Genomic DNA, 72,089 nt, shown 5'->3' on the forward strand with positions numbered 1-72,089 from the left:
GTTTTCGCTGCTATTCAACTCCTTTCATTTAACTTATCATACAATATAATTCATGAACTGAAACAATGAGGTCGACTTCAACATACAGGAGAATTGGAGGAAGGAGTGACTGTGTGAGCAGGAGGTGATAATCAGTGGGAGAACAAAAGCTACCAAGATGTGCTTTCTCATGCTGTTATTGAGGCTCCTTGCAAAATGCCATCATCAGACTTCCAATCCTCACACCATTAATCACCTTTTCCAGATACCAAGGAACTGAAATACTTGGCAATAATGGCCCTAAGGTCATTTTGCATCCACTCACGTGCCTGCAATAATATAATTTCCCTGTGATTTCTGCAGGGGTAGGTTGAATCTGTCATTTTTGGGTATTTGAAAAGCAATTTGCAGGCTCTTGACAATTGGTCAGTCTGTGAGGCCCAGAGAGGTATGCAGGGAACAGGGTCGATGGGGCCCGAGTTAAGCAGGGAACATTTCAAAAATACAACAAAGTACATGTCAGAATTGTTTTACGTGGGTGTTGAAAGTTAAGAGAATATCTGAAAACAAATGTCATGGATATCCTGAAATGAGAAATAAGTGGTTTAGGTGGAATGCAGAGTTAGAGAAGTGGTGCATCAACCCCTCCGGGCCCTGGTGGATTTGTTTCTTCCTTCTACGCCAACTTCATCCCAGGACTGAATGAAGTAATAGACTTAAGGGGCAATGAGAATTAGAAAAAATGAAATAAAACCTTGGTAGAGAATATACATCAATATTTACCTTATCTCAGGGCAGGGAAAGACTTTCTAAGAAAAAGACCAATGAAAGAAATGATAAAAGAAAAAAGTCTCTATTGATCCAATACTTACAATGTACCAGACATTATTGTGTGCACTGTACAAATACCAACCCATTTAATCTCTCTAGCAAAGATATGAGGTGAACACTGTAAATTAATCCTACTTTGCAGCAGAGAAAACTGAGGAGGGAGAGATGACTTGCTCAAGGTGATATAAGTTATGAAGGACGAAGTCAGGACTTAAACCCAGGCAGTCTGGCTTCTGAGTGTATACCTTAAACTCTATGGAACCCGCGCTTAGAATTACTTAAAAACGTAAACATCTGTAAAATGTTCCAAAGGTAAACAGGAAAATATAACAAGCAGGTTAATATGTGGAGAGTCTAGATTTGTGGTCTTCAACTCTGGCTACAGATAAAAATCACCTGGAGAACTAAAACAATGCTGATGCTAGTACCTCCACCCAGGCCAATTAAATCACAGTCCCTGGGGAAGGTCTGGCATTAGTATATGTCTTAAAAGCATCCAGGCGATTCCTTTTTTTTTTTTTTTTTGAGACAGAGTGTCGCTTTGTTGCCCAGGCTAGAGTGAGTGCCGTGGCATCAGCCTAGCTCACAGCAACCTCAAACTCCTGGGCTTAAGCGATCCTACTGCCTCAGCCTCCCGAGTAGCTGGGACTACAGGCATGCGCCACCATGCCCGGCTAATTTTTTCTATATATATTTTTAGTTGTCCAGATAATTTATTTCTATTTTTAGTAGAGACGAGGTCTCACTCTTGCTCAGGCTGGTCTCGAACTCCTGACCTTGAGCAATCCGCCAGCCTCGGCCTCCCAGAGTGCTAGGATTATAGGCATGAGCCACCGCACCTGGCCCAGGCGATTCTTAAGTGCAGCCAATATTGAGAGTGACTGGGATAGTTCAAGGGAAATATATACCGTCACTATAATTAAAAAAACAAAACAAAAAATAAGCATCAATAAACCAATCATAGAAAAATTTCAGATGGACAATGACAAAGATTACTCTCCCTTGTAAACAGAGACATACAATTTCAAAAAATATCACTCGTTCCTATCAAATTAACAGAAGGGTTTGTAAAAAAATTGTTCATAATAATGAGATAACCTTGTATTAGCAAAAGAAAAATGTTACGTCTAACATTTGGTACATTCATTGTAGAAGTTTTTAATGAATATGCGTTAAAACACTGAAATGGATTCCATTTCTCAGGCTCTATCTTAAGGAAATAGAGACAGGCACAAACATTCAGGCACAAGCATGTCTGTCACCATATTATTTACAGTAGTAAAACATTGTTAATGGCATACATCAGGAGAGTAGAGAAATAAATTATGGGTACATCCACACAGGGGAATGCAGTGTGGGGCAGGCACTGAGCAAATCTTCACAAGTGGGAGATACTGCCCATGTTGTAACATTGTGTGAAAAAGAGAAAACATCAAACAGCACCTCATGCTAAAGAAGGGAAAAAAAAAGAAAAGAAAAAGAGAAAAAAAACTATACACTATATACTCCCAATTTTGTAAATCTGTAACTAAAAGACTGGAAGAAAATAAGCAAAGCATTAACAGTAGTTATCCTATATTAACTTTTTTTCTTATAATCCCTATAAATCACAGTGAACTTGGAAGAGTATTCAAACAGGCTGGGTGGTCACTAGTCTGGAAAAGTAAAGAAGTCATTCTGACACCAATTAGATCATTCTGCTAAGCAACTCAGAGCTCCTACCTAATTTTGAGATCCGTACAATGACATCCTAATCCCAAATCTAAGGACTCACCCACAATGCAGGTAGGCAGAGGTGGTATTCACCATGCCAAGACCCTTGGAGAAATATTTGCCTGCTGTGCTTACAAATAGTGGCTTACAGGCCACTTTGAACTATTTACACCTGTTTACTGGTGTCATGTTAAAGCTAAAGGATAAGTAACCATATGCAGATATTTTCAAAGTGAAATCCATGTTATTGGATCACATTTCCAGACAACTTTTAACATATGGATGCAAGTTATGACTGTAAAACAATTAACATACATGAATTAGCACTGCATGCTCAAATGTTATAATGTGCCTTGTATATGAAAGTGTAGAATTATGAATTGGGGTATTTCATGATGCTTCAAACCTTTGTAGGCATGTTACTGCCTACACAAGGCCTTCATACTTCTAGATCAGCTGAAGCACAGGGCCTCTGCATGTTGAGTGTTTAAGTGCTCTCCCCATTCCAGCTTGAAGTCTGTGTCTTCCAGAAAAATCCAACTGTAAACAAGAAAAGGAAAGAGTTTTTCTGAGTTTAAGAGACATAAGGAAATAGGCTACATATAAGGAACATATACTATCATCTGTTAACATGTCTATAACATCTATAACATGTATAATATTATAAATTACAAGACTCTATGTAGAAAGTCATATTTTTTACTGAAATTTATCATTTAAAGGATCTTTCCTCCTGAAGCTTTTGTTTCCTGCCTACGCCTGTTCAGCCAGTCATAATATCCAATCCAGATTAACTAGAGGTCGCTCAACACAACTCATTAGATCGGAGCTAGATAAAATGATTTTCACAGTGGGAACAAAATCCTCCTCTCCCACAGGAAGCCGGAGCAAAGGTAGCACAGAGAGAGCGTCAGACTGAGCCCCTGTGTATTTTGGGTTTCTTCCCACATTAACAAGTGTCACCACGAGGGGCAGCTAATAGCCATCAGAATTCAGAGCCCTGGTGATCTTGTCCATTTATTAACACACCTGTGGTCTGGTTACCTTTTTAGAGCCTGGGCTCATTTGCAGAGCTGACCGTGAAGGCAGAGGAGGCCTTTAAACCTCACGGCTGCCCTGCTGCCTGAACTCCATCCTGTGCCTGAGAAGCTGGCAAGGACCAACGAGGCAATGGAGAAAGGTCTTGGTAGTCAGCAGATATGAGGTCCCAGGCACATGTCATCGTCACTGGTGTAAGAGAAGCAAAGCCGCCACTCCCTCTTGGAGGCTGTTGCTCCTCCTACTTCAATAAATCAACAGAGAGGGGGGCAAGCCGACCCCTACTGAAGAGTGTGGGCTCTGGGCTGGAGGAGTGTGTTGACGCAGTGAAGCCCACTCTGCTGTCCAGTTCTGGTACGCTGAGAACCGCAGCGGTGGAATGACCTGGCGATCAGCAATCTTTTGTTAAAGACGTTACACCATGTGGCTTGGAAGCAGTTTCGAGAGTAACAAGAACACAACCACATAAGTCGGGGTGAGCTCTGCAGTTGGAATGAATTAGTGTGGATATGCTGCACAGGTTAGCTCCCCGCCTCACGTAGTAAACCACCATGTCTTGACTTCTTCTCTGTGCTCAGAAATGAGGTCTGCATTTGGGAAGACACCAAAGAAACCTAGAATCATGTCACATCCTCAAGGAGTTTACACCAAAACTGGAAGGATAAGAACATTGCTCGTGGCAACACTGATAATTTAGCCATTTCTGCCCCCACCATCACCTCATTTACTCTGGTCTCAAAGAAAAACAAGGGTTTCCCATTCTCCTGTTCCAGACTGGCCCCTCCACCTGCACTGCACACAGCATGCAAACCGTCTGGGTATGCTCACCTCCTGGCCTCTTTCTTTCCTCTATAATCAGCTTCTCCCTCTCTGTTAGATCTTTACCCCCTACAGAATAAGAGCATGTGCTCAAGTTGTTTACTTTAAAACTAAAATCTTTCCCTCAATCCTATACTCCTCTCTTCTTACCACACTCTCTCTCCTTCCCTCACAGCCCACCATCTAAAATAATCTCAACAGCTGCTAGCCTCCGGTCTCCCACCCTGTCTGCAACCTGAAGCAATGCAGCTGCTGTCCCTATCGATCCACTAAATCTGCTTTTGCAAAGCAAGTTCTCTGGTCACCAAAGTGAATGAACTCTTGAGTTTTCACTCAGCATCGTGCTTAGTGTATGGGACGTCTTATCTCCTTAGTTTGGACTCCCCTGATTTCTAGCCTCATGATTATAAGAGGTACCTAACTGGTTCACTTGGTTTCTAATTATGCATTCCTATAATCCGTTCTTCAGGCTTTTGCCAAATGATGCAACATTGTTCTTCCCAAACACCATTCCAACCACTGAGATCTTCCAGTGGCTCCCTACTGACCAAAAGGTAAAGTAAAATGCTTGTGGTGTAGACTTGTTCAAGAACTATGCATTGAATGCTACATTGTGCCAGGTGTTGTGTTAGTGCTGGGGTGTACCAGCACTTGTCCTTGTCCCTGTGGAGCTCACAGTCCAGAGGAGGAGGCAATGAACAAATAAAGTGACAAGTGGTAGAATTTCCAATTGTGATGAGGGTTATAGGGGAAACAAATCCTGTTATAGAAATTAAAAGGATGGAGAAATGGTTTCGACGAGGAGGTGCAGAAATTTCTCTCTGAGATGATGGCATTAAAGCGAGACCTGGCAGATGAGAAGCAGAGATCCAGGTGAGGGGTCAGGGAACGTGTGATTCAGGTAAATCTCAATCCCCGATTCAGGTGGGTGCTTGGTATGTCCAAGAAAGTGCAAGAAAATCCATCCAACTGCACAGTTAAGAGGAAAAGGAGGCAAGAAAGAAGGTTGCCGAAGTAGGCAGGGGAAAACCATGTCCTGTCTTACAGGCCAGACCGAGGAGTTTGGATTTTATTGCAAGTGCTATGGAAAGCTTTTGAAGAATTATAAGCAGGGGAGAGACACAATCTAGTTTTGTTCTTAAAACTGGTTTCTGGCTGCGTAATGACAAAAGGAACGTGGAGCAGAGAGGAAGCTAACTAGACATTGCAATAGTTCAGACAAACGAGAATGACCTGAACTATGGAGGTGACAGCGAAGGTGGCAGGAAATAGATGGACTCAGAGACAGGGCTCCTAAGCTCCCTGAACAGATGGAAAGAGTAAAGTAGGACGCAGAAATGTCTCGTTGGAGCGCCAGGTGAGTGGGGATGCTGCTCCTGAGATGAGGAAGGTGGAGAGAAATAAATGTAGGGGGAAATTAAGAATCCAGTCTCACCAATGTTATCTTTGAGATGTTTTGTTTGAGACACACTGTAGATCATTAGAAATACCCGTCAGAGGAGAGGTCTGGCTGGATATGTAAGTCATCTACATATGAATTGTATTCATAGCCATGGGGAAGAATGGAATCATCGAGCAAGAGGGTGGCAAGTGGGAAGAGAATAAAGTGCAGAACAAAGAAATCCCAAATATTTGAGGTGCAAGAGAGGAAGGGAAGCCCAAAAAAAGAGATGGAGAAGAAGGTGCTAATGAGATAAGAAAACAGGAGAGGGTGGTATGAGAGAAGCCAAAGGAAGATGTTTCAAGACAGAGGAATAGTTAAATGTCAGTAAGATGAGGGCTGGGAATCAATCATTCAAAAGGGGAAGAGAAGGAATGAATAAAAGACATCTGGAAAAGTATAGCTAAATGAGAAGGGTCGTGAATAGACAATTCAGGAAGGGAGAGAGACAACTAGTAAGTCTACATGTGAAACATACAGATCCTCACAAATAATCAAAGACATAAAGATTAAAAGAAAAGCATTTTTACCAATAAATGAGCAAATCGGTTTTTAAAGTTATAATAACAAAATGTCAGCCAACTTGCAGTGAGAGTGATGTTTTATATATTGCTCTTGATCCTATAAATTGATAGAAAATAATTTGGCAGTAGATACATCAAAAACTTTGACCCAGTACTAGCACTTATGGGAATCTAGCCTAAGAAACAAACCTAAAATACTTGCATGCCCCAAGCTGTTCCTTCCAGCATTATTTATAATATTTAAAAACTTAGAAAAAATTAAATAGCTATAAATAGGGACATGGTTATGTAAATTATAGTGTGTTTACTTTAAAAATACTATGAAGCCTAGAAGAAATATAAAAGTGTTTGATATAATGGGACATAAATAATGAATAAAAACATATTTAAACTCTGATTACAGTGTAAAAGTTAATCTGTGCTTGAGAAAAAGACTGCAAAGAAATGTGCCCAAAAAACTAAGAGTAGATGTACCCGGGTGGTAGAGTTACCCATGACTGTTCCCTCTATTTGCTATGTAGGCTATAGTGTGGATTCCACCACTTTTATAATAAAAATATATCATTATTTTTTTTGCAATATGATTCTCTTTGGTCTTGTGGATACCAATTCTGTCATGAACATCATTTTGAATAAATAGGGAAATATTAATACTTATGACGTTTATATCACAGTTGTGGTGTTTTTCTTTTTAAATGAATGCAAGCCTATCTGTGCTGACTCATATTTATTTTGAGACCCAAGTTTCTTCGTTTATTTCATTTATAAATACATACCTTTTTGAGTTGTTGCAGATGTGAGCTGAATCTGCTTGGGTAGCTGGTGACAATCTCTCAAAAGATCTTCACTTTCAGTTTGTTTGTTTTTTTCCATTCCTATTTTGCCTGGTTACCAGGCTTCCATGCAGCTGCCTACGTCATGAAACCCCCCACCTCTCTAAAAACCAAGCCCCCACACTCCTTGGGACCTGATCACAATCCTTACTAAATAAATATTTTAAAAACAGAAAGTCCAAGAGGTTGTCACCCATACCTAAAATCACATCCCAAAAGCAAGGACTCAGGTGTCAGGCAAGTGACTTCGTGTGACAGGCAGATTTTTTTTCCAGTTTCAATGAAGAATCTGGACTGTCAAAGTAGGGAGGGGCCTTTTCCTGTCTCCTATTCAAAAGGACACCACAGATTGTGTTGAACTGCTTCTGAGAGGCTTTCCATCCAGTGTCCAAGTCAATCCCCAATTGAAATTTCGGAGAAAAAATTTTTTTAATTATATATAATTTTTTCATTGCAGAATATTAGAGGGGTACAAATGTTTAGTTTACATATATTGCCTTTGCCCCACCTGACTCAGAGCTACAAGTGTGTCCATGCCCCAGACGGTGCACACGGCACCCACTAGGTGTGACTATACCAGTCCCCTCCTCCTCCCTTCCATCTGCCCGACACCCAATGAATGTTGCTACTATACGTGCACGTAAGTGCTGATCAGTTAGTACTAATAATTCCAAATAAATATGGCCTCTTTCATTTTGATAATAAATTGGAGATGGGGGAAAATGGAGAGAAACCTAAAAGCAATACTTTCTATTAATATTTCTTACGTGAGATATTTAGGTGGGGGAGAGAAATTGAGGCATATGGGAAAAACAGTGTGAAGCATAGCTCAGCGAAACTTGGAGATTATAGAAAGGAAATCCATTTTTCTGAGTCTGATCTCCAAATAGAATAACAGGTTTCTTCTATATTTTTGTTAAGATGAAACATATTATTGAAAATTCTTATGTATAACTCTTTTGTAAGCACAAAACACTGTAATGCATTTCAAAAACGTGCTTTCTCCAAGGTGAAGGCTGACTGGTGCAGTGAATAGCGCCACTCCCCCCAAAAACTATCTAATTGAAGCTAAAAATGACATAAATCACATAGAACTATAATTTGCAAACTCATTGGATGAAGTAATTAATCAAAGCATGGCTGAATTTTAGGAGTTGAGTCTTTGATCTGACAAGTAGAAGAAATATAGTGAAACTGGTGGGTTTCAGGCTGCGGCGTTATGGACTTAAAATGTTTTTTCATGCCAGTCACAAGTTTAATTACTTCTTTTTTTCCTGCTGACAGTCCCAAATTAAAATAAATGGACCACATCGAGACAAATCGAGGATGCATGTAGTGCTTAAGAATATAGTGTTGCTGATACAGGAATAGCTTGAAACTCATGCATAAGTTTGCTCCTTCTGTTTCTTTTAAATGGTGAAGAGGTGGAGGGATGGATACAAGGGGCAGTGAAACAAAGGGAACAGATGACATGAAACCGCTGTCTTACACAGATTGCGTGGGCGAGCTGGGAGTTTCTCTGGTGTGCACTCTCTTTATGCACAGCAGTGTGAGGGTCTGCACAGAAAAGACAGCGGGAGGAAATGGAACAGACAAAGCCCTGTGGTCATGCAGTGTATTAAGCCAATTCCTTTCTGAGTGCAGGTAAATCGCTTTATATTTAGTGACAATAATCGACTATATTACAAATTAATGAGGGGTTGGAAGCTTGATTGGAGATTGTCTGCCCACACATTTGCCATCATCATAAAAAAAATGGGCTGCTCATACCTTGAGGCAAGGAAGTCTCAGTAGACATCAAGCTGTGAAGTTCTAGGCACGGCGCACTGGCTGGACCCATGGCAGAGCCCTTTTGAGGATTTCCTCTCAGAATCCCCAGCCCTTTCTTGAACTGCTAATCAGCATTCTCACTTTCTCAGAATCCATCATTTGGAGGGTTCCCATGTCACTTGACCTTCTTGTTTTTAAATTTCCAGTTTCCTAGTATTTTCCCAAGACTCATTGTATCTCATTGGCCCGACTGGGACACTAGCAGCCGTGCCACGCGGTGGTAAACAGGAAGGGATCAGCCTCGTCAGAGCCAGGGCTGGTGCCTGCAGTATTTAGGCTTGTGAAGCAGAGATAAGAGGGGAATCAATACAGTCATGTGTTTGCGACCATTTGACCACAGACAGCCAACTCATGAACAAGGTTCAACAAATATGTTTAATTTAAGAAACGGTGTTCTTCCCCCAGATAGCAGGTGTTCGTGAGAAAACCATGTAAGGAACTATAATGTTGTGTGATCTTAGGATAATGACTTCACACTGAAATTGAACAGCACGGTAAGAAGTGGCAATTCTTATAATCATCTCCCTCTTCAATTCAATGTAGAGGCTGTTTCAAAACTCTTCAACTCTCCTCAAACTCCCTCTGACCCATTCCCTCAGTAGATAACCTCTCTTCCTTCTTCACAGAGACAACGGGTGCAAGAGGACAGGAGCTCTCCCGGCACCTCACCACCAAGCCACTGTTCTAATGGACAGGCGCACCCATTCTTTCCTCTCCTTCCTGGTCCGTTAGGGAGATGGATCCCTCTTCCTAGGGCCCCTTGTTCTCCTATCCTCCAGACTCCATCTCTTCCCACGTCTTCAAGATCTGTTCAATCAATTACTAAAGTCCATTCCCATCATCATAGTCCTGCTGGCACTTGTGGCACTTTTGTGCATCTCTGTGAAAGATCGATTCCAAAGAGGCATCACTGCCTCTGGACTTGAGCGGTGCCACACCAAGGCTGAATCTTAGTCCTGGTGTTCACCTTTGCATGATGCACACCTCTGGCCCTGCCCTCCTGCCCCAACATGAGCACCACCCTGCTCCATTCCGTCAAACGCCAATGTTCTACTGCATCCATGTCAACTACTTTAAAAAAAATGTAAGTTATTCACAGTGAAAGAAAGAGAGGAAGAGGAAAAGAACTAACCTCAAAATCATCGCCTTCCCTAGTACATAAATGCCTTTTTCATCTGCCAATATTATCTACAGTTGTCCAGTCATCTTCTTCATCTTCTATTTTGTCCTTAGCCTACTGAAATATACCTTTCCCTTTGATTTCTCTACCGAAACCATTTTCACAAAAATCAGTGTACTACCCTTTGGCATCACTTGCATAGTTGGCCACTCCCTCTTCTTAAGATTTTTATGACCCCCGCCGCTCATGGCCAGTCCCTCAATGTTGGAATATTACAAGTTTCTGTCCTTTAGTCTTTTCTCTTCTCACTCCACCCACCCTCACTGATTGGTCTCCCTCAGTCTGAGAGTTTCAATAACTCTATCTCTGCCAATGTCTGTCTAACCTATATCTCCAGCCAAGGAGCTTCCAAACTACAAACCTACATAGCCAGCTATCCAATGGCATCTCTGCTTGGATATTCTACTTGTACTTCCAAGTCAACAAATCCCAAAGTGAAATCTGTTACATCTCAGTGAATAATATGACTATCAACTCACTTGTCCTTGCCAGGAGCCAGGGCAGTCCCTGGTTTCTTTGCTATTTCTTTCCTCCTTCCCCCTACACAGCCAATCAACAAGTCACATCCATTCTGTTTCCTTAGCATCTCTTAACTCCATTCAGTATCCCACATACACTCACTACCCTCTCTTTCCAGAATTCTAAGTGTCTCATCCGCTTTTCCAACTTCTCTTCTTGCCACTTCCATTCCATTTTCTAGAACTATCTTTCTAAACCACAAATATGACTTTGCCCTCTGCTGCTTAAAATCCCTAAACCGCCTCTTGTTGTTCAAATATACAATCTAAAACTCTTTGAAGTGGCTTCCCAGGCCCTGTATCATCTGACTCCCGTTCTCTCCTTTGTCCTCCTCTCTCACTGTTACCTCCTCACATCAACTTCCTTTGGTTTCTAACGCACATCTTTCTTCACACCACCCCACACACTGCTCCATCTGCCCAGGACATGGGCCCTCTGATCCCCGAACACTGCAGGTCTAACCCCTGCCCTTCCCGGTCCAGCCTGGCCATCCCTCCTGCAGAAAGTTTCCACGGACACCCCAGCATCCCAGCACCTCAACTCTGGGATAGGCGCCTGTCTAAATTAAGGAAATTTATTGCATCCTGTTAATTGAGAATTCAAGGAAGAGTCTAGCTTTAGCTCTGTGAGATGCAGGCCCTATTTTCTCCATATTTCAAAGACATTTCACTCTGGTATGGATTTCATTCTTGCGTGAGCTTTCTTTGGGAGGCAGGAATAATGCTCAGCTTGCATCCTCACGGCTCATCATCCAAAGGAGTTAATGACAATAATGGGAGAATAAAATATGGGGAGGACAGGGAACCAGATAAAAACATTATTGTGGTAGTCCAACAAGTAGCTTTTCAGCCTAGTAAATTACGGCAAATGTACACACAAGGTCGCAGGTCATCCTTGAAACCACCCCTCATCACCCCAGCCTCAATGATCATTTTTTTTTTTTGGCCAATCATCAGATGGTTTCTGGATGTTCACTAGGGGCCAGGTGACAAGCTTGGCTCTGGGCATATGTCAGTAAATGAGACATCTAGTGGAGGCTGTGGGTGAGTTAGCAGGGACAACACCAAGTGCTGGTCCTTACGAGGGAGGAAATGCAGGATGTTGTGGGGGCGCACAGGTGGGGCACCAACTCCAGATCTGTGGGTGCAGATGAGGTTGGAGGGGACACAGGAACCAAGCATAAGGGTCATCTGTGCCTGCTGTGTGGCTTGAAATGCATCCTTAGAGCAAAGGGCAGACAGAAAATGACGAGTTCTGGAACCTAAAGATATTGTCGGATGAGTTAAGGAAGATCCAGAAAGAGATGATGGTGTGTGAGATTAGGCAAGGGCAGTGAGTAGGGTTGGAGAGGAGAAAGGTGCCTGCAGCATGAGCAGAGAGGGAGAGGGAAGAGTCACCCGCGGCTCTCCAACCACAGTGAGGCACTGAGACGGGGAAGAGCGTGTCACGGCAAGTTTCCTGCAATCCTTACAGCAGTACCCAAAGTCCTGGCCTTGATCATGTAAGAACCATAAAGAAATAAAAAAGGAGTCAGCCTCCTTTGCACTAGAAAACTTCTAAATCTGGACAGTGTCCCTGACATCTTTCTTATACTTCTATGAAGAAGAGGCCACAAGCTACTCAGGAAGGTTATCAGGAGAACAAAGACAACCAATGAAGCTGCAGAAATCCTACCTCTGGGACTCTAGAAATTGGAATGGAAAACCACGTGTGTCATGTGGTGAGTTAGGCTTCTGTCTAGCATGAGAAGCCTTTTTTCTTTTTAAACTTCCTTTCTAAACTGTTAGATTCAACAGTTTTATAATCACATTGGATGGCAGAGGTCTTTAATGTGCCCTTCAGATCTCGGAAGTGTTTTGTTTTACTTTAATTCTTACTCACTCCAGAAAGTTTTTCCCTATATCCAGCATCATCATTTTAGGAACTGCACCTATGAATTTTGTAATTTTGCATTGCTGGGTAGCACATTAACGAAGGAAAGTCAAAACTATAAATTGATAATGATAAGTAATCAGATGGAATACTTCAACGAATGCATTTTACTTGAAGTATTTTGAATTATTTCTTTAAAAAAAAAAGAAATAAGGAAAAAGAAAAGAGTCTCAGAATGTCTGCAAATCAAGATAAAACTTCCCTTTGTAAAATGCCCAGAAAACTGCCTGCATTTTAAGAAACCAAGAGATAGCAGTGAAGTCAACATGAAGCTAAAGAAAGATACTTGTCTACAAACTAAAAATAAAATTGAAACGAATCCTAAGAAGAAGGAATAAATAAAACGTGTATCATGTAAAGGTAACTAAATTCTATATCTTCCTAACCCAGTTGAGTCAATATTTTCTCTTCTCTTCAAAAGAAAAGCTGCTTAAGAAAAAGTTCTTAGTGGTAACTCTGCTATTTCCAGTCCGACTGCCAGTTGGGTATAAATGAAAAATGTATTTGTTCAAGTCCTATAAATTAAGAGAAAAACGGGGGGATGGGACTGGTAACCTGACAAGAGAGAATGAATGGGGATCAGAGAGAAAGCATTGAAACTTAACAACAGACTATTCGTCATGTCCCTTTATTGTCTCCATATGGAGCTATTAAAATAGAACAACGCACAAACAATACGTTAAACTATAGCTCAAGTTCAATCTGCAATTATATGCTTTTTTGATTATGTAGAAAGCTATATTCAAATTGCCCTTCAACCCACTTCTTATTGTCTGAGTTGAGGAATTCTGGACTGAATCAGGATAGGGTCTTGCAGCGACCACTTACTCTGGAAGACTCTGTGAGCACACTTGACTTTGAATGGCTGCTTCCCGGACGAGCTCTCCCATCTGGTTTCACCCTGTGCAAATGCATGAAGGAAAAGCTTTCAAGTGGGAGGAAAACAATGTGAAAGATGTCTTATTTTCCTCTATAGTTTGAGACAAAGCTTTGTGACACATTTATTTTAAAAGGCAGCTTATCTGAGCGTGTGTGTACCTGTACATTTAGGATTAAAGACTTGAAAGAGTAAAATATAATGTCTCCTAAAAGTTGATATGACTGGTGTCTTTTTTATACTTACAGACAGCTTGGCCGATAAATGACAATAAATCCACCTTTCCCATGCTGTAGTTGTGAGCAGTTGACAATGACATAATTTTAAATCTTCTCTAGACTATCAAAATAGTTCATCAGAAAGGAACGTTACATGCAGTGTCAGGTGGGCAGGTTGACCTAACAACCACAAATAATCAATCAGACTTTACTCTCTGAATTAGCTGGATTCTTAGCTGAATTGATCCACTGTCTTATACTTACAGGAAGGCAGCCAAAGCTAGCTGTGTGGTTACGATCACCTCATAGACCGCCCTTCTGTGTCCTGTGTAAGAACTGCAGAGACACTCCCAGAACAAATCAATATCCATATCTAACATACATTTCAAAACATTTTCCTTTTGAATGTATTTTATGCAATTCTTCTTTTTTTTCTTTTATCAGCAACAGTCTCCTTTCTCTTGCCGCATCTATTCTGAAAAGGTAAAAATATCAGAAACCTAGGAACTTAAGTTCCAACACATAGTTAGAAACTTCACATTAAAGACAAAAAGACTATGGGAATAAAACCAATGAGTTTAAGAAAGTCTGTGAAGAGGAGATAATCAATTTCAAGTACTAATAAAAAATAAATTCTTCTAGAAAAGAAGCAGCCCCCGGACCTAGGAGTCTTGGAACAGAGGAAGGAAGAGGCTATTTAGGGTGAAGATTTCAGACATTCGGAATAACGGTTCCTGTTAGTCACACATAATATGGGCAGGAGTCTGGAGCGGTGGTTCTCAAACCTTAAAGTGCCTAAGAGTCACTGGAGGGCTGGCCAAACACAGAGTCCTGGGCCACATCCCCAGAGATTCCGACTCAGGCAGGTCTGAGAGTCTGTATTTCTTGGCCTGCAGACACTGCCATTGCTGCTGGTCTGGGCACAGAGACCTGATCCACTGCCACCTTCTCTAGGACTTACAAGAAGCCTGGGATGGAGCCACACAGACTCCTCCACCCTCTGGGCTTTCAGGGCTGGGCGTCCTGCCCTGCAGTCAGCTCCCCAGGGAAGTGGCTCAGCAGGAGGAGACTTGATGTCCTTCTCCCCGACTTCCCGGTGACCCCAAAGGACTAACTCAGGCTTCATTTCAGATCGAGTCTTACTCTATACCTAGTGTCACTTTCCACCTGGTGTCTGCCTGCAAAAGCACCTGCAACTGCTTTTTGAGAAGAACTATGATCCAGGGGGAAGAGCAAATGATTCCTACAAAGTCGACCTGCTCTTGAACTCTAGCACCGTCTGTGACTAGTTTTATAAGCTCAAGCAAGTCAGGTAATCTCTCCAAAGCTCACTTTCCTCAGGTATAAAAATGGTGGTGTTAATAAAAAACAACACTGACAAGGTCATTGTGAAGATCGATGAGACAAGGCCAAAGCCCCTTTGAGGTTGTAAAGTACTCCAGAAATTTCAGGGAGTGTTATTACGGATTCCTGAAAATGTTTTAATAAAAAGAATAAGATTTTGGGGGGAAGGGAAGAGACTTAACATGCACGGTTCCATGGAAGACAAGTGATTTAAGACTAAAGTAAAATGATTCAACAAATAAACAAGCATCATATATGGTTATTTGAGTGTTTCCTATTTGGAGGGTAAGGAGAGGTAGAAATCTGAAAAGTCAGGAGAAAGTGAATAAAAAGGGGAAAGAGGGTGGTCTGATGGCAAGCTTTGCCACCCTCACATCCACGCCAAAAGTCAGATGTGTTAATCTTCCTTCCATGGGGCAAGACAAAGCAGAGTAATGTCCCCTGGCACCCGCAGCAGCTTCACCTTTCACTGTGTGCTGACGAGCGACAGAGATTTCTGTACCTTCTTTTTGATATGATGAGAACTTCACATACAGAAGTTCGGTTCCAGAGAGTTCATTTTTAAATTTTTTTAATTATTTAAATGATCTTCTTTTAAAACCATATGCTCATTCCAGCATGGTACGTGCCCACATGAGATAAATATTGTTTTTTTTAATTTTAATGATAATATTCATTCTGCTGTTAAACACGACCTCGTAGAACTAGAAATTACAAGAAAGCATTTCTGGTCCCATCTCTATCTCCTCTTATTCTATAAATTTTGTGTCTCAGATAATTCATTTATAATCTGGTTATTACAATATTTATCTCAGAGTGAGATTAGGAGCCTTAGTCAATGTTTTGAGGATATGCAGAAAGCCCCTATTGTAAGATTTAGAAAGAATGAAAACGACATTAATATATTACAAATAATCAAAACGCAATAGCAAAAGAGATGATTGAAATCCAAATGTTTTCATTACTTTAAATTTTTTTTTTTAACAAATGAACTCCTGCTAGACGTTTTCTTTCTTGAGATATAATCTTTCCATTAAGATAGTAATTTGCAAAGCAAAATCTTTGTATTTCCTCGGGTTAGCTTGTTTTTCTTCTTTTTAAATAGATAAAAGTTCTGCAAACAGGTTATTTAAGGGGACATTTTTCATTTTCAGAGTATGTGAGGCTCAAGCAACACAGGAAGCGGAATCGTGCACAGCACATGTGTTTGGTTTTGCCAAAAGAAGAGACCCCCTGAGACTTCTATCACAAGTCTGGCTCTGGGATCAGTTTAACAACTTGCTTTGAATTCATATGAGTCCTGACTGCTAAATTTGCAAATGCTTCCACATAAAGGTTATGCACCCACTGTAAATGCAGCGTCTATTCAAAAAGATAGCCATATTGGTTGCTAGGCAATGGAGAGATCCTCTCAGAGAAAAATCAGTCCTGACAAAAAAAAATTTTTTTTTTACATAAAGACCTTTTAAATATAAATACCTTTGACAGCAGCTATTATTATTCACTGAGTTCCTTCACATTTGAATAAATGGCAGAAAAATGATGATATTATTGATATGCCATTATACACTAAAGTGTTAAAATAGAAGAGTCTTATTTCCTTGCCTCTCTCTTGTTCTCTCTTTCTCTTTGTTATTGCTAAAGAGAAAGGAGAAAGCTGTTTTTTTGTTTCTTTCCATTGAAATTTCTCGGCTTTCCTTTTTAGCTTCCCAGTATAACAGACATCTCTCAAAACCCGAGACCAAAGATTTGGAACATTGCATTTTCCTTCCAGACCCAAATGCCTATTTTTAAAGGACGGTGGAAATGGAGGAGTGGGAAGGACTTGCAAAACTGAGAAGTGTGCATGCAACCGACTTCCCCCAAATGGGTGGTTCAGGGAAAGCAGGAGGGAGGCTGTGCTCCTTGAAAGCAGCCACCCCTCCCACTTCGTTTCAATAATGTTTGCAATTTTCTTCCTACTGGGTTGACTGGAGACGCAGCTGCCCTATATCTGGGTCCATGTGCTCGGCTTTTGCTAGAAATGACCCTAACAAATAAAACGTGAAACAAGTAATATACTTTCTGTTCACAAACTGTGTAGTGGACAAATGGAGCAGCAATCTCTCCTAATTTAGTGTGCCCTGCCTGTCCATTGAGGACCTGAGAACCTCACAGCTGAGGCCCACAGAGTCACTTTGCATCCACAATACGGCGGCAGCCGCGCCCCCCTTTGCCTGGAGCCTGGAGACATGTCGCCCCAAAGCTCACAATGAGGGATCGCTGTTGAAGCACAGTTCATTACCATGAGAATGGCCACCCCAACCTCCAAGTGTATTATTTTTGTCGTTATTGTGAACACTGTACAAAGTTTCTCAAGAATTTTTTGTACAGAGCGCCTCAGACTCGGACAGAGGCATGTTTCCTTATCCAAATATTGACATGAATCCCTCCGTTTATTTAGCGTTTTCCTGTGAAAGGCTCAGTATGGTAACGTTCCTTCAGCCCCTTTCACACATTTGTTCTGACTCCTGGCACCAGGAAGCGCTTATTGTTCTACTCAATGCTCACTGGCCCAATGACATTTTTTTCCCCCTTTTAGTGACAGACATGGTATGTTTCCTTTCTTGACGTTCTCATGAGAGTTTCTTGTATTATGTCCCAAATACACCAAAAAAGGCAACATATTTGCAGGGTCTCCTTTTTCTAGTTCTTTTCTGCTTGCCTTTTTTGTCAAAGCCACCACCGCCACAGCCATGGCTAATCGTATAAAGTGGTGGAATGCCAACCGAGAAAGCCCCTCAAAATTCCAGTAACTCTCTCGAAATTCATGGGACAAGAATCTACTACTGAATTGTGGCAGAATCCCTTTGAGAATAAGCCAGGGAGGTTACATGCTGCTTTTTGATGAATATCAACAAAGCTACAGGGACTTACTTGAATAGCTACCTTTTTAAGCACTCCAGATAACTCTCATTTTTCTTGTACAATTCCCCAATTATATGATTGGCTAGTCACACAACCTTCTCTCAGCTTGTGATGATTAATTATTTCAGTTACTTTTTCTAGAATGGAATTCATTCATTGATTTCTACATGGAAACAAGAAATAATTACAAATGGAAAGAAAAGTAAACAGTCAGAGTAGAGAGCCCCATCTCCAGCAGGTGTGAACACTATCCATCAAAGCCCACAGGAGGGTTGCTGCACCCCCTCTGTTTTGCCACTTCTATCCATTGTCATTCTCTCCCCAGTGCACCCAGGTACTCCGACACCTGGTAGGTAGAGTAACCTGTGGCAGAGAACCCTGATCTAGGCTCTCAGTGGGAGAGGAGTCTTTAGGGAGACTGATTTACACCTTACAAAAGACATGTGGGAGGACCATTCACATCATGGCTTCTTTTTAGTTTCTTTTTTTTTCCTCAAAAACATCAGGGCTGTTTTTGGAAGCTGGTTTGATCAGAGAAAGTCTCTGGGGGTGAAGGTTTAGACCACCAAGGATTCTGGGCATATTGATGGAAGGGCCATGAGCAACGCAGCTTAGGTTCACATGGACTTGGGAGCCAACCCAAAGAAGAAGCTGTGCCTGGGCTCAGCACCCAGCAAGGCTCCAACATGGGAAGATGTGGCCCAGGGCAGCGTGGACAGGCCATGCTGAGGGCATAAGTGAATCACAGAAGGGCAAGGGAAGGACTTGTGTTGTCCAGAGTTGGCAACAGCCCTAGACATGCCTTCACTTCCCCCTATCTTCTCCCACCCTAGATTCAAACAATCGAGACCCTCTCCTCTCTAAATGGTTAACCAGCTGTATTGGACTCTAGTGTGCAAGTGTCCCAGGTTCAATGCAATCATCTTTCCATTTTGCTAGATTCTTTGGCAAGTTACACTCCAGGTATGATTTATTTCTGGTTCATTTCCTGTGACTCAGTTACACAGGATACAAAATTACGATAATAATCCTTGTCTCCAGATAATGAATAAGGGGTTCATATTTCTCATAACAGAGATGTTGGTACAAATGCACAGTATCATTACAGCTAAAATCCATGACTAAAGAAATTAAATTTCCTGGAATGTTTTATATCTAACAAGAATGTTTGTAATCCTCCATATTTACTGCTAAATGAGGTGGACTACAAGAAAGAAGATATTTAAAAGGAAGGAATGGGCTCAATGGGAAAAATTAAAAAATGGGAAAATTGCAGCCCTGCATTTTGTACTTCATGGAGAAAAAGGGCTCAGTAAACATGCAACAGGAAACTCTGATTTCTGCGAGGAAAATTTAACTAGCAACAGACTCATGTAGACTCTTCAAAGGAGAAATTTCTATACTTGTTTACCTTTTGATATGCAGCTTAAAAAGAACACTATGCCTCTGTTTAAAAAGAAATGATATCAGGAATAGTTTACTCAGTTGTGCAAAGAACTAGAGACATAACTGGACATATAGCAAATGAAAGATTTTTTTCATAAACAAGCTAGAAAGAAAAGACATGTAAGATTTTGGGGGTGGTGTAGGTGGGTGACATGTCTTTAATAATTTCCCAAATTTAGCTTCCTCTATTGTTTCATAAGCACATAGACAGTAAAATTGAGGCATCTTTTTTTTCATACATCAAATGTAATTGGTGAACACAACCTATTGGCAATTATGTATACTTGTATCCATCCCCCTTTTTGCCATGAGGTACCAACTTCTGGCCTTATGAAACCAGAACAAAGACAGAATTGGTATTTCTGAAAATCCCATGCACTTATGGAATCATGCACAGCAATCTAGTGGAGTTTCCTCTGTACAGCTAATAACTGGTATTGCCCTGGGCTGTCAGCCCAAGAAAGGCCAACCGTCCTGCCTCTTCTTCATCAGAACTAAGTACCTATTCCTCTTTGAGTTTCTATCTGCATAACTGCTAGAAGCACAATATCCCCACCTATTTCTGTGTTTCCTGGCAGATGGGGAGGGGACGCGGAGGTAGTGAGCAGGGTCGGGGTGGATGGGTGCAGGGGCAGAGCCGACTCGACAGCACACCTCACCTCAACGTCAGCTCTGTGACCTGCCATACACACCTCTCGTCTTTCAAGTCTAAGAAATACCTCCCCCAGAGCCAAGTCGGTTGCACTTCAGTTCCTGGCCATTAGTGGATACTACCTGATGGTCTGCCTTTGCCTTCCCTTGTCCCGATGCTGGTGAAGTGCTGTTTGTGGGTCCAGGTGCCACACTCTACAAATCAAGAGGCTCACTCACCTCTCCAGCCTGGGCTGAGGTGGGCTATGTCTACGTCAACTTCCCAGCCCTATAAATCATGTAGTATCATGAGGTCAAGCACCTCCAACTCCCATGTCCTCACACTCTTCCCTCTCTGCTACCTCTTAAGGTCACTTCGGGGTCCTCAGACAGATGTCTCCTTCACATGGTATGTGGACATGTCACTCAGCTTATCCCTCTCTATGACTCCCATTGCATTTGACACATATGGACAGATCAAGCGCTTACTAAGCGAGTCTCAATGCCTGGAACACTCTGTGACGTACTGGCTTAATTGCAAAAGAACCATCACCTATACAATCATTTCAAAATGAGATTTGCTCAGGATTTACTTTGAAAGGATAAATAGAATGGAGAAACTAAAGAAAAGAGAGGAAACTTGAAGTCATATCCAATTAGTAACATTTTGAATTGTATTATTGTAAAACATTTATAGAAAAGTGTCAAAAAATGTAACACACAACTATGGACCTATCATAAAGATTAAACAAATATTATCATTTTGTAATATTTGCTTCCGATGTTTCATTTTTAAGAGATTAAATTAAACATTATAAATTAAAGCAATGACCTTCTGCCTCTCCAGTACTCATCTCTCTCCCTCCCCAGAAGTGTCTTCTAAAGTGAAAGTGGTGTGTATCATTCCCATACTTGTTTTTGTACTTCACCTGCATGAGAATGCATAAATGAAACATGTATACCATTGCTTCTGTGTTATAAAATTTACATAAATATTTTCATGCTGTTTAGTTCTTTCGTTGCTTGCTTTTTGCACTCAATTACATTTTGTAGTTTGATCCAAATATGTAGAAATAGTTCTACATATGCTACGTACTATCCTGTTGTATGATTAAATGATAGTTTCTTTTTCCATTACACTGGAAAATTATGTTTAAGTTGTTTCTACTTGGTACTGCTCTGTACAATGCTGCAATGATCATCATTTTACACATCTTCTTGTGCATTTGTGAAAAAGTTTCTCTAGACTGGACATCTAGAAGTGGAGTTACTGAATCAAAGGTACAGGTACCTTCAATTTTATCCAATATTGTTTAGTTTCTCTTTAAAGAGACAATACTTCTTCAGACCATAAAAAGATAAGAGAAAAAAATAAATAAATAAAATAAAGACGCAATACTAATTTGCAATTTCACCAGGAATGTACACACATTCTTGTTTCCCCACTTTCTCATTTACCAATAGAATAAATGTGAAATTATTCTTTTATTTGGCACCTCTCCAAAGGCTAGTGTTGTTGAGCAGTCCTTGGTTTATTGGTCCTCCTTTCATATCCTTTGCCATTTTTTTTCCTATTGGGTTTTAAACTTTTTCTTATTGCTTTTTAAGAATTCTTTATATATTCTGGGTATGATAGGTTGCAAATGTCTTCTCCCAGTCTGATCATCCAATTAATATTAAGAAAAATCAATGCTTAGGGTAGGGTAACAATATTAATATCAGATAACTTATAAAAACGTCTGAAAATATTTCTTCTTCGGATAAAGAGTTTTCTTCTTTTAACGGCTGAGCACAAGGCTACTTACGTTTATCTGAAACACTATGTTGTATATACTTCTGAATATTTTCAAAAGATGTAACAGTCTTTAATGTTCATATATTGGCATCATTTTACTGCTTACAAATATTGCTAAAATTGATTTATACAATAAAAAGCAGATTCCAAGTCTGCTAAGTCTGAGTTTGAAATGTCATAGAATGCCAGTGGAATATCTTCCATCAACTACTTATCTTAGAAATAATTTTATAAAATAAATCCTGTTCAGGTTGACATAATTTGTTCTATGTCTATAGTGCCATGGAGAGCTTCATGAGAGATAAATGTGTATCTGTGTACATATGTGTATATTTGTATATGTCCAGGGAGAATCTTTATTTTAATCTTACACTCCAGATGATAAATTAAACTTTGAGGAAACTGTGTTTTAATGGCACTAGTGCAACATAATGCATCATGGAAAAGTAATTTAGTTATGTCTTAATTCTTCACTCATTTCCACTAAAATAAATATAGAACAGATTCAGAAAACTGATGCTGAGGACAGACTTAGTGAATCTGTGAGCCTGTGGCTAGAAGCCTAAAATATTATTTTGAATTAACCTATTAACTCATTTGAGATAATTCTATCCAGATTTGAGTCTGTATTTATTCAACTGATTTATTGCCTGTTTTACTTTCTCCCAAATGGGACTCATTATGTCTCTTTAAAGCAGTGTTTTCCATGTATTTTACAATTTTTATTTTTCAGAGAACTTTATATACTAATTATTGAGTTCAGTATCATGTAGTCCTAATCATGAAACCCAGATTTGCTGCATGTCCATGTTAGTGAGCAAGTTTGTATGGGTGTCCTCACATACATTGTGTCAAATAGCCTTTTTAAAAGATGGTGGTTACACTTTTAGAAGTATTGTGCTCCTTTAAACATTTCTATAGATTTATGGAGATTTCCAACCTGAAATTGGAGTTCATCATGTGACTGGAAATACTACAACCAGTCGCAGGCCACTAAGCAATCTACCAGTCTCTTAGTGAATTTGCAGCAGCAAAAGATCTAAGTAGTCTTGACTTTTCAGAATAACAAGAGCAAAATGGGGCACAGAGACTTGATTGTAGCCTTGGGCAACCTCGGGGGTGGGATTTGCCTCTGTAACTTGGTTGGGATCTTGCTAGAGCCACTTAGTAACTGTTAGTCCATCTGTTAAAGTTAAAATACCTATTTTATGAGATTGTTGTGGGATTAGCTGTACTAGCTAAAAGCAATATAGGCCAAGTACTGCATCAGTATTAATATTAGTTTCCTTCTTACCTCTAGTGGTGTCTTCCCAACTTCTAAGAATACTCTCATGAACTGAGTCTTCCCTTGGGATTCCCACAAACCGGATGCCATCCTAAAGTAAGGAAACCTTATATTGATCAGTTCTCACCAATGCCACCAGAAGCCAGATGAGTTCTCTGAATTCCACCTAGATGGAGAAAAGATTATATACCATAAATCAGAGCTTTATAATATACTCAAGCAAACTTTGACATCTTCCCAGTCTTTCATTTGCCACTGATTCCAGAATTTTGCTTATACACCACTGGTAAGATCACCCTGTAAACTGTAATATATCTCGGGAAGGCAGATCTTCCAATCAGTAATGATAGGTGACCTTTTATAGAACCAGACAGTTTACAAAAGTTTTCATGTGCTTTGTCTTATTCAGCATTCACAATCGCTATGTGTGGAGTGTAGACAGGCATCCCCCTCTGTTCAACATGAGAAAACATGAGCTTAAAGTGGTCACGAACACAAAGTAATGGGTGAAGACAGGACTTCGTTGTTTTCCGACCATCTTAATTTTCTATTATATTATATTGGGTTGAACCCTCAGAAATTGCCATGCTTGTAAGTCAAATCACTAAGTTCATGTGTTTTTTCCTGTACAAAGTTGTCTTATAAACATTTTAGTGGCAAGTGACACACACTGACACAAACTAGCTTAAACAAAAATGGGCAACCCAATTGCCGGAGGGCCAGAGTCCTGCAGGGTGGTAGCATTAGTCATAAATGGGTCAGAGGCTCGAACAGTGGGAGCCTTTCTCTCTCTCTGTGTCTAAACTTTCCTTGTTTGGGTTTCATTACTGGGCAAGCCCTCCTTTTGTGGTACAAAGGTGGCTACTTAATGGTACAAGTTCACTTGGTTATTACAGCCAGAGACTCCAGCAAATAAAGGACTCTTCCTTGATATCTTCGGCGGAAGTCCTGCTTCAGGTCTGTCACCTGTTCAAATCTGTGGCCATGGCCTTGATGGAGGTTTTGGGGATAGGTGATTGACAGCCCCACCAGTAATAGCAAGGAAAGTTTTCAAAATTAAAGAAGAGTTCTGTTCCCAGAACGAAGGTAAAAATGTGCTGCTCAGGCAAAAACCACACATGTCCATTGCATGTAAAATACATGCATCTACAACAAATTGAACATTCTTCCCAACACTACAGTTAGAGCTGATTAAAGAGTAAATAAAAGCAACAAATAAGAATAAGAAAGAGAGAAGTTCACTAGTAAAACACCAAGTTAAAAACACAACCAACTATGGACAATCTGGTTAACTACACATAGAACTAATTCACTTCTAAAGTTTAATAGATGGATTCCCTCGATAGTGATAACATTTTTATCTATAAAATTTTTAAAGGTCAAGTTTTTTAGAGGGTTTTTAAATATCAAAAGTCAGCTTTTCACATAAATACATTGCTTACTATTTTATCTCTAAATTTCTTACAATAACACTGGAAGCCCATTGAGTTGCTCAGATTTAGACTCACTTATTTCTTCTGCTCCCATTGCCCCAAATTCCAGTCCAGTGCGAAACAGAATTGCTTTCAGGTCAGAATCAAGCAAACCATGTACATCTACTCTACAAATTATATTGGCAAAAATAATAAGAAAGCATTTACTGTGACCATCTGTAAGATGACTTACAATAACTATTCAGTAAAGCAAAGAGTTGAATATGTACCATTGGGAACCACAGGAAATCCTTTATAAGCCAAAATTCCTATTTGGAGGGCAAACTCCTTTGATAACCTCACTTGTCAATAAATAAAGGGTTGACGTTTTACCCCAACTAATGTTTTTTTTAAAATAGATCTTCTATATGTGCACATCATTAGCTAATATATCTTAAGGCTCAATATACAACTGAGTAAAGAATCATTGTTAATAACAGAGGCTGTATCTTTTTTTTTTTTTTTTTGAGACAGAGTCTCACTCTGTTGCCTGGGCTAGAGTGAGTGCCGTGGCGTCAGCCTAGCTCACAGCAACCTCAAACTCCTGGGCTTAAGCGATCCTCCTACCTCAGCCTCCCAAGTAGCTGGGACTACAGGCATGAGCCACCCTGCCCGGCTAATTTTTTCTATATATATTTTTAGTTGTCCAGATAATTTATTTCAATTTTTTTTTTAGTAGAGATGGGGTCTCGCTCAGGCTGGTTTCGAACTCCTGATCTCGAGCAATCCACCCGCCTCGGCCTCCCAGAGGGCTAGGATTACAGGCGTGAGCCACCTCGCCCGGCCTGTATCTGTTTTATTATTCATACATTATGTAATATAATATTATATATGGGGCAAAAGGCAAAGGGAGGGAGAAAGATCAAGAGAGATTTCTTCCTAGTTTTGAGTTTTGGAGGATCAACTTCTTGATCTTGAATAGATGATCACTATTACTATTATTGTTTTTTCCCTTATGATATGATTGAAAAAGAGCTCAGGAATAGAAAAATGGTTTACTCTGCAATGGTTCTAGATGTTTGCTTATGTTTGCATTATTAGTATTAGCTTCAAGATTTGGTTTCTTTTCAGAAAACTTTAAATTCTTTTTTCGGAGGGTTAATTTAAAATAGATAATATCTGCGATTCTGCTTAACCAAGCACATTAGAGCTGTAATAAACTGTAATCTGGAAAGGAGCAAAGCTACATGGGCTCCACTGTGCATCCTCCACATCGTGGAGATTGCAGAGAGATTGCTGTGCCCGTGCAATGCGACAGGTACTACACGTAAAAACCACCATCTAGTGTGAGCAAAGGGCAGGCCTCAGCATCAACAAATACTTCTCATTTAATATGCTTGATTTCTCCTATTTTTCAGTAAAGAAAAATCCGATGTATTAATAATACTTTCCTCCCACACCCAAATAAGCTGTCTGGGGCATGGCTTCCAGCACACACAAGGCACTGCAGACCCCTGACACAGGTACAAGACATCTGGGCAGGGCTGGCCCCAAACTCCCTGGTCCCTGTAGAGGACAATTATGCCCTTACTGTTTAGAGTAGCATGTCGGTGACACAGTAGACAAGCAAAGGAGAAAATGTCAATACAGGAAGGTTTACTGATTTTTTTTTCAAACTGAATTACTCATATAATACACCAAGAAATCATAGTATTCAAGAATCACTGTCCTATGTCTTAACAACTATCTTTTAAAAATAATTCTTAGAAGTATTTTTGGAGAACGTTTTAACTGAATTTGCTACTTTCACTCCCAAATTTAAGTCATTTCTTTGATCACTGACAAATTACATGGAGCAAAATTCTTCATTTAAATGCTATGACACCTCATCTTGCTAAAAATGCACCAGAAAAAAAAATCTTGGGACTGTCTTCACTTTTATTTTTCCTATACCTTTCAAAAGATTAATATAACTCTCAATGCTCATTCTTTCTGAACCGTATTATCACTAAGATGAACTCTTCATTTCAACTGTATTCTGATAAAACTTTGACATCCCTGTTTCATGGGGGACAAAATGAAAAATTTTTGCATGTACACAAAGAGCAATTTCCATTAATGGATAAAGATACAGTCCCCATTTTCAAACACAAATGGAGTAAACTCTTGGTAATTAGACTTGAAGGTATTCAATCAATTCCTATTTTTGTTAAATAATAACAAATTTTAAGGAGCCTTTAGATCTAACTGCTTTGATTCTTTTTACAGAAAAGAAAATGACTCAGTTTAATTTTCAGCTGATTCAAAATCTCAATAGTATTTAGTATTTAAGTTTACACATTACTTAACTAGCATTAGGCAAAAAGAGATAGTACATTGCCATGTTTTTGTTTTTCTTACTAAGTCACTGTTTTAAAGTAGCATGGTAAACACCAAAGAGTTTTAAATGTATTTGCAAAAGCTATTTTCTTATTTGAACTATTTTGAATTTTAAGAAGAATTTATAGTTTGGACATCTGCAATAGTAGCATTTTCTGTGCAAAAAAAACAAATGGAGAGCACCGCTGACAGATTAAGATCTATTTCAGGATTTAGTTACAAGTAAAGAAAGAGAGGGGAAGGAAAGAAAGGTAAAGTTACAGAATGATCATGTGTTCCAAAGAAATCCATCATCCAACTTTTTCTGCAGGATATCAGTTGATAGGATCAAAAGATAAAAGTCTCATTTGACAATCAAATCTCCTAAATTGGAAAACATTTTAAGCACCAGGCAGAATCCCAGTTTATAAATGTTCAGATGTGCTCCAGATTATGTCCTCGGGACATCTACGTTATGTGTTCTTCTAAGGGAAATCTTAAAAGGAATAATTATTGAAATGATATTACCCTGAGTTATTCCAGACCTTTATTATGCACACAAGATTCTCCTGTGGATTATGTTCCCACACTGAACTGGCTACTTCATGCTGGCCCTACAGTTTTCTTTTCCTGACATCTAAGTCGCCTTAATCGTAAATGGCTCTCAAGTGCTTTTCACGTCAAATTCAAATTTGAAGTCTTCCAGTATTTGCTCACCTTTAACCAAATAATAGAGATCTTGCCTGGTAAGAGGACTGTTAATCATACATATGAAAAATAGCTGAATAACTTGCAAATAGAAATTAAAAAATATAAGGAGAATGTTACAGTTATCTTCAAACACCTGAAGGATTGTCAAGTGAAAGAGACATTTATATTTATCATGTTAATGTCAGAGAGCTTGACTGGGACCAATGGATGACAATTTTTTAAAAAGCTGGTTTTAGCCCAAAAGAAGGGAAAAAAACAGCCAAAGTAGCCCAAAAGTAGAATGGGCTATCTGGTAAAGAATTAAGCACAGACTAGTTGTTTATCTGGCAGAAAAATTATGCAGGAATATCTCAGTTGGGAAGAAGTTAATTAATCTAGATAATTGCAAAAGAACCTTTTAACCCCAAGAGTCTTTGATTCAGTGGTTTTCTCCTAGTCCTTCGTCCCACTTACTTGCCACTTGGCCCCATTTTCCATCATACCCTTATCTGATAAGCCGGCTTGTGTAGGACTTTTTGCTCCTGTTTATTAGTCACCAAATTGCCTCCTTTCGAGACTCTAATACTCTCCAAACTACATGAGCACAAGAAAATTGTTTAACTGTTTAGATCTGCGATTTCCTATCTGTTCAAAGGGTGGTTGGGAGAAATAAATGAGATAACTCATGTAAGGCAGTTAGCACACCTCCTGGCACATGGTAATGACTAAATACTGTTTGCTGTTATTAGCCCTTAGCATCATACCCCAACTCCCAAATCACTGTCTCCACGAGGCATCCATCCACTAATCAGGCCCAGATTTGGTCGATCACTTAAGAAGTTTCTCTCACTCTCAAGCATGCAGTTATTTCCAGCTGTTTCGAATTTGCTTAGAGACATTTGGACAGAGTAGTAGAACTGTGGTAGAGTGGTGGAATTGGGGTCCTCAGACGAGAATTGTACCCATAAAAAGCAGAGGTCTACTCAATTTGGTGCCACTTAGTCTGGAACTCTTCAGAGATACAAAGTGCCCACCTGAAGGAAAGGGAACATCAGGTCTTCTGTGGCTAGCCCAGTCTCTGGCTATGTTTCTGTCTATCAGATCAGAAAGTGGCACAAACACTGAGAGATCCCTTCTGAAAAGTAAAACAACAACAAACCCAAATTGAAGACATTCAACAAAATAACTGACCAATACTCCTCAAAAGTGTCAGGGACACGAAAGACAAGAAAACTGAGAAACGGCTACAATTTAGAGGAGACCAACAAGACAGGACAAATAAATGCAATACGGGAAACTCAGGAGGAGCCTGGAACACAAAACAGACACACTTGAGTAACCGGCAAAATTCTCACATGGTCTATAATTTAGCTAATATGGCTTGTCCGAGTGCAGTGGTGTTTACAACTAATTGATCACAAGCAGTTACAGATTCCTTTGTCCTTTTCTACTCCCACTGCTTCATTTGACTAGCCTAAGAAAAGAAAAACAAAGAAAGAAAAAAATATAGATAATTTAGCTAATAGTATGACATCCTCATTACTTTCCTAAGTTTGGTACATGTGCTGTGCTTACATCAGATGCAAACATAGAGGAAGCTGGGTGAAGAGCATAGAAAACTCTCTCCACAATTTTTGTAGATTAAATTCAATGTGTTAAAATTATTTTAAAGTAAAATGTTAAAATGCAAATTTTTTCAAATTTATTATTTTTTAAAACTTAGATAAAATTATGTGCATTTATCATGTACAACATGTTCTGAAGTATATATATGTTGTAGAATAGTTAAAATCGAACTAATTAACACATATATTACCTCATATAGCTATCATTTTTGTTAAGAGCACTGAACATCCACTCTCTTAGTATTTTTCAAGAATACAATATGCATGGTGCTATAGCTAAAATGTAAAAATTTTTAATGGAGAGATATTTTAAAGAGAAATATTATCATAAGAAGTAATTACTCCTCCATGTATTCTCCCCCCATAAAACACAGATGCACACATACGCACAACATTGAAATGAAGAAAAAGCAATTTTTCAAAAATATAAAATGAATTCCTATGAACTGAACTGTTTCCTCAAAATTCATACAATTGAACCCCCAAGCCCCAGTGTGACTGTATTTAGAGATCAGGCCTTTAGGAGGTAATTATGGTTAAATGAAGTCATAAGGGTATCTGATGTAAGAAGAGACAGCAGCTCTCTCTGTCTCTCTTTCTGTCTCTGTCTCTCTCTCCCCTTACCCCACCCACCCACGTGGCAGCCATCTGACAGCCGGGAAGAGAGCTCTCACCAGAACTGGACCATGCTGGCACCGTGATCTTGGACTTCCAGTCCCCACAGCTGTGGGAGAATTAATTTCTGCTGTTTAAGCCACTTTGTCTGTAGTATTTTCTTATGGCAGCCAGAGCAGAGTAATATATCAATGTATTAATTTCCTACTGCTACCATAACAAGGTACCACAAATTTAGGGACTTCACATAAATGTATTATATTATATTATACTCCTGGAGGTCAGCAGTTTGACGTGGGCCTCACTGGGCTAAACCCAAGGTGTCAGCAGGGCTGTGTTTCCGGTGAGCAACCTGTTGCTTGCCTGTTCCAGTTTCCAGACACCCAAAATGCTTTGACTCATAGTTCCCCTCCTGCATCTTTAAAGCCAGTGAAGTGGAATCTCTCTCTGGCCCTACTTCCACCATCACATCTCTTTCTCTGACCATGGCCAGGAAAGGCTCTACCCTATTAAGGGATCATGTGACTAGATGAGACTACTCCGAAAATGCAGAATGATCTCCCTACTTCAAGGACCATGCCCTTAATCCCATCTGCAACATCCCTCTTGCCAAGGAGAGTAACACACAGGCTCCAGGGATTAGGGCGTGGCCATCTTTGGGGCCATCAACTGCCTACCATGATTAACCTCTTTGACTCAAGAAAACTGACAAGGATTCAACTCATAGACTATTAGAAAGATATAAAACCATCTAGACCAAATAAAGGTATTGGTTACTGGTGTAACTTCCCCTGCACAGAACAGTGCAGTTAGGAATGCCTGAAAGACGTACTACAGCTTACAGATGAGTCTGGAGAAAGGAAGAACAGAAAACTTGTTGTTTGTTCACATGCCAGACGGACAGGGCTTGAGCTGCTGATGAGATGGGAGGAGGGGAGAAAACGGAAGTCAAGCAATAACTGTCTTTTTCCTAGAGCAAACTTCCTACCTTGGAGATATAAGGCCTAGATTTGAAGCTGTAGATCAGAGGTAACTCTGAAGGTAAAAACATCCATTCACCTAGAAAACCATAAAAGACAAGCTTACCAACCACTTTAAACCCGCCTTCTCATCAAAAAGATCAACTCAGCCATAAAGGAAAAGCAAACCTAGCTATATAGAGATAACACAAATATACAAAATATTTTCCCGGAATAAAACAATTAGAAAATAGAAGGGAAAAAATTGCATTAGAGATTAACTGTAATCACAAATAACTAGGAATCCACTTAATAAGCTATAAAAAGTATAAAACTCTACCAAGGGACATTGAAGAAGTCCTCACTGCATGGAGAGATTATGTTATCCTTGGGTAACAGAGTGCCAGTTTGCAGCCTTAAGAAAGATGGACAATTTGATCACGAGTCCATGTGATCCTTGTTTTTCCATTCTTGTGATACTTCACTTTGAAGAATGGGCTCTAGCTCCACTCAGGATAATATATGAGGTGCTAGTTCACCATTGTTTTTTAGGGTTGATTAACCCCCATAATATTCTGAAATTTAAAAAAAGAAAATAAATAAATAAATAAATAAATAAATATAAATAAGTAAAAAGAAAAGACTGACCGACAGAAGCACAGGAAGCTATGGAATGGGCAGAGGAAGCTATTGAAGGGGAAAGAGGCAAGCTCGATACCCTGGGCTCAGGGACGGAAAGGCCTATTTAATGTTTTTAATAATATCAGCATCCATTAATTGTATGTCAAGTACTTTGCATGGAGCTTGCAACATCATTTCCTTGAACATAGCAAGAGACAAAGTAGCCCACTACATTACTTTTGTATGTGAAGTTTTCACTTATGAATCTCAGTCCTCCCATATGAATTTAAACCTCAAAAAAATAGGAATTATTTTTACACGGTGTCTTGATGCCTACTCCAATTCCTATCATGTTGACTTACTGATATTGAAATCCTAATATTCTAAATTATTCTCTAAAGAACAACTAGTAATTGATAGGGATTATTTTCCATTTTGTAGGAACTTCTACCCTACAGTTAGCTCCATTTTTAATCAGCACAAATGCTACAGTATTATATGAAAGAGTGAGTAGACTGACTTGATTTTTCTTGATTTTTTTCATTTTTTTTAAAAGCTCTTCATATGGACTTCATTATCATCAAATCTCAGTTTCCTGAATATTAAAACCAGCAGGTTAAGACATTGACAATGGTAGCATATTTATAGTTTATTTTACATTATGGTTTAAAATACCATCTTTGCTCCTTATCTCTAACATCCTAAAATATGAGCTTTTTTTATAATATTATAATTCTAAGTACAGTTGCTATATATTTTAGGTTTCTCCTTATTAGATAAATATATCTAAAATAATTTTTAAGTTAAAATAGCAAATCTTTCATGTTTAGAGACTTCTTTCTTTTTTTTTTTTGAGACAGAGTCTCGCTTTGTTGCCTGGGCTAGAGTGAGTGCCATGGCATCAGCCTAGCTCACAGCAACCTCAAACTCCTGGGCTTAAGCGATCCTACTGCCTCAGCCTCCCGAGTAGCTGGGACTACAGGCATGCACCACCATGCCCGGCTAATTTTTTCTATATAGATTTTTAGCTGTCCAAATCATTTCTTTCTATTTTTGGTAGAGATGGGGTCTCACTCTTGCTCAGGCTGGTCTCGAACTCCTGAGCTTGAGTGATCCACCCGCCTCAGCCTCCCAGAGTGTTAGGATTACAGGTGTGAGCCACCACGCCTGGCCTAGAGATTTCTGATTTAGAAAGTAAACATGTTTAGAGACATAATAAAAATCATTAACTATAAATATTATAGTACCAGAATAAAAGACATTTAAAATCATCATAAAAATATCCAAGAAATAATTTTTAATTTTTTTGTAATTTGGAATTCTTCCATATCTCCTTCATCTACCATTTTGAAAAAAGTTATGAAGGAATTAAATGAGTTACAAAAGTGTTCACTTAACACAACTCCTTTAACATTTTAATTTCTCTCTAGCTGGGTAGATATAATCAAGCAGTCAAATTGTGGCATTCTTGTTTCCATTCTTTTTTTATTTTAATGATTTATAAAACTCATTCAACCCTTCATCTAGTGTGGAGAAAAACCCCAAAGGGCACAGATCATGAAAGAAGGGAAATCACCAAAGCATATATAATACTAAAAACCAAAGAGAAGTTAGAAATGAGAGCACAAACATCAGTACCTGGGAGATGAAAGAGGTAGGATCTGTGGCATGAATCACTCTCAGGTGACTGTGGCAGGGCCGTGTCCTAATGGGATCCCCTTCCCTAATGAAACAGAAGGTATTCAAACCTTCCATGGTCTCTACTTAGCATGTAAAATGTGAAAGAAATAAAATCAAAACTGTCTTCCAGTATTTAATCCCAACATAATTGAGCTAACCCTCTGACCTCTTTATTTTGTAACAGTTTTGTCAATGAAACTTTGTTCTTTTCTGCATAGTATATAAAGTATATTATAGCAGTTGATGTAGATGATCATATCACTAAACTGTTTTCCTTCTAAGAAAATGGCAATGCAACTTGACTCGTGCTGGTCTAATTAAGCAGTGGGGGCTTAAAGTAGAAGGATCTGGTCCTTCTTGAAGAAAAACTACAGCTGGATATCTAAACAAGTGAGCCCATTCATTGGCTGACAGCAGCCGGGCAGGGCTGGGCCGACCCAGCTATGGTCAAGAAGGTGGAAACCACTGAAGCACCTATGTCGCAATCCATTTCAGAAAGGAAACAGACTGGTGTGGTCTGAGGTGGACTGTAAGAAAATGTGGTCTCCAAAGCCAGGACTGTTATTGATCAGCTGACTGAACAGATATCAGTGCAAATACTGTATAAGAAGCCATGAGTGCTGTTAGAAGTAGATGATTATGCAAAGGAACAGAGGAAGAAATGCTATTAAGAAGTAACGAATAGCCACACAAATATACCAATCTAAATAAATATATAGCCACAGCACATAAATATAGCGTCATCCTCGTGAATGCCCCAATGTGTCACATCTGCTTTGGTTCTTAGGGAGCGGAAGAGAGAGGAGGTGAGATGTACACAGTGTCACCCTGATGGAGGAGGTCCTCCTCCTGTTCCCTACAGCTGCCCCCAACCTCCACTTCCCCCCTCCCCTTCCTCCAGGTCCCTCTCCCTAAGACATCACTTGTTATTATCTGCATCATCAAATGATATTTCAAATCACTCTTTCAAAAGAAAGGGTTGCACAAGTACCCTGAGAGTTTTCTCCAGAATAGAAAAAATCTAAATGATTTTCTTTTTTTCTTAACATTTATGGTGTTGGTTTCAGGGCAGTTTTGTCATAGTTTTCTGGAATTGTAGGAAAAAAACTTCCCCTGACCTTATGCTCAAGTAGACTCAGATCAACTACCTTTAAAATGTTTCGGAAAGTTAATTACAGAAACAACATTTTTTTCTTTAAGTGTTGTGCCACTATTGGTGTAAAACAAGACCATTGAATAACTGCTTTCTTTACACCAAGACGTAAGCTGTAGCGGAAGGAAGAGAGGAAGGCGGGAAGCAGGGGAGATGGAAGGACAGGCAGGTGCCCCTTTAGACTCTCTCTACCTTGTGGGCAGTGCCTTCCAAGGCTGGGTGTGGTGGCTCACTCCTATAATCCTAGCACTCTGGGAGGCCGAAGCGGGAGAATCACTTGAGCTCAGGAGTTTGAGACCAGACTGAGCAAGAGTCAGACCCATCTCTACAAAAAATAGAAAAAATTAGCCGAGCATGGTGGTAAGCGCCTGTAGTCTCAGCTACTGGGGGGAGGCTAAGGCAGGACAATTGCTTGAGCCCAGGGATTTCAGGTTACAGTGAGCTATGATGATGCCACTGCACTCCAGTCTGGCCACAGAGAGAGATCCTGTCAAGAAAAGGAAGGAAGGAAGGAAGGGAGGGAGGTAGAGAGGGAAGGAAGAAAGAACGAAAAGAAAGAAATTACTCAACTTCCAGAACAGCTCTTCACTCCCTAAACTCAGAAAACAATTCCACAGAGCAAGCTGTCCTGACCCCGCGACACACTCCCCCCCCATCACACTGTCCTCTTGATGCCTTGTCATTAAATTCCAGGGGCTTCAGCCAATAGTAAAACAAAATTACAGGTAAAAACCTTCATCTCTCTCAAACAGAATTTATCTCAAACTCTTTTGCCCTCAATCCTTAGAGCCCAAAGAGCATAATTTTTTAAAACCTCTTATCGATGCCCTTTTAATTATTATTTCCAAGATAGGGGGAAAAAATCAACCACAATCGACCCACCTCTCACCTTGTCTCTTTATTTTCACTTTTGTTCCACTAGAATCTCGTGGCTTTTTTCTCACGTCAGCCCGTTCTGTGTGCTCACCGGGAGGTGGTATTCCCATCTGCATGTGACACAATGTGTCATTGTCCAACGCTACCTACATCAGCCTACTCTGGGGAAAAAAGAGCTTTTACCACAGATACAAAAAATAAATCTGTTCAGATTGCCCACTTTAATCACTTGGTTAAGTGTGGTGCAATGAGCGACATTTTTTTACTCTCACTAGGGACAGAAAGATGTTTAATTAGGCATTTAAAAGTGACTGTTAACTTATACAGACCTCATCACAAATGGTTTTTCAACCAGCTCAGCGATCTGAAACACCAATTAGTTTCAATTCACACTTATTATCTGTCCCTCATTAAAGCCTTTAGTTCAGAATCTAAATTCCCTTCTATTAAAGAATGTTGATGTTTTACTTTGGGTAGGAGGAATTTTTTGTTTTTGTCCTTCTAAAAAGGCATGCTGCAAGATGTCCTCCTATACATCTTTTTTTGATTTTACAAGGATGCACAGCTTCTTTTCCTGAAAATACCCTTTGTTGGGTCTGTGGTTCTTAAGTCCTATTTATTCCACCAGGGCTTTCACGGGAGGCTCCGATGATTTCTTTCCTGACGCCGCTGGTCCAGCGCGCATTAGCAGCTGCGTGGGTCGCAAACCTGCGCTGCCGCTCCCATGCTGATCTCTGTAGCGCGTGGTCTCTCTGGATTGCCTTCTCTCGGCCGGAGTGGGGTCCACAGCCAGCCCTCCTGCAAGGGCCTATGGTCCCCAAATGCATGTGTTTTGCTCACTTTGAAGTCCAGCTTTAGGACACCAGAAAGGACATGGAAGGAGTATTGCAGCGGTCCCCAACCTTTTTGGCACCAGGGACCGCTTTCATGGAAGACAATTTTTCCACGGACCGTGGGCGGGGGAATGGTTTCAGAAGGATTCAAGCGCATTACTTCTACTGTGTAGTCAAACCTCTCTGCCAGTGATAATCTGTGTTTGCAACCGCTCCCCAGCGCTAGCATCACTGCCCCAGCTCCGCCTCAGATCGTCAGGCATTAGATTCTCCTAAGAAGGGTGCAACCTAGATCCCTCGCACGCGCAGTTTCCAGTAGCGGTCGTGCTCCTATGAGAATCTAATGCAGCCGCTGATCTGACAGCAGGTGGAGCTTACGCAGTGATGCCAGCAATGACAGGGAGCCGCTGTAAATACACATGAAGCTTTGCTGGCTTGGCTTGTAGCTACTCACCTCCTGCTGTGAGATCCGGTTGCTAACAGGCCATGGAGTGGTACCAGTCTGCGGCCCGAGGGTTGGGGACCGCAGGAGTATTGGTCAAGGTTCTCCAGAGAAACAGAGCTAATAGTAAACAGAGAAGGGAGGAGAGAGAGAGAAATTTTAGGGAATTGGCTCACATGATTATGGAAGTGACAGTCCAAAGTCTGTAGATCAGGCTAGCAGGCTGGAAATTCAGGAGTTAGTACTGAAATCTTGAGTCCAAATTCTGTAGGGCAGTAAGCTGGAAGCTCATGCAGGGCTTCTGTGCTGGCAACTTGAGAATTTTTTCTTTTTCAGGAAACTTCGGCCTTTTCTCTCAAGGCCTTCACTAATTGGATGAGGCCCACCCACACTAGAGAGGGTCATCTGCTTTACTCAGAGTCTACTGATTAACATATTAATCTCATCTGAAAAATACCTTCACTCTGAAAAATACCTTCACAGCAACGTCCAGACTTACATTTCACCGAACAGCTGGGCATCATAGCCTCTCCAAGTTGATACATAAAATTGGCTGTGATCGGAGGAGAAGGCAGACTGAAATTCGAATGACAACTCTGCCTCACACTTATCCCGAGACCTTCCTTGGTTCCTCATCTGTAACATGGTTCCCCAGATTGCATAAATGAGAATAAATGTGCCTTTGGAATATTTCAAGGATGAGGAGCATTTGGTTAATAACCAAGTTGGATTTCCTCTTACTGACTTGCCACTGATAATGTGCAAAAAGGATACAAGTCATTCTTTGACCCAATCACATTTAAATTTAGATAATTTTCCAGCTAGTAATATTTTGCTGTAGTCAAACAAATACTACCTGGCAATACGGTTCAAGCAGATTTCAGCCGATCTGGAGGAAGCTTTGATCTTGAAGGTCTGTATGGAAATTACCTGGTAAACTCATTGAGTTAAGTTAGACCATTCAAAATCAAGCAAAATTGTGTTGTACCAGAAAGATAATTCATTAATGCACAATGGAAGTAGGGCTGTGTAGTGTGAACAATGGTATAGTAGAAGTCATGTACCCTAGTTGTATAACACTGAATCAATCACTTGACCTCTCTTGACCTCAATTTCCTTTCTAGAAGATAGGAAATTTGGACATAATGACTTTAATGTTCCTTCCAATTTCAAATGAGAATCTATTAGGATTCATGTTTTCTTCCTGAATGGTTTATATTCATTAAGAAGTATTTGATACTAGTTAAGTCAAATGTTTTAAGCCTTTAAGCCTTAATAAAGGTAGAAAGGTAATCTGCAACTTCAAAACTACAAAATTCTATTTTACTAGGTTCCAGGTCACATAGTGTAGTAACTATTTATATTAGCTACTGCAATGAAATCAGTTAAAAGTTGTATTTTTATATTATCTCTTCCAACTTTTTATTCTCAAAAGATCTTACAACTAAATCTTCCTTTAGCCAATTTGGTATCAGCTATTTCTCTATGACAGTATCTAGGGTGATATTTATTAGACCTGTTCTTTCTACAATTTAATACTCCTCAGTGGAACACTCTACTTTTAGGGATTAATGGTCCATGTTATTATACCTTTTTGATCAGTTTAGATCCTTCTCAGTATTTTTTACTGCTCAATCTTTGCTCCAAACTATGAGGTTCATTAGAGGATAACATTTAATACAGGACTATTTTCAGGACAAAATTCAACAGTGATACATACTTTATAAAAGGAGGAACAAATGTTTGTTAAGTGGATAAATAAGTAAATTAACGCAGAGTAATGAGGAAATGCTCCAAGGACTTCACATCTTATGATTCATTGTTGTGTGCCCCACAGTGGTATAAGACCTTATATACATACAAGGTACAAAAGCAATAGGTTGAAAAGATTAGCTCTTTCGAGTCCTCGCTTCCAAGATGAAAAAGAAAAGAAGGAAAAACGGTCGTGCCAAAAAGAGCCGTGTCTTTATGCAGCCTGTTCACTGCACAAATTGCACCCAATGAGTGCCTAAAGACAAAGCTATAAAGAAGTTCATCATTTGGAACGTAGTGGAGGCTGCAGGTGTCAGGGACATTTCTAAAGCGAGTATCTTCAACGCCTATGTGCTTCCCAAGCTGTATGTGAAGCTACATTACCACGTGAGTTGTGCCACTCACAGCAAAGCAGTCAGGAATCATTCTTGGGGAGCCCGCAAGGACCCAACACCCCCACCTGAATTTAGACCTGTGGGTGCTGCCCCACGACCTCCACCAAAGCCCATATAAGGAGTTGAGTCCTTAAGGACTCAAGAAAAACTATCCTTTGGAAAAAAATAAAATGGAAATTATACTTTTTAAAAAAGGATTAGAGAAAATACATGTAAGAAAAGACAAAAGAAAAGAGTACCAATGTATTGGCTATGCACCCTTATACTCAGCCTTGCCTCCATAATTCTCTCACCCCCTCTAATAGTCATTCAACAAACACTGCTTAAGTTTCTGCTGTATGTCACTGAGAATACAGCAGGGAGCAAAACAGGCAGGATCTCTGCCTCATGGAATTTATAACTCCTCACCTTTCTTCTCAAAACTGTACGATAGGGGTAGAAAATAAATAGGATGTCTTTATTATATAAGCTAAAAAATTCAGGGAGTTGTTTTGCTGTTGTTGCTTTTAATTAGTATTATTTATCTGGTATTCAATGAACTGCTCAATGTATACTTTAGTCATCATGCTGCCATGTTTTCCTTTGAAATGAAGAACTGGAAACATGTAGAACTTACCACTTTGCTCATGTAAGATCTCTGGGCACTCATCAACTGATGTGCATCAAGCTCATTCACAGCACGAGAGTATCTCTGGGTGTCACAATTAGTAATGACCTCACACGACTCACCTTGGGCCCATGAATGACTCACGGGACAGGTGTCTTTCTTGGCACCTGTGTCGGCTGCGAATCAACCTGTCTGCTGGGGCAGCTTCATGCTGTTGTCCAGATCTGTAGCCTTGAAGGGTAAGACATTGCATCCATTGGATTCAGCATGTAGTCATTCACTCACAAAACCATTCATTTGATACTGATTTTCTCCTCTTTTTCACTATTGTATATATTGGTTACCAAAAAGCAAGAACAAAATAATTGATTCAAAGTCTTCATAAATACAGTGTCAAAAAGAGATGAAATTCAAACTGGTCATTTGAAGCCGGTATTGAGTGCATGAATAAAAGATGTAGGAGGAAATGTGGTTGGAATTATTGGCTAGAATCAGGCTTGGGGCTTTTTCTATGATTTAAAATTATTTATGCTGCTTAGCAATCATTGCTGGAGCTCCTGCCCTTGTGCTAGAACCCAGGGACAAAAAGATGGATAGAGATAAAGTCAGTCCTCAAACACCAGTCCAATTTGCTTTAGCATACTGAGATTAACAAGCAAACCTTTGACTCCTTCCTATGTCAGCAAAATGTAGGCTTTGTCATTCTGACTACATGCTTTTCAACATTTTCCTTTTCAAAAATATAACTATGTTTCTGATGATCATTCATTAAAATGTTCAGTGCACAGTTTTCAAATTTTATTACTAATATGCTTTCTGTTTTCTATTTGAAAATTAGTAACTCATGATTGGTGTTAATCTGAACATGAAATTAGCCACATCTTCCCAAGCAGTTTTAATAATGAAAGAACACTTAACATGGAAAAGAAACACCACAAAAGTTTTATTGTATAGGAGCTTTCCAGCCAAGAGAATTTCTAAGCATATAATTTGCAGGCTTCTGCTATACCCTCCCCAGTCCTGAAATGAGAATAATTGCCCAATTATTTCTACACGCACAGGAATCCTGCACCTTCGCCCAGCCCCGCATATAAATGCAGATCATTACTTATCAGGACTGCAGCCCTGTTCTCCTGATTGCATCAGTCAGACAAGGAGGCTGCTAACTCTCACCCCAAAGAGAGCCCCAGAAAAATGATTTTGAAGGTTCTTGATAAACCTCCTCAAAATTTCACTTACAACTTTAAATATTAGATATTTCCCCTTTGCAGAAAAAGAAAAAGTATGAAAATTCATTAATGTACTCCACACCAAGTTCCTCTTTCCTTTTTCTGTCCATAGCCTTGGCTAGACTATAAATAAGGTCCAAAAAACTACAGGTTTTATCTTCCAGAGGGAAATGTCCTGTGTGAAACCTAGATTAAATTTTATTTGCTATAATTCAAATATATTTTTCTTAGTCTATTATCATCTTCTATTTTTCTGTCATCTATGACACCTCCACAAATGGCCATGGAAATATAGCTTTACTGATACTAATGAACACACCAACTTCTAGAAAGATTAATACTAATGCATTTGCATAACTAATTCAAATGTTCGTTGCTCCTTCCCTGTCGTTAGCGAAACAGAATAGAACGAGTGGAAAAAGATTCATAAGCATTGAAATGACAATAACTCAATAGGCAGCAAATTATATTAGAAGACTATATCATTTGTATATTTATGTAGTAAGACATTTATTTACTCTGTTTTGTTTCAAAAAGGATTTCAGGTAGCTTCAGTAATATCTAAAGTATAATCCAGTATGTTGAAGGGAAATTTTTTACTGATAACTTATAGAAGTGTTAGGTGGAAATGTGGATAAATTATATCCAAGGCACTTACAGCAAATTGCATAATATTTCGCACAGTGAGAAGAAGGGTACCTCTGGCTGGACAGGAATCACTGAATTCTGGAAATGGTTTGGGTTTTCCTTCAAATTTCCATAATTACTTTCAATTGTGTAGTTTTTCTGACATTTGCAATTTCTTAAGTCAGGCTTCAAAACAGTTAGCACTCCATAATGCCGGGCCTTTGTATTCATTAGCCAATGGAGGTAGCTGACCAAGGAGGCTCACCTCCCTCCCAAGGCTCAGAATCACAAGAGAATATTTCCTTCCCACTTTGTACTTATGTGGAAACATGCATTGGGCGACCTCAAAACCCAGCACCCACTTTTCTCAAGCCCCTGGGTCCCTTTGTGATGTCCAGTGTTATCATTGAAAATAGCCAATGCTATCTCTCATTTTACTCATAAGAAAGGTAAAAGAAACAGAAGTGAGATGCCTTGTTTACCCCAAGTCACACACTTTATTAGGGACTGAATGAGGAAAAAATGATAAACCGCTGACATTTCATCTTCCATTCTCTTTGCAAATCAATACACCTATTTCTCTATCAAATATATTAATGAGGAACAGACAATGTAGCACAAATCTTAAGAAAATTCAAACATCTCCTTCCTATGACAGTTTCATGTTTCTTCTTTACCATACATTTTACATTTTTCATGGGCAAATAGCACAAATAATGTGTTTGAGCTTTATTTTCTTCCCATTCCCAAATCGACGTGTTAAAATTACAAAGAAGCAAATTTTGCCTTAGAAGCCCAAGACTTACCATTTGACACCTGATTTTCTTCTTCTCTTGTCATTCCTGCCCTTGTTCAGGTTCTGAGAACTGTACCCCCAGTAAACCTCATGTTGGGATGGGGTATATTGGTCAGCTTCACCATCACATACAGTTATATAGTATGAAGTAGATTAACATCATGTGCTGTGTCTCCCAGGCATGTTTCCTTTAGGAATAAAAGACTTCATCAACAGCTAAAGCATCTGTGTGCATGAGAGGCACCACGGCACACTTGTCCTAGGAAGCCTTCCTCATTCGTAGGACAACCTATGCTGAGAGTTCCTTCCACGATTGATAAAAACATCCCATTTGCAAGTGATGGTGAGAAGCAAATAACCAGGACAAGGATGTAAGAGACAAAAGTATAAAATATCATCTCTTTTCAAGTTTATGGTCATGGAGGGGGTGACTGAAACAAACAAGTAATTATAGTAGGATGCACACTAATATAAGGGTCAGTAAGGATACAAAGTAACTTAAGAGAAAGAAATTTATACTTACTATGTGCCTTCTAAATGCTGAGCATTATGCATATATTTTCATGAATAATCTTATACTACCATTTCAAAGAGAGGTTATTATCCCCACTTGAGACATGAGACAACTAAGGCTAATCAAGCTTACCTTACTTCCCCAAGATTACGTGGCAAATAAACAGCAAAGCCAGAACCGGAACCGTGATTTTCTGGCATACCCTCACCTCTGTACAGCGCTGTCTGGAAAGGCAGACAAGGCCACACCTGATGGAAAGAAGCAGATTCACACAGGAACTGGCATTTGAGATGGGCCTTGGTAGGCAGGTAGGATTTCAACAGGCAGAGTTTAGAACCAGGAGGGAATTCCAGGGAAAGGACTAGGCATGAACAAGTAGTGTCAAGATGGAGAATGTAAGACATGTTCAGAAAACAGCCACTTTGTCTAAATTTCAGGGAATGCAGAACAGTGAAGATGAGCTCGGACCTAGACTCAGCCTGCCCAGGCCCTAAACCCCACTAGATCACTGAGACATGAGGCCTGAAATTGAGGCCCAATAGTAAGTGCTGCTTTGACATCATAAAATCGGGAGGGCCTCAGAAGGCCTCACCACAAGCTTCCCTCCCCACTCTGCTCCCACAAATAAGGTTCCCCAGACAAACAACACCCTCACCAAGGCAATGAGGTCCAGTTCCTGCTTACCTTGGGGTAGCACGTTTCAGTTCCCTGCCAGCCTGCAGAATGATTCAAACAAGCCACTCACACTCCCCAGCAAGAACCAGGGGACCTCCTCCTCTTGTTACTACAGATCTGCCTCCCACGGGCCCTGCTTGCTCACTGTGCTCTTGAAGCCCCATGTGGCCCCGCCAGGTAGACAGTGTTCTTCTCCCCAGGCTGTGAGCATGTGTGACGAATAGACTGCTGTCTCATCTGTTCAGTGTGTGGTGTCACGTGTTTGACCAACCCCACAACTCTAGTGTAGAAATCCCTCCCTCACCAACAGGGTGAAGAGGAGAGGAATGAAAAAACATTTGCAGCTGTGTGACTTCGGGGACGCTACTTCCCCTCTTTGTGTTTCAGTTTCATTTAGGAAAATGCAGATGATAATAGAACCTATCTCATAAGCCTGCTGCAGGCACCGCAGGAGTTTGGTGGTTTTTAATCAAGGGCTTCTTACATGTCAGTCAGCGCCCCAATGTGTTACAAGTTTTAACATAGTTAATCCTTACCATAAACCTATGAAGCAGATAGAGTTATTATGGTCATTATCATTTTTTACTATCAATGAGGATAGTGAAACAGAGAACATATAAATAACTTGCTGCAGCTCACACAGCTAATAAGTGGCTGAGCCCTAATTGAGATCCAGGCAATCTGGTTGCAGAGCCCTTACTGGTAGCAAGAAGAGTGACAGGTCATCAAATCCACCCACTTAGTATTAGAGACAAGGACATGCTGCCTGCTCTTTGCTATAGCACTTAGCAAATTGAACTGTTCTTCCTCGTTGATATTCTACCGCTATCATTAGACAGTCTGCTCCTTAATAGCTGGGTACCATGGCTCACATCTGTAATCCCAGCTCCTCAGGAGGCTGAGGTGGGAGGATTACTTGTGGCCTAAAGTCTGAGACCAGCCTAGGCAACACAGCAAGACCCTCTCTCTAAAATCAACAAAACAAATAAATTACCCAGGTGTTGTAGCATGCTCCTATAGTCCCAGCTACTCAAGAGGCTGAGGCAGGAGGATCCTTGGTGCTCAGGAATTCAAGGCTGCAATAAGCTGTGATTGCACCACTGCACTCCAGCCTGGGCAGCAGAGCAAGACCCTGTTTCTTAAAAATAAAAATAAATTAAAAAAAAAAAATTTCAAATTGTACGCTCCCTAAAGGCAGGGACAGAATTTTCCTTCATTGCTAAATCTCTGGTCTACTTCCTAAAACAGTGCTCAACCCACGGTCCATGCTTGATCTCCTCTTAATGAACAAAAGAATGAATGATTTCTCCAAGGCCAGATTAAGGGGGCTCTTCACATTGTGGCTTCTACTTAATCTTTCTGCATCGTTTGACTGTGCTGACTGCGTTTCCTCTGTGGAAACCAGTCCCAGTTTCCAGGGTCCTGAATTTCTCCCTCTCATTCTTCTCTCAGGCCTTTTCCACCTGCACCTGAAATAAGAATTTCTCTGAAGTCCTTTCCTAAGCTATCTTCTCTTTATCTTCATGTACATTCTTTCTCCAAAAACTCATAGCTAAAGTTGAAAGATTCCCTTCTATAAAGTTGACTTGAAAGTGTGTGTCTTTAACTCCCATGTCTTTCTCAAGCCCTAAATCCAAACTTGCAACCTGTGTCTCCCATCATCCAACTGTCCCCATAAATGCAGCAGGTCTAAAATTAATCTCCTCATGAACCCCACCCGACCTGCACTCAGATTCTCTTCCTGTGGTCCCTAAACTTGTAAATAATGCCGACAGTTCCTTAAACGCTCAAGCTCAAAATACACCAATGCCCCATCAGCAGCAAACAACTGAAGATTTGATCTGTGCAGCGTTTTCTACCCACGCTCTCCTGTTCTGTCACCAGCACAGCCCTAACGCGGACCTCCACTGCCTCTTGCTTCCTTAGGCTCACAACTGCCAGGAACAGTCATAACTGCCCCACCTCCAGTTCTTCTCTGCCTCTTCCTACCCCCATATTACTGCCTGCTTAAGAATAAACCAGCATCTCAGCTCTGAACATTGCTGGAGGAGTTTGGGGGGCACCAAATTAGGCTTACAGTGTCTTTGAAAAGGAAACAGGAGGTAAGGAAATAAAGACAGAATGCAGAAGTGACTTCTCCAAAAAGAAAACATTTGACAATGAAAGTGAGGAACGTGACAGAGCTGTATTTGAAAGGTCAAAGACAGGGTATTTTGTTTATGCAAACATGGGTTTAAATGAATCCTTTATTTACAGATTATGTCATCATCAATAGATGAAAGAAGAGAAGCTGGAAAGAAAGTGAAGGCATGAAGAAGGGGGTGGAAGGAAATGCCATCTGGGGCACAGGTGAGTAGATTCCTTTTGACAAGAAAAGCACTGCTGGTTGTAGGGTTAAGTTGGTGCAGAGAGAACAGGAGTAGTGAGGAGGGATTCTGAGATGGAGGGAAAACTGAAAGGACATTGGTCAGATGACATCGATGTTTACAGTGAAGTGAGGTTTAATTCTTCTTGTGAAATAGTGGAAGGTGTGAGTAGAATCAAGAACTTGAAAAAGTGACAGAAAAAATCTGGTGCAGACAGTTTGAGGAGCCCAACAAGAAGCAAACACGACAATAATTCTGGTGTGATCTTGTTTCCACATTTTTCAGCTTAACTTGGTGGGATCAGTATTTGTATTCCAGGCCAATCCACATTACTTCATTCAATTCTCAAACGCTCCAGGAATGCTCACTATACACCAAGTTTATGGTAAGCTCTAGAATCCTGAGCTAGGCCCTTGCCAGAATTTTCATGGGAAAAGAGTTGAAGAAAAAGGAAAACTGTAGCAGGAACTGTTTATGACGTAAACAAGCCGTTTGCTGCTTCCCACATATTAGGGAAACAGTTGGATTGCACATCAGGGTCTGGAGACTTCAAACAATACTACCAGGAAGCTAATGGAACTGGGACAAGGAAATTACTATGACTCTGCACTCCATAAAATAAAGAAGTGAATAAAAGCACAATGTATCACTGGCGAAACAATGGAAGCTCAGCTGACAAAATAACCAAAGAAAATCTCAGATATTGCCGGAATGGAACAGATCATTTTTGTGTTTAAGATTAATACTTTTTTCAAGAACCGTAATAGGCCATCTAAAATTAGTGGGAGGAAATGTCATTTTAGAGCATATTTCTGCCTGTAACTCAATCACCATGTGTGTAGGTGTCAGGTTCAGAGAGTAAAGAACATATGGGGTCACCTTTAAAAAGGCCACTTTATAATTTTTCATGTACCTTCACTGAGCATATATACATGTAAGCGAAGGGAGTTCAAGAACAGAGTCTGCCCAGGAATTTTTGTTCAAAAACATTTTTGTTTTTGAAATCGTCTCAAGTAAACTGTGTTTTCTAGCAGACAATTAACATTTCACGGAGTCTGGGGGCGGCTGACTCACTGGACCACAGCGGGATCACCGGCTCCCTCCTCCCACCACACAGTGGTTTTGTGAAAGGCTGAAGAGGTGGCCTGTGACAAAACTGCAAACAAGGCAGTTTCCCTCTTGAGCACTTTGTCTCACTGTCCCCTCCTCGCCTCACAAGATAACTAGTAAAACTAGTATCTTCACAGCCTCCTCTGCTCTCTAACAAAACTGTCCTCTGGGGCCATTTATATACTCCAAGCCGTGCAAGATACAACCGTCAGCTACCCAGAAAGTTCTGTTCACTACGCCAGAGCTTGTACATTCAAATCATGCCGCCGCCGATCGTCTCAGGAGGCCTCTGAAAGGCTCCTGTTCCCAGCACATCTCGACGGCTTTGGAGCCGCCTTCAAAGAGCATGTCTTATTTTTTCTAACAGCCTCTGTAGCAGCTAAACTTCCTCCTTTGAGAGTAATTTTGGTTTCTAGAAATGACTAAAAGTCATTCTGAACCCAGTGCACTGAATAAGTTGGGTAAAGACTTTTTTTGTTCCAAGATGATGTCATGCAAATGTTCTTGTGTGTGAGAGCACTTCAGTGCCCAGGAGTGAATCGGGGGTGAAGACCCGGCTCCTGCACCAGTCACTTTCCTGGCCACACCTGTCTCGGCAGCAATCAGAAGCCAGATGAGAATTGCAATGATACCGAATGGGGAGCCAGCACCCACCCCTGTCACCAGAGTTCCAAGTCTCCAGGTGAATGGATAACAGGTGATATTTTGGTTCCAACGCTCTGGGTCCTGGGGTTTCGCCCTCCCTGAGGTGCCTCTCCACCTCACTCCTGCTCTGAGAGCAGCTGCCCTATTTCCCCAACAGCCTCCAACCCCATGCCTGGAAAAGGCTCCATGCCCTCAGGGCCAGGCGGTCCTAGGTTAAAGAGCGTTTTGTTTTTCCTCAGAGAAATTGAAATTCTTTTGATCAACCTTAGACACTGGATTATGGCCCATGAACCAACAGCAAACGAAGAATCTCAGACCCCACTCTGCAAAATACTGCATTTTAACAATCTTGGGTGGATGTGGAGGGCAGTGTTATGCAAATCAAAAATAAATAAACATGCCTTAGATCAATGTTTTCAAGCTTTAACATGCATCAAAATCAACTGGGGAGATGTTTTTAAAAAAGAGAGAGAGAGAGAGATTAGCAGCACAGGTTGTTGGGCCCTGCCCCAGAGTCCCTGATTCAGTGGCTAGGCCCCCAAACTAATCCAGTCCCTGTGCTTTTAGGTAGTGTCCTCTTTAAAGAAGTTTCAAGAGTTTTCTAGATCCTCTGGACATGAAAGGAAATAGAGAGAGTTTTTGACTCCCACATACTTAGTGATTGCCAATCCCAACTGACCGTGCTGTTTACCCTCAGCAAACTCTGGCCTCAGGGTGAGTTTTCTAATTTCTTTCAGCAACCCCACAGATGCCCAGGGTCTTCCTTCTCGCCCACTGGCAGGAATGTTCTAAAAGCCCATCCATCATTTTCAAAATTTTCTCTCATTGCTCTTCAGCTTTCAGGACTGTACACAAAAGTGGCTCTTGGTGGCAGCTTTGACCCAACATGGTGCAGTTCAGCCCATAAAACCTCCAATGCAGAATTCCTCACCAACTCAAGTGACTGTTTGACCTTGGCAGAAGAAACCTCTGTGCCGACAGTGTCAAAGAAGCAAATCCACTTTGTCTTTATAATTTATAAAAATTTATAATTTACCCAGATGTGCTTTCTCTGGTATTTACGTTAATGCTTTTTCCATTCTAGATGTTGAAGCTTTGTTTGCAGGTTATATTTCAAACAACATATTTCATCACTGGCTATGTTGTCCTTAAAATAATTGGGAACAATTTAAAAGCAAGGATGACAAATAGATTTCCACTTGAGTTCTAATTTCAAGATATTGGTAGCGATGCCTGGAGTCTGGTGTTAAGAAAGATTTTGAGGCTTGACGTTAGACTTAGCATCAAAGAGTGCAATGATTGATTGGTGATGTCTGCCCTGGGAAGAGGCGTGGAAGTGGTAACGTGATTTCACCATCCCTGGTTTTCCAACATTCATGTCACTGAATTTTTTATGAGGATTTACACCTGATACTAAAGGATGCCCCCATATGAAAGTAGACAGGGCCTTTTGGGAAATGCGACTATTCTGGATTTCCTAAAATCTTACAAAAGACACGAGTGCCGTGAGCTGTGCCCCAGAGGGAACCATGGCTGCCAGGTTCCATTCTAGAAGTCATGACAGTTCCTTTCATGTTCACTCACAACATCTGCTCCCTCAGGGACAAAAGTCACTCTTTTGCTCCTCAGTACCTTTTATATCCCTGGGCCCCATTAACATTTAAGGAAGTTCACTGAGGCATTTGAAGCCCCTAAAACTAGGCTGCAGTAAATTAACACCCAAATATAAAGTAAATCTAGAGCAGTAGTTTTTAACTAAAGGAGATTTCTCCTCCCCTCTCCAGGGAGCATTTGGCAATGCCTGGAGACGTTTTATATCATGACAACTGATGGAGAAAGTGTGACCAGCTTCTAATGGCAGAGACAGGGATGCCGCAGCACATCGTACGATGCACAGGACAGCCCTTGTGGCAAAAAGTTACTGGACCTAGGATGTGAGTGGTGCCGAGGCTGGGAGACACTGCTGTAGGCAATTGAAATTCAGGTCTCCAAGTGCCTGATTCAATGGATAAGCAATAGGTCCTTAACTTACAACTCACTAAATGGAGAATGTCATTCTCCCAATACAAAAAAATAAATAAACCAAATTCTTGCTTTTGACACTAAGGAAAGTGCTATCAATATGATGTCTTCAACAAAGTAAGGGAAACTGTATTTATAAACTCCTACAGCCCTGGTATTTCTGAAAAACCACACATGCGACATGTGATTTACACCTTTTCATAGGAGTGCAACACCTGCAGCCCTAGCAAATTTGTCTCCGAGACGTGGCTGAAAGGGTAGCCTGCCATTCCTCTCACCACAAAGAAGAATCAGACTAAACAAAGCATTCCTTGTGGCCCCTGCTTACCTGCTGTAAATGGCAATTGTAGCTTTTTCCATCTTTAAGATAAAAATATTTCAGTGACTTCTGATTCGCACGCCTATAAAAACAATGTGCTTAAAATGCTGCAATCTTAGAAAATAAATATTAGAACCCCAGCTCATTTAAGACATCAAAAAAAGCTGTGAGATTTCATTTCTTTCCTGATCAAATAATGCACAAAATCAGCTACAACACTAGACTTCTAAAACATTTTAAACTGCAGCATTTAACTGTAAAAAGTCTGTGGCTTTGCAAGGCAGTCTCAAAAGTTATGACAATCAACTAAATCCCAGAGGGAAGAGTTTAGTTGTGTAAGCACTGGTTTGGGGAAAGCATATTCTGTAGAATCAAAGATTCCAATAGTAGCTGGGTTTTCTCAACCCTTAATTCTTCTAAGATGTATAATTGGATATTATGCAGTTAACTGAGAAGGACCTTTGGAGAAAACAAAAACCAAGGTTCTTTCAGATCTTCGCAAACATTAAAGTCTAAGCTTTCAACTCTAGCCAAATGCCATTACCATGAGTTTCTTCCAATATATTGTTTAGTCACAAATGCTATATCTTTGATATTACATGTGGTCTTGAATGTTCAAAATTGTAACTTTTGGACTTGTCTCCAGGTCTTGTAATCCTGGAGACAGACTGTGACTAACACATGGCATGTGATATGTATATGTTGTAAAATGCTACTAATGATAAGGTCAAATTGTGTGGGATTTGGTCAAAGTCTTCACTGAAAGGTTTGTGAAAGGTGGTATGGACTAAAAGTGGTCAGGCCCTTCCAAGTGGATGGAATAACAACCTGAGTACAAATGGTTATTATGCAATTTCTAGAGGGGTAGTATGTTTCCTGCCCAAAGCCTTCTGTTTGTAAAGGAATTTTGGACTGTTTCAGGTTCCAAAAGAATCTTTTCCTTGGAAAATTCATACCACATCCTCAAAGAGGGGACACATCCATGTGGGGATCAGGTAGCCACTGCTTCAGAGTTATATAAAACTGTTAATTAAAATGGGGACAGTCCCTGTTGGGGCCAGTCCCTTCTAGGGCCATTCATATGGCTCCCACACTTCCCTCGTGGCTGTCTTTATTATTTTTAATCTCAAGCCCATTCCAAATTTTTCTCCACCTTTCTTATCATTAAACTCACAAAAACATTCCATCCTCACATTCTTTTACATAGCAGTCCCGTGTTGTTTCTCTCCAGTTCTCCCCACCAGTGCTTTCCTACTACAATCCTGTCACCAAGCCTCTCTCCATTTCTGTTGATACCAGGACAAGGTGACCTTAGGTTTTGGCCGTGGTCAATGATGGAGTGAAAGTGTCTTTCCAAGCTGGATCATGAAGCACCTAAGCGTGAAGGGATATCTTGATGGTGAAGGTTAATCTTAGTTTGGCTTTGAAAATTGGGTCTGATTGGTGTGACAGAGAGGAGAAGAGACATTTTTGCCGCATGAGAGAGTATGAACAAAAATTTGGAGGCAAAAATGTCAAGGCACTTTTAGCAAATAGTTTATCCAGAACCGAGGCAAGTAAGCCGAAAGCAAAGGTCAGAACCACTCTGAATGTGATGCTTAAAAACAGTTTTGTGTTGTCCAACAGGCCAGAGAACTTGTTCACATCTTGAGTTCAGAGTGGTTACATGATCAAAGTGTTTCAGGAAAATTAATTAGACGGTGTTATGGGTTGGGGCTGAATTCAGGTGGAAAAGAGTCCAAGAGAGAAAAATCAGTTACGGGGCTATTAAAGTGATCAGGAATGAGGTGATGAAGGTCAAACTTGGATGGTGAGAGAATGGAAAAGGGCGGGGGGGGGGGGCGCGGAGAGAAAGAGAGAGAGAGAAAGAAGGAGAGAAAGGAAGGAGGGATCAGCAATAATCAGCAATGCATATGGCTCTTTTTGGATATCAGAGAAGTGGAAAACAGTGGGAATGCAAACTAGCACAACCTCGGTGGAAAGTAATATAGAGATATCTCAAAGAGCTGCAAGTAGAACTACCATTTGACCCAGGAATTCCATTACTGGGCATCTACCCAAAGGAACAAAAGACATTTTATTAAAAAAAGGACATTTGCACTCCAATGTTTATAGCAGCACAATTTACAATTGCAAAGATGTGGAAACAACCCAAGTGCCCGTCAATCCATGAGTGGATTAACAAAATGTGGTATACGATACCATGGAGTTCTACTCAGCCACAAAGAACGATGGTGATCTAGCACCTCTTGTATTATCCTAGATGGAGCTGGAGACCATTCTACTAGTGAAGTATCACAAGAATGGAAAAACAAGCACCACATATACTCACCATCAAATTGGTATTAACTGACCAACACTCAAGTGCACATATAGTAATGACACTCATTGGGTGTCGGGCAGATGGGAGGCAGGAGGAGGGGATTTGTATATTCACACCTAATGGGTGCAGTGTGCACCATCTGGCGGATGGACATGCTTTAAGCTCTCTGACTTGAGTGGGGCAAAGGCAATATATGTAACCTTAACTTTTGTACCTCGGTAATATGTGGAAATTAAAATAAATAAATATAAATATAAATATAAAAGAAATGGAAAAAGGAAAAGAAAAAATCAGAGATGACTGGTAAGGAATTAGTAGGGTTCAAAATGCAGTTGGAACTGTCAATTCTCCATTCCATCACCTGCCTTTTCCAGGATGTGAGACATCTCTGTCCTCCGTGCATCCCACATGTGGACATGAGCCACCTCTGGCCAAGCGACCAGGGTCGGGTGAGCTAACGCTTCCTGATCCTGAGCACCTCCCATTCCTGTCCTAAGACTGCTCCAATATTCTACTCCTGAATAGAATCTGATCAAATTCAATACAACCTTTTAAACTGGTCTTCCCTCTGTTTTCAAAGCAGGTAACCTCACACTCTAAAGCAACCCTGAAGACGCTCTCCTTCTCCAGCTCTCTCATTGTGAGCCCTCCAAGCCAGCTTAATGAGTGTGGTGAAAGCAACCTAATTTGGAGACCTTCTAACTTCCTGTCTAGAAGATTTGGGATGAGCTAGTTAACGATGCTGGGCCTCAGTTTTCCCATTTAAAAGATGGGGCTGATAATAACAGCCATGCAGGGGTGTTATAGAAATTAAATTGCCTGTGAAAGCAAAGGGCACATTGCAGTATGGTTGTACTTTTGATTATAAAATATACTCATAAAATGGTAGTTTCATTGTTATGGTGACAAATATGGAACACTTTGTCAAATCTTATCAACTTGCCTGTACTAAGGAGCCCTGTAAATGCAAATATATCTTCTTGCTTTCTGATCCATTACATAAAGACCCAAACACATAACCAGGGCTCAGTAACTCAAGAGTCCCTGACTGTTAGGGTCCCAAACTCCTCCAGTCATCAACATGCTCGTGAATTGGAAGTCCTTTTTAAAAACCAAGTTAATGTATTCTAATAGCAGTTTAATAAAGGTAATTTTAAAATAATAATATGTCATAACTCTTTAAAAACAGTTAAATTTGTATTTAGCCATTGAGTAAACTACAAAAAAAAAATTGAAAAATTTGAATCTACCATTTCAAAACAATAAAAGGTTTTTTTGTTTTTTAAATTAACTCCCTTCCTCTCAAACCCTGGATCAGCTTTTCCTTGCACTCGGCAGAGTCTTATATATCATTCTGCAGCACAAACAGCCTATTTACAAATGGGCCCACTTTTGAAAATAGACCTGCACATAAATACAAATCCTTCCCAGAAATCAGAACTTAAGTAAGAAAAACAAGTCTGTTTGGTAGAATTTCTTGAGCTACTCCTGCTTCCTTTTGGTCGTTAGAGGAAATGAGTTGACTACAAGGAAACCAAGCTAGACTAGTGTTCCTTATTCACCTTGATGGAGGAAAATGAAGAAAACGCAAGCTGGAAACTTATCATTTATTTACACAGAAAGTGTCAGTTGGGGAAGGGCGAAGCTATGTTCATGGTTGTTTGTATATCCGTGGCCAGCTTTTGATTTGTGCTTGCTCTGTACTTTTAAACCCCTTTTAAAAGTGGTCTTACCAGAGAGAGCATTTTTACCCCTGGCTACACAGAAAGCTTTCTTCCTCATCAAAGTTCGAAGCTTTTGATCTCCCTAATCTCCTGCTTGTTCACAGTCTATGCATACACAAGTAAGTGATGTTCTCTTCAGTGTCTATTGAATCTCTTAAAACTCAAGGAAATGTGCTTTTTTATTTCATTCTTCCTCCCCAGGGAGAGCTGATAGCGAGTGAATTCTGAAGCCATGTGGGTGACGTAGGCAGTTCATGCCCATTTTTATTACTGCTTAAATTTTGAATTAAAGATTCAGTATTTCAGAAAAACAGCATGATATATTAGCATCTGACCTGAATTTTTAGGGAGTAATTTTACTGCTGTGTGCTCGGCAGCTTAATTCACCTCTTCACGCCCGGCCAGGGAGCAGCAACAAGTTTCAGAAAAACCTTCACTGGCCCTGATCATCAGATTTGTGACAGCAATCTTTTTAATGTTCAGTATTGATTTTAATTAAATATTAACACTGAATATCAATAAAAGAAAATTTTCTACAAAACAGACAGAAGATGGCTGAGGAAAGTAGAAACAAGGAACAAAACGTGGATCGGTCATTTCAAAGTTACTTTCCTTGTAAAGGCTAACATGCTGCCTAAAACTGGCCTGTCTGGGGATTTGGCAATTCTCTCCCTCTCTCTTGATTTCTGGGAAGGTCAGATGAACAACTTGGTTTTGACTTGGCTATGTTTCATTGTAGCCTGAGTGACGCCATTTTGGTTTGGTCTGTTGAGATCTAGTCTCCCTCTCAGGCCACATGAAAGGCCTCCTATAAATTTTATTTAACAATATTATTCCATTTTGTAGACAAGAAAATTTAGCAACCACATCATCTCGCCTCTTAGAAATAACTACTCTTCACATATAGGCATAATTTATTCTAGTCTTATTTGTTTATATTTTCTACATGCTTATGAGTATATATCCTACTTTTTTTGCTTAAAAATCATATCATTAGGTGGGTCATTCAACCCTCTTCACAAACATTCTAATGGTTATATAATATTTCTTTGTGTAGATATATGTGATGTTAATTATCCAAGTTGGACATTTGGGTTATCTTCTACTTAAAATTAACACTGCCATAAGTATCTTTATTCATAAATCTCTATCTGCATTTCTAAATATTTCCCTAGAATAGTATCCTAGAAGAATAACTTCAAGATCAAAAGATTTTGGATTTCAAGTGTTTTTTGGGATTCACATTTTAAAATCAGAGTGGCTCTTCAGGTTTGACAAAGCATGCTATTTCCCAATTTTGAAGGAAAATACACAAACCTGCCATTTTGAACCTGAAAGCATTTAGACCTTATTGTAAAGCATTATAAAGCCCTGCTAGGGGAATTTCAGGTCTCTGTGTGTAGATTTCCCTCTTGTGTACATGTGTCTCGCCATCTCCCTTTGTCATTCTTTCTCACACAATTGTTGACAATTTTTTGTTTGTTTGAGACAAGGTCTCACTCCATTGCCCAGGCTGGAGTGCAGTAGTGCAATCGTAGCCCACTGCAGCCTCCTGGCCTCAAGCGATCCTCCCACCTAGCCTTGCAAAGTGGTGGGATTTCAGGCATGAGCCACCTCGCCTGGACTCATTATTTTTAAAAATGTAAGTTAAGAAAAAATCAAATTTTTTGTAAAACATGTTTTGATAATATGAAAGACATTGAAAGTGGTCATCTTTTTGAAGACAGGAACAGAGTAGAATGGAAAGCTAAAAATTTTACTTTTTATGTTTTTCTGTACTATTTGAACTTTTCATCTAAATGCATGCATTACATTTTTTAAATGTCAACAAGAGTGAGCCTCATGGTCTGATTACAAGTCTTTTTTTATGTTTTTCATCTTTAAATAAAAATAACTTGAAAAATCTGCTGTCTTGATCATAATGAAAATTATGAGTAGGGAAAAGTCAGCAACAAATTAAACTATTGACAATTGAGAGTGCATGTGGTAAAATATACTACTGGGTAAATTTGATGGGAAAGTACAATCTTCCTGTTGAAATACACATGTGCAAAATTTGGCCAAGAAATACAGCTCAAAGTATATAGCTAGTAAAACTTCCATTGTTTCATATCTGATGCTGCTGCATATTTTCATGTTTATTAGTGCTTACATTTCTTCTTTTAAAAATTGTTCATGACTTCTAATTATTTCAAATATTAAAATAATCATTTAAAATCATTTAAAATATTAGGCTCTGATGTCTTCTGTTATTAATTTGCTTAATTTCTTTATATTACAAATCTATTAACCATTCATATGAAATGTTTATTGCAATTCTTTTGCCAGCTTCTTGACTAAGTATTAAAAAGACTGCTCTGTGTATTGTATCATTGTCACAGCTATTACTGCTAAAAGTCCCAAGGCTTTCAACCACATTCATTCCTGACCCACAATTTGACCTATTTGTTTAGTATCTGCCGTGTCCCATTCATATATATAGTACCTATAAGTAGTGAGCATCCAAACTCTCCTCTAAGTTTTGACATGGCCCATTTCTCAAACATAACAGAATATCAAGTGCATTAGTTTCCTAGGACTGTCATAACAAAGTGCCACAAACCGGGTGGCTTACAACAGCAGAAATGTATTGTCTCACAGTTTTGGAGGTAGAAGTTCAAATTCAAGGTGCCATCAGTGTTGATTCCTTCTGAGAGCTGTGAAGGAGATTCTGTCCTCGTATCTCTCTCCTACAGTTTGGTGGTTTGCTGGCCATCCTTGGCATTCCTTGGCATTCCTTGGCATTCCTTGGCTTGTAGTTTCATCACCTTAATCTCTGTCCCCATCTTCACATGTGTTTTCCCTCTGTGAATGTGTCTGGGTCCAAATTTTCCTTTTTATGAGGACACCAGTCATATAGGATTAGGACCTACCCCTAACCTCATGACCAACTTTGAAATAAGGTCACATTCTGAACTACTGGGGGTTAGGACTTTACCATCTTTTTTGGAGGAGGCAACAATTCAACCCATGACAACAAGTTAACCTAGGCTTGATTGAATTAGCCATGGCTCTTAAGGCAAACAACGGAATCCTCTCTAGCTATTTTAAACAGAAAGAAATTTATTAAAAGACTTTAGGTAACTTTAAGAACCTCTGAGAGGACAAAGAATCAGGCTTGGATACTACAAAACCAAAAATAATCTAGTAGGAAATGATCTAGTAGCTGGGCCATGTGACAGTGCAGTCACACTGGGCCCCAGGCTTAGGGAGGCCCCTGTCTTGGAAATTTGAATGATTTTATCTTTGAACTTGTGTTTTGTAAGTGAGGTTTGGATAGAATGTCCATATGCAGAGGAGACAGGCAAGCAATGCCTGTTCTCCATTCTCGGCTGCCTCATGCGTATGTAGTGTCCCCAGTGCCTCAGGAGCAAGAATCCCAGAGTCCAGATAGGTCTGCGCTTGCCTGGTCATTCAGTGAGACTCAAAGCAAGTACCAGGTAAGGGTTACATCCATAACGAGTAAGGGAGAGGAGTGACAGCCTGTGCCACCCTTTCCATTCCAAGGAGAACTTGCTTTAAACACAGAGTGAAGGTGTAAACAACTAAGGAACTGTCACTTCTTTACTTGTGTTGCCTCCCCGAGTAAGTCAACCACTCATACTGAAACACGGGGACATAGAAGGAAAGGGACAGATAGGGCAACCATTTCCTTTTAGAACTTCCAAACTCATCTGTAGCTGAAGGAGGAGAGTACTGGTAGAAAGTGCACATATCAAGAAGTGAAATAATAATAATTGAGTTTGTTTTATGCAGTATTTCTACTGTTGTAGCAAGAACAAAATACATGTGCATATATGAGCTACAAAACACAAATTGTGTAATTTGGCAATTCTGTGTATGTGTTAAATACTTTTATATTTACATTTAAAACTGCCAATGAACAATATGAAGACAATAATACAATTCACACTATTTTTTTTTTTTTTTGAGACAATGTCTTGCTATGTTGACTAGGCTGGACTCCAAGTCCTAAGCTCAAGGCATCCTCCTGCCCCAGCCTCCCAAGCAGCTAGGCCTACAATATTTTAACATTTCAAATTCTCTTTATTTAGAAAGCTATTAAATAGCATATAAAACACATGACAGCAAGTTGAGAGACTATAGAAAAAAGGAAAGAGCTTTATATTTTAATACCTTTAACTGCAATTTTCCTCCTACATTTTGAATATGGGTCTCACACTTTCTTTTGCACTGGGCCTCACAAATTATGTAATCCGTCTGGCAGGGAAGTCCAGCCTACCGTGGAGCTGTCTCAACAGAAACACGCTACCACCACAGTCACCCATCACTAATGACTCTAAAGACTGATTGCTGGAAACTCCAACACAGATGTACAAGCCATAACAAATTATCACCCACTCAGTGACTTAAATAACCTACTTTTATTATCTCAGTTCCGGATTAAAATCTAGAACTGAAATAATGAAATCTCACTGGGTTAAAATCAAAGTGTCAGCAGGGCTGCACTCCTTGCTGGAGGTTCTAGTGGAATCTGTTTCTCCTTATCTTTTCCAGCTCTAAAAGACCACCTGCATTTCTTTCTCATCTCTGATCAGGGGAGAGACCTGGCCTCTTTCTCTCACACTTTCAATCTGTCCCCCACCCCTTCTGTCTCACTCTCTAGCCCAGCCAGGAAGGGCTCTCTGATTTTAAGGACTCACATGATGAGACTGGGCCAACCTACATAACCCAGGACCATCACTGTCACCAGGGTATCTGGAGACCTAATGTCCCCAAGCATATCCACCTCCAGGTGCCACTGAAGGGAACCACTTGGCAGGACTCAGAGAAGAGGGGGAGCCCTTGCAGCAAGGAGTTAAGGTACACAGTCTTTCGTTTTCCTGCCTGGGCCTCATAGGAAGGCCAAGCCGGAGCTTTAGCAGCAGTTGAGTGAGACAACATACAGCACCTGCCACAGCGTGTCAGTTGGTGGATGTGGACCTCAGAGAGAGAAATAAGAATTATAAATAATGCTGGTTCCAAAGCAACATCAAATAATGTGTAACAGAACAGACTGAAAAGCCATAGCCTGTCCTTCCTACACTGTTGCCCATAAGCGCTCACCCTGATCTCAACAGCATTGGATTTGTAATCTCTTGCCATCCTCTAAATTGAGCAATTAACTTTAGTGTCTACCATTTTAAGATATATTTTTCTTTTGCCTTGTTAAATACCCACAGTAATCATGCCACAGAGAGATTAAGACACTATAGAAAACATAAAATTCACATATAGCTTTTGATTTCTTTAAGTCAAAATGTAATGTTAAAATCTGGTTGCTGTTTATGGTGATATTAAATTTGGTGGTTGTTTTTATGCACTTTAAATGGCTATAAAGGCATAAAGCAACAAAAAGGTGATTTTAGTAATACCTAACAAGCAGGCAATATGATTTAGACTAAAAGCCTCAAACTTAATTAACTCTGCCATGATATAGCAAAGGCCATGACCATGTGTTAAAGGCATAAAAAATAAGAGGAAAAATTTTATGTCTACATCAATAGTAATAGCATTTTTATACTGCTGATTTCTGAGTAAGCAAAGCATTAGAATCAGACAGTATATCCATTTTTAGTTTGCACACATTTTTTAAGAAATAAAATATTGTCAGCTAGAAAAAAATGCAACAATTTAGAAAGAAAATGACTATAAATGCTTTCCTACAAGATTCCAACTTTTAAACAACCTAGATGTGCTGCACCCACTAAAAAGTTAAAATAGCAAACCTTTTATTAGGGAAGCTGGGGAAAGGAGAAAGAGAAAATTGGATAGCACGGTAAACTCGGTTTGCTATTCGGTAAACAGACATAGGAAACAAAATATCAGGATTAAGAAAGAAAAGAATGGAAGAGGACCATCACAATACCCCTAGGCCACAGGGAATTATAGGATGTGAACTTTATTTATACGTAAAGACAAATTTTGTGCTGTGCTCCAATCAGTAAGTCATTGTAAATACTTGAATTATGCTAAGGGGTAAAAAAAGATGTTTTCTCATCCTGCTTGGGATGAATAAACTCCTGCTCTTGGCCTGTGGGGCTCTGCCTGCCTGATGTAGCTTCTGAGAGAAGATGATCAGTGTGGGAGGCTGGAAGGGAGGTGCACACAGAGATCTGTCTGGGATCGTCCCAGCCCCATACTGTTGTCCCAGCTGGGCTTCGACCAGGCACTAAATTTTCAGCATACGTCTCAGCTCTGGATTAGCAACCACACCATCGAGACCAAGAATTGTTACAGTAACAGCAGCTGCATGAAGATCCCAAGAAGGGGCTGAAGAAGAAAGAAGAGAATGGAGTCCAGGAGTCCAAGCCCCTTCCCATGGTGAAAGGGGCCGTCGTACTGTAATGTACCCACGAAGGGGTGATATCCAAACAGAACTCCCAGCCACAAGGGCACTGCCGCCCTGAACGGTGGCCTGCACAGTCACAATGCCACACAGGGCCCCGAACCCCCTGTGCTTGGGGTACTTTCTGATTTATCCCTCCCTCCAAACTTGGCCTTCTTCACCCCCCTTCTCTTGAAGAACTTTTCTCAGCTGAGACACAGGGGATGGACATGTGCACAATCCATTTGAATGACAGTAAGTCTCCAGAGGGTTGTGAGCGCTGCACCAAGAGCAGAATCTGGGGACACCGTGGCGGGCGAGCAACAGGTACTTTGCATCAGGTACTTGGCTCTTTTGGTGCCCCTGCAAACTGTATTGTCTAGTGATAATAACAGTAATTTTGTCTCCTGCTTTGCCACTTATGCTACATTTATATGTACACAATCTTATTTGATCTGATTTTAATCAGCAGGACTTTATTAAACAAGTAAGGAGGATGGCAGGACACCATTTCCTCCTTGGAGGAACTGACAGTCCGCAAAGGAAACAGGTGACTTTGATACAGGGCTGAAAGAAAACATGCATATTCAGGGCCATGGTGGAATTGTGGCTGAAGAAGCAATTACCTCAGGCTGGGGCCAGTGTGAAGAAAGCATGGAGCCCAGGACACTCATAGCTTAAGGAACTGCACGAGCTGAGGGGTGGAGATGACAGTCACATTGCATATTTGGAGAAAGGCAAGTAGCCCTGTGTGCCCAGATCATAAGTGGAGAGGTAATACCAAAGGTGGCATGATAAAGCTTGCTTGGAGCCAGATTTATAAAGATTTGAACATGATAGAAAGTGACATTAGTTGGCCCACATAACAGATATCTGACATAGATGTGAGAGACCCCATTACTCCCTTCTACAGTCAAGAAACCTAAGAGGTCAAACCACACAGCTCCTAAGCTGCAGGAATGGCCTTCACATCCAGACCTCCTGCCTCCAACACACCCTCCATTCACAGTCTCACTACGTCTGTTACCTTCTATGCTGCTCACTCCTACGGCTGGTAAACTAGTTCTAAACGTACCTGTTATGGGTTGAATTGTGTCCCCCAAAAAGATATGTTGAAATCTTCTCCCCTTGATAAAAGTGAATGTGACCTGTTTTAGAAATAGGGTCTTTACAGATACCATCAAGATGGAAGTTAAGATGATATTATACTGCAGTAGGCTGGGCCCTTAATTCTACGTGACTGGTGTCGTTACAAGACGAGGGGAAGAGACACAGAGACAGAAACACACAGAGTGGAGAACGCCTTGTTAAGACACAGACACACAGAGGGCAGACACCATGTGATGACAGAGGCAGAGACTGAGTGATGCCACTGCAAGGCCAGGAACGCCAAAGATTGCTGGCAACACCAGAAGCTAGGACACGGCCCTGCTGGCACCTTGATTTTGGCATCTCACTTCCGGAACTGGAGAGAATATATTTCTGCCATTTTACGCCACCTGGTTTGTAGTAGTTCGGTACCGCAGCCCTGGGAAACGATCATCGTGTCCAAAGCAATACTGGAGTGAAGGTGCAACACTCTGAGTGTCTGGTTTCATTCAAGGGTGGAATTTACAAAGAATCTGTAAGAATGGACAGTCTTCCCTAAATCCAGGCAATTCAAATTTGGAAATCACCTCACCTTGCAGAAGGGCCAGAGTTTGTCATTCTCTCAGCAGCCCATCCTACCACTCAGAACATTCCCACTGCAGCCCTGGGCTTATCTCCCAGGAAGAACACAAATTGTCTGTCTTGCCGAGAGAGGAAACAGTTTGCTTTCTCCCCCGGCTCTTCCCATCCAAAGGGGTACAAAGGCAAGTTAAACATTCTCCAAAAGAGTAAAATTGGGCCAATCCCAGGCTCATATGATTTGTGAGAGCACTTAAACCAGAAAGAGAAGAGTTTGACTCAAATTATGAAAAAGAGACCATAAAAGACATACACAGATCCTTCCAGCCTGCCTTGCCCCTGCCCTTCCTCCAGGGAAACAGAGACTCAGTGATTTAAATTGCCTGGTGTTTACATGCAAACTTTATCCCAGAAACACATTTGATAGTTAGTGAAACTATAAAGATGCCAGGACAGAAAATTTAGAAGGCAGAGTCCAAAGAAAAGGGCTGACTTTTCTAAAAAATATAGAAACCAAGGCCAAATAACAAGGATTGTTCTAGAATTCAAAACAGCTTTGGAGAAAGTTTCTTTGCCAACAATGGAAAACTCAGTAAAGAGACAAAACAGAAGAAACTCTAACCAAATAAAGACAAGAAGGGAGAATGGGAAGGAGGAACTATGCGTTGATGAGCTACATACCATGCCAAGCAATATGCTAGCTGATCTAAATGTGGTGTTTCATTTTATTCTCATGAGAAATCCATGAGATAAATGTTATTAAACTTCATTGTACAGACGAGAAAACAGAGACACAAAGAGGAGCTTATTTGCCCAAGTCACACAGGAAATACATGGAAGAACTGTGTTTCAAATTTTTAACTGAAAAGTCCAGTGTTTTCTTTCTGGTTTTGTTTCTCAGAATTCCCCAGCTGAGACAAGAAGAGTGGAATTTTGACATCCTGATTAAAACATATCTGTACATAAGACGAAAAATCAAGGGAATCAAACTGAAGACCATCTACGTTGGTTTGGGTTTTCGTTTTTAATATGGAAGATGGGAAGTGATAGCTTCCCTGTAAAAAACACAGAACTTAGTTTTGTTAAAACGGTTTTGTTCAAGTGTGAATAAACCAGACAATAATGCAAGAGGGGAAAATCCGCTGAGGAAAATGACAACTTTTTGTCTGCCTTCGGATCTTAAAATATTTGGCACAAACCTTGAAAAGAGTTCAAAGATTTTTCCTACCAGCTGTAAGTTAAATATTAGAAGTGAATGTCCTCATTGTGAATACAAACATGATGGAAAAACATAAAACTGTCAGTTTCAAAGAAGATTATATTTCTGGTACAGCTGGTATCTTACAAAAAAACCACGAGCTCAATTCTTCCCTTCATTCTCACGCGTAACCCTTGCGTTGGAGTGCCCACGCCTACAGCACAGTGGTGCTCTCTGCAAAATTTTAAACAGCTCGTTTAATTCAAAGCATGGGTAGAAGAGAGGCATGGGACTGTAGGTTATGAATATAGATATTTTAATCCTACATCTTCCACTAACCTGGGGTAACCTAGTCAACCTCTTTTTCTAAGTATCCTTGTCCATAAAATGGAGAAATTATAAAGACTAAATTAGACACGTCGTGTAAAATACTTGATATCATAGGTTGAATGGTGTCCCCGCCCACCACAAAAAGATAGGCCTATTTCCTAACCCCTGCAACCTGTGAATGCAACCTTATTTGGAAAAAGGATCTTTGCAGATGCAATTAAAGATCGTGGGATAAGATCATCCTAGAATACCTGGGTGGTCTCTAAATCCAATAACAAATGTGGTTATGAGAGTCAGAAGAGAAGACATGAATGCAGAGAAGAGAGGGTAATGTGAACGTAAAGTCAGAGATGGGAGTTATGCAGCCACCAGAAGCTGGAGGGGTCACAGAACGGATTGTCCTCCAGAGCCTGTGCAGAGAGAGAAGTGCGCTGACACTTGGATCTCAGAAGTCCAGCCTCCAGAACTACGAGAGAATGAATTTCTGTTGTTTCAAGCAAACCAACCTCGTGAGTGGTCGTTTGTTACGGCACTCCGGGGAGAGTAGCATTTCTAGTAAAGGATAGGTCCGCAGGAAGTGTTTGTCCTGCCTCCACTTCTCCTCCCTCCCCAGCTTGGAGGAAGCTCTCATCCACGGAATCAGGAAGTGACCCCTGCTGTTTGGTGTGTCCTACTGGTAGGAAAGGGGAGAGACCAGCAGTGTCACCCATCCCACCATGGCGTCACCACCCATCCCACCAGGAACAGGCATTTCCCATCATGTCTTCAAATGTCTTTCCCACAGTGGCCTGCGGTCCTGTGGGGCAAGAGAGGTGGGCCCTGGGCCCTCGCAGATACTCCGCAGTATGAGCCCACATTCAGCTAGTTCTTCCCTGTGCCAAGTGCTGTCTGTGTGCTTCACATGCATCAACTTGTTTAATCTTTGTGGCGAGTTTCTGAGGCACGTACAGCCCCATCTCACAGATGACAACACTGAAGCACAGAGAAATAGAGTAACTTGCTCATAATCACAAAGCTAGGAAATGCCACAGCCGAAGGACTGGTAGTTCCAGAATTCATGCTTTTTACCACCGAATTAGTTTGCTGGGGCTGCTGTACAAAGTTTCATAACCTGGGTGGCTTAAACAACAGAAATGTATTTTCTCACAGTCCTGGAGGCCGGAAGTCCAAAATCGAGGTGTTGCAGGATTGGTTCCTTCCGAGGGCTGTGAGGGAAGGATTGTTCTAGGCCTCTCCCCTGAGCATCTAGGCAGCCATCTTCTCCCTCCATCTCTTCACATTTTCTTCCTTCTTTGTGTGTCTGTGTCTAAATTTCTTCTTTGTATAAGGACACCAGTCATACTGGATTAGATCCCACCCTGATGACCTCATTTTACCTTGATTACTTCTATAAAACCCTGTCTCCAATACAGTCACATTCTGAGGTGCTGGGGGTTAGGTCTTGAACATGTGAATTTTGAGGGAGCCAAATTAAACCCATAGCACCCGCTATACCATGCTAGATCTCATCCATGAAAACTGAGCAGATGAACAAGAAGGTGGAAGTCTATCTTTCCCCGGCAGAAGTCACAGGTTCTTAAGCGCACCTCACTCTTGCACCCTCACAGTTCAATGCCATTGCAGAACCGGCAGATTAGGCAACAGCGTTTAGCGGATGTGCGTATCGACTGTGGGAATCACATCCTGGCTCTGACACTCCTTAGCACCTGGAAGGACTCCAGGACTGCTCAGCCTTGTCCTTGGCCACTGTGACCTCCCTCTGTCGTCTGTGACAGACTCTGCTCAGGTGCTGTGCTGACGTCTCCCCCTCCGGGCCACTCTAGAGCTCGCCCGTGGGCAGGTCCCTCCCTGGCATCCTGAGCCTCAGTTTCTCACAGCATTTCCGCATCACCCTATGCCTCCATTTTTACCATCAATGGGAATTAGGACTTTCCCAGGACCTGGTCTTGGTGGAGCACGGTGACAAGAGGTCTGAGCAGTGTCATGGCCATCAAGTCGCAAGTCATCCAAATTACAGGGTTCAGAAGGCAGAGAAAGATCAGACTTGGCTCAAGCCAATGTCTGTCTCCAGAGGGATATTTTAATAATGCAGCTGAACGTTCTGGGCTTTTCACTGGGTCCTCAAAAGTCCTGTGAGATTGACAAACCAGATACTGTCATATTCAATTTAGCAAGCGTGCAAGCGATGTGTCCAGGGCTGGTCCAAAAGCAAGGTCTCAAGTCTGTGACTGCACAAACGCCAGGGTGAATCAGGAGCCAGAGGGCACAACGGAGCTCAGTTCAATAAGGTCAACAAATCTTTAGTAAGAAGCATCATTAGACCCAGTGCCAAGAAACAAGGGCACAGAAACAGAAATAGAGGTTTCTTTCCCTGCTGTCTGAGCTGTCCCATGAGAAAGGGGCAGGTATGTGAACCTCACAGGTAGGAGGTGTGAGCACTGTTCAGTGGAGTCCTGGAGGGAGAGCAACTGACCCAACCCAGTGGTTCTGGGACAACTGCACAGAACCATCAACAGTATCGTAGAACTATGGGAAATAAAAGGTTTCCAGGCAGAAAGTGAAAGAGGGAAATGAAGACAATGATTGTCTGGTCTGCCTATAGAAGCTTGAAGAAAACACGTGTCCGGGAAAACCATTCGTTTCTCCTAACTGGGAACAAACGTGGCACGAGGGGCGTGGCAGTCAAACCCCAGCTGTACAGGGAAGCAGGGGCCAGGTGATTATTTCACGCTAAAGGGGAACATTATCTTGTGAGTGGTGGGGAGGGGGCATCTGAGTGTTTTCAGCAGAGAAAACACAAAATCAGACTTGGATTTAACAGCTCACAACGGAGGATGCACTGCAGCAGCGCTTCTGCTTCTCCGTCTTTGCAAGTGTTTGCATCTCCCGGGTGGGCTCACTCAAACGCTGCGGGAGGGCCCACCGGTGGGGTTTCCAATTCGGTAGGTTTGGGGTGGGGCCTGAGCATCTGCATTTCTTACTTGTCTCTAGCTGCTACTGCTGGTCCGGGAACCTTGCTTGGAAAGCCACTGCAATAGACGGTGGTAATTCTGGAGGCAGGGAGGCCAGGGGAGAGGCTTTTGCTCCGGGAAGCTGAGAGCAAAGGCCTTGAGCTGAGGCAGTCGGTGGCAGTCGGTGGCATGCAGAGGTGAAGCTGGGCCTGAGTGACTTCCAAAGGCAGACTCTGGTAACCATTCAAATGTGATGAGAGAAGGAACCCCGGGTTTCTGGGTGGGTGATTGGGTGTAGGAGGTGCAAGCACCTGAGTCAGTAGATGTGCTGGTGATGGGGAAGAAGGCAAAACAGTGACAGATTTGAAATACCTTCCGTCGGAGATACCTGCCGTTTAAATGGGTGGAGCTACCCACTTTGGAGCTCCAGGGAAGGTCTGTACTTGGGAGCAGCTGATCCATAGCCATTGTAGTGAGCCATTTCTGTAACACTTACTCAGCCAGGCAATCCGTTAGAAGTGTGCAATCTATGTTATTGCTTTACAATAATATGATAAATTATCATTACCTCTTTGTGTGTGTTTTGAGCACCAAGTGTTTTTAAATAGTCCAGAAAAATGCAAAATAAAAAACTCCAAATTGTGCATTAATCTGCTAATCACCTTCTTAAAATAGTATTTACCAATGCATTTGAAATACCTACAATATGGTCTGTTTCATACATCCAGGCTTTCTCTTTTGATATAAACTAAGTCATCTACTTTAGGCATCACAATACAAAATGTACAACCTGTATTTTATTGTTTTGCCAATAAGTTAATTAATAAAACAATAAATTACTAATTAAATTTTGTTTAATAGATTTGAAGTTGCAACTAGCATCTTTTTTATAGCTTTTTACTAACATTTTAAATTTAATCTCTTTACTATTATTAAAACTATACAAATGCTTTTACTTATTAGAAAACAACTAAAATACACACTATAAATAAGCAAACAGCATTCAGTTATCATGCTTAGTTTGACAAATATCAATTCTGATGTAACACCTATTACTCAAAGTACCAAAATTTTCTCTTATATCAGATTATAACTTTGTAGAGTTTTGAGGGAAAGGCTTGTGTGTGCTCTTCCTCCCGAGCTCAGCTTCCCCCAACTTCCCTGGTCGAGCAATTCCTCCCCTTGGAAACACCCTAGTTGTTAATCAAACATTGGTCCTGACAATCAATTTCTCTCATATCCATCTCTCCCTGTGAACCGTCAGCTCCATAAGGGCCAGAACCACAACTTGCCGGGACAATTGCTGCTGCTTTGCTTGCCGTGTCATCTCAGCACGAAGGGCAAGGCCCGGCACAAAGTAGCCTCTCAAAGAGCCTTTGTAGAATAAATGAATAAATAAACCTTGCACAATAAACATGAAAAAGTGTGGTTCCTCCGTGCCAAATGCCATGATTAAAAGATGAGAAAATTTTGCCAGGTTTTCTTTCTTTGCTTTTTGTAAGTCTTTTTCCCAATTTCTTTTCCTGAAATCAGTTAATGCAACTAAAGAATATGGGATCTGAACTCTGAGATCCAGCTCTACAAACAAAGTGCAGTATTTGTAAACATTCAAGCCCAGACACTATGCAAAAAGCATGTGTTGGAGTGAATTATAGCCATGTGGCATGGAGCTAGGGAGATTTTCTTTGTGTGTTTAAATTGAATTGGGGTTTTAGGCCCTTGCTGGAAGGCCTCTTGCCCTCTCCTCCAAAAAAAAAAAAGTCTCTTAAATCCCTAAAAAGCTTCCACATTTGAACCAACTTTCAATTTCTACCCTTTCTTACTGCAGAGCTCAAAAGTTGGAAGTTCCTCTTGCTTAACTTCCAAAAGTTAATTCCACTGTAACTGGAACTTTTCTTTCTAGTACAGTGGTGAAATAGGTCATTCATTTGCACTTCTAGCCCACAGTTTAGTAGTAATGAACCCCTGAATCCTCAAGGAAGCATTAGCAATTGAGAAAGAATGAGAAATTTCCGTAAGAACCCATTTTTTCCTTCAGTCTTGGTCAGAAACCAGAAATGCTTACCATGAGCAAAGCTGGTGAGGCACACGCGCGGCTTACAGCATACAGCACGCACATCTTCCAAACCTATGAGAAACGTGTGATGTGGATAAAAGGATTAAACTGTAAAGATCTTCATGACTCTATGCCCTAACAATGCACTCCAGCTACCTGTGTTATCGTACCCTAAAACACATACCTCCTGTTCACACAACTCAATAAATATTTCCTGAGTGATTAATGAGTGAATGAATTGAAAATTTAGTAAGTCTCAGACACTCTTCTAAACATTTTATATGTAGCAATTTGTTTCATGCTGACATCTACCCTACGAGGTGACAACTCTTGCTGTGTCTGTTTTCAGATGTAGGAATTTTAGAGAAATTAAACAACCTGTGTGAGGTCATCAAGCTCCATGGTCATTTCTCGGGTAGGCAGTCATTAAGCCCCACTCTGGGCGGACCACACAGCAACGCTTTCCCAGGGTGGTGGCCCCGAGTTCAGACGCACGTCCCTACACGCCCACACCATCAGTGAGAAACTGTGGCCTCAAGACTGTATTCCCGTGACACGTTGCCACCCAGCTCTGTACATCTTCCTAGACATCAGGCTGACAGTACACTTGCCTGGCACATCCCACTGTCACTCTAGTTATAAGAGAATCCGTCTACTCACATATGATCCATACCAAGCTGCATTAACTGTCTGTGAAGAGTGTCTACCAAGTGGAGCAAGTCACTGGTAGGAGCAGCAAGACATTTGATGAGACAGGAGAAGCTGTGTTCTGCTAATGTGCATTTTGCATGTATAGCTGGCCTCAGTAGCTTGTAACTATGCAACAGAATCATGCTTCTTTTTTTTTTTTTTTTTTTTTTTTGAGACAGAGTCTCCCTCTTTTGCCCAGGCTAGAGTGCCGTGGCATCGGTCTAGCTCACAGCAACCTCAAACTCCTGGGCTTAAGTGATCCTACTGCCTCAGCCTCTGGAGTAGCTGGAACTACAGGCATGCGCCACCATGCCCAGCTAATTTTTTTCTATATATATTTTTAGTTGGCCAGATAATTTCTTTCTATTTTTTAGTAGAGATGGGAGTCTCACTCTTGCCCAGGCTGGTCTCGAACTCCTGACCTTGAGCAATCCTCCTGCCTCGGCCTCCCAGAGTGCTAGGATTACAGGCGTGAGCCACCACACCCGACCGCTTCTTTTTAATACCTAAGGAATTACGTCATGAACTCCCTGGGCCCACATGCCCACCTGGGTATAGCCTCTGTGTGGTTCCCTGTCTGTCCTGACTTCTTGCAGCCATGCTGTTGCCTCTGCTGTTCTGGACATGGCATCTCCCAAACATCAATGCCCTCTGACACCCTACATTATCTTGAAGAGGGGACACTGCCTTCCTAAATCTCCAGCAACTGTGACTTTTAGCAGGAATGTGTGGAAAGCTCAAGTTTGGCAGAACACGTGTGTCCCACCCACTCCCAGATGTGGGCACCCTCAGATCCAGGGTCCCAGGGGCCCCTTCAGCAGCCCTGCCCAGCCTCCCCTGCCCAGGGTGCTGTCGGGTGAGACCAGTCCATCTCTGTCGATGGGAATCTTGTCAGCTCCAAAGCTCTAAATCCAGACTTAGCTTCTCCCAGCCCCAGAGACAGGTCCGCCTCTCAGTCCAAGGTTCACCTCGCTGAGAGGAGCCACAGCTATTTCCTGCAGGGTGGATCCCGTTTCCAGCCCTCTAGGGTCTAACCCAGAAAGCCTGAACCAAACAATGACAACAATTCACAGAGCAATACCAAAGTCTGTTAGACTTCCCGCTATGGGACCTCCTTCAGGGTGTGAATGACTTCTAATAAGATCCTCTCAGTGTTTCAGGAATTAAACCTCTTGGATGGTACCTAAGGTGCCCCAATTGATCAGCATTGCAGCCTAGAGTTATGTAGAAGTTTCAGGGCAACAAATAATATTAAACCTTCGAAATATTAAATTAAAAAAAAAAAACCAAAGTCTGGCTTATTCAGCTTTAAATAACACCATCTGTGGGAATCCAGAGCCCAATTCCAGAAATTCTATGCTGAGCACAGTTCCATTGTCTTCCCTCCCACACAAGGAAATGAAACGTCAGGCCTGCTTGTCCCTTGTGCCATGGTCCAGATTCCAATTCACCACCCAGAAGTTTAGACAACAACTAACACACATGCAAGTGCACATGCACACACACACACACACACACACACACACACACACACACACAAATTAAGCAGTAATTTCAGGCATGGAGAAATTTAAATTGTGATTGAAGGGGGGGAAATAATTGTATATGATTCTACAAGAGCACAATCTTGGTAAAGCCTATAGTTTATACTACTCCATGCAATGCTGACTGGCTCAACACGAAGCACTTGCCTTTGTGATATGCCTTGGTATCCAGGAGGTCCCACTGCTCGCCCAAATCCATTTCCCATCCCCTATCTCCTTGCTTTCTGCTGAGCTGACCTATTTAGACAACATGAGCTCTCTAGCCCTCTGAATTCCAGCTAGGTCTGGCCAACGGGGAATCCTGATGGGAGATTGGGAGGAGAGTTTGGGATCTCTGGCCCTCCAGCTCCTTCCCTGTGGGGTTGCAGGGAGCTGACTGCATTCTTCTATCTGAGGTTGCTGGTTCTCTGAATGTAGTAGCCTTCCCCACATGACTCTTCCAGTCCCAGTGACCACTCCTCCTCTTGTCTCTTTGGGCCTGGCGCCATTTCTTGGTGGCACACCTTTGTAAAAGTCCCGTTATCCTGATTTGAGGTGCCAGCATTTCCTGTAGGGATGCTGACTGATGCAAGGCTTTTGCAAGAATAGCACAGCATGACCCCGAAAGCTAGACTACAGGGCCCCGGCTCAAGCAAAGGAAGAGTCTAGTGTCGTGAAGCTACTGAAAGTCCCCGCATGAAGGCATTCTTGCACCCATTCTTTTCCCCTGTCTGCGCTGTCACACTCTTCCTCATGCTATGCCAGGCTTTCATTCCCAAACAGGATAAAGAAAAGTATCTGGAAGTGAACAATACGCGTCCTGGCACCCACAGGCAAAATATATTATTATACTTGTTTTCATGTAACCTGGAAAGGAGCTAACATAAAAAGAAGAGGAATTTTATTTATATTATGAGCTGGACAGCCTTCATCCCAGCCTTTCTAAGCTAATGTTTAGGACTTACTGGTTTTGAATCTGTTTTATATGGAATATTGGCCATAGACATACCTTTTCCTTTATAACCACTTGCCTTGAATATATTATTAAATGTCTAACCATACAATAAGATTCTGTTGTATTTTTAAATTTTAACGTTTTTCAAATGATTCGAAGTCTCTAGTTAGAGCACTTCACCAAGGAATGGTAATTCTGTTTGCCTTGTGAACTGCCCTTCGGGACTGGGGCGCTACATGCTGTCTGGGGGAACGTTCAAGAGGATCAGACGTCCACAGTGGGATATACTGGAAGCAGAAGCTGGGGTCATCATGGGGAAGGGAAGTCTGAGCAGCCTCACACTGCGTGTCCAGGCCAACCGAGACCTGGTTTAATAGAGACTTTCCTTCTGAGTTCATATTTGTCTTTCCATGGGAGCCGGCGCTGACAGTGCGCACAGCAGAGGTAAGAAGAGAAGGAAGCCTGTCGGCTCCCCTCTGGGGTTTGCAGTTCCCCAGAGAAGGGTTACACAAGTCAGCACTAAGAGCACCTGCACCATTGATTTCCCGCCGCCCGCAAACCGTTTTCACCTCTGTTTTTTCTGCTGATTGAATTGGGTTCTTCCCAGAATTGCCTCAAAAGTAACTGTGAGGGTTAATTGCATGGGTCAACTTGACTGGCCACCGGGTGCCCCCATTAAATTCATTCTGGGTGTGTCCAGGAGGGTGTTCCCACATGAGGCTGGTGTTGGAACAGGTAAACTCTGTAAGATAGATGTCCCTCCCGGGCGTGGTGGCAGGAGAAATTTTCTCCTTCTCGCCTGATTGCTTGAGCTGGGACATCTCGTCTCATCTTCTCCGGCC

General features: G+C 41.0%; 2 long non-coding RNA genes and 1 pseudogene across 3 annotated transcripts; 1 reads left to right on the forward strand and 2 right to left on the reverse strand.

Annotated features, from left to right (window-relative positions):
- Positions 1 to 2,865: 2,865 nt before the first annotated feature.
- LOC123649190 lies at positions 2,866 to 9,014 on the reverse strand. Its single transcript, XR_006738895.1, has 3 exons — positions 8,949 to 9,014; positions 3,568 to 4,148; positions 2,866 to 3,063 (listed from the first exon to the last, which is right to left on the reverse strand). It is a non-coding gene; the product is annotated as an uncharacterized LOC123649190 (long non-coding RNA).
- A 4,299-nt stretch (positions 9,015 to 13,313) lies between these two features.
- LOC123648913 lies at positions 13,314 to 35,306 on the reverse strand. 2 transcript variants are annotated; one of them, XR_006738817.1, is made up of 5 exons: positions 35,144 to 35,306; positions 23,151 to 23,307; positions 13,999 to 14,209; positions 13,763 to 13,914; positions 13,314 to 13,540 (listed from the first exon to the last, which is right to left on the reverse strand). It is a non-coding gene; the product is annotated as an uncharacterized LOC123648913 (long non-coding RNA). The 2 variants fall into 2 exon arrangements; XR_006738816.1 differs by lacking the exon at positions 35,144 to 35,306 and adding an exon at positions 31,141 to 31,299.
- Positions 35,307 to 38,322: 3,016 nt separating this feature from the next.
- Positions 38,323 to 38,670, forward strand: LOC123648906 (annotated as a pseudogene).
- The last annotated feature ends 33,419 nt before the right edge of the window (positions 38,671 to 72,089 follow it).

This window comes from Lemur catta, chromosome 13 (genome assembly GCF_020740605.2).
Source record: "Lemur catta isolate mLemCat1 chromosome 13, mLemCat1.pri, whole genome shotgun sequence".
Taxonomy (NCBI): domain Eukaryota; kingdom Metazoa; phylum Chordata; class Mammalia; order Primates; family Lemuridae; genus Lemur; species Lemur catta.